This window comes from Mirounga angustirostris, unplaced genomic scaffold (genome assembly GCF_029215605.1).
Source record: "Mirounga angustirostris isolate CCGP_5_RB_7025 unplaced genomic scaffold, mMirAng1.0.hap1 SCAF_13, whole genome shotgun sequence".
NCBI lineage: Eukaryota > Metazoa > Chordata > Mammalia > Carnivora > Phocidae > Mirounga > Mirounga angustirostris.
Genome location: NW_026991721.1, coordinates 90,172,430 through 90,244,518, shown reverse-complemented (window position 1 = coordinate 90,244,518; position 72,089 = coordinate 90,172,430). Strand labels below are relative to the sequence as shown.

At 37.9% G+C, this 72,089-nt stretch overlaps 3 protein-coding genes and 3 pseudogenes across 3 annotated transcripts; 2 read left to right on the top strand and 4 right to left on the bottom strand.

Moving 5' to 3' along the window:
- The first annotated feature begins 9,648 nt into the window (after positions 1-9,648).
- Positions 9,649-10,650, top strand: LOC123856737 (glyceraldehyde-3-phosphate dehydrogenase-like; annotated as a pseudogene).
- Positions 10,651-10,985: 335 nt separating this feature from the next.
- LOC123856736 (olfactory receptor 8B3-like) lies at positions 10,986-11,913 on the bottom strand (annotated as a pseudogene).
- A 14,803-nt stretch (positions 11,914-26,716) lies between these two features.
- Positions 26,717-27,689, bottom strand: LOC123856735 (olfactory receptor 8B3-like). Its single transcript, XM_045892859.1, has one exon. The coding sequence runs from the start codon at positions 27,647-27,649 to the stop codon at positions 26,717-26,719; it is 933 nt and encodes a 310-aa protein (XP_045748815.1). The 5' UTR covers positions 27,650-27,689.
- A 6,060-nt stretch (positions 27,690-33,749) lies between these two features.
- LOC123856734 (olfactory receptor 143-like) lies at positions 33,750-34,685 on the bottom strand (annotated as a pseudogene).
- Positions 34,686-41,166: 6,481 nt separating this feature from the next.
- LOC123856570 (olfactory receptor 8B3) lies at positions 41,167-49,710 on the bottom strand. The gene is made up of 2 exons (XM_045892733.1): positions 49,592-49,710; positions 41,167-42,124 (listed from the first exon to the last, which is right to left on the bottom strand). The coding sequence occupies exons 1-2, from the start codon at positions 49,708-49,710 to the stop codon at positions 41,167-41,169; spliced, it is 1,077 nt and encodes a 358-aa protein (XP_045748689.1).
- Positions 49,711-57,290: 7,580 nt separating this feature from the next.
- LOC123856569 (olfactory receptor 143-like) lies at positions 57,291-58,217 on the top strand. Its single transcript, XM_045892731.2, has one exon. The coding sequence runs from the start codon at positions 57,291-57,293 to the stop codon at positions 58,215-58,217; it is 927 nt and encodes a 308-aa protein (XP_045748687.2).
- Positions 58,218-72,089: the final 13,872 nt, after the last annotated feature.

The following is a 72,089-nucleotide window of genomic DNA, read 5'->3' as shown; positions in this document are numbered from 1 at the left end:
TGAAAGTGAGGGAATAGAGAAATATTTGCCATGTAAGGATGTCAAAAGAAAGCCAGAGTAGCAATACTTATATCAGACAAACTAGATTTTAAACCAAAGACTGTAACATGAGATGAAGATGGGTACGATATAATAATTAGGGGGACTACCCAACAAGAAGATAAAGCAATTGTAAATATTTATACCCCCAACATGGGAGCACCCAAATATATCAAACAATTAATAACAAACATAAAGGAACTCATTGATAATAATACTAAATAGTAGGTGATTTTAACACCCAACTTACATCAATGGACACATCATCTAAGCATAAAATCAATAAGGAAACAATTGCTTTCAATGACACACTAAACCAGATGGATTTTACTGATATATTCAGAACATTTCATCCTAAAGCAGCAGAATATACATTCTTTTCAAGTGCATGTGGGTCATTCTCCAGAAGAGATCACATACGGGTCACAAATCAGACCTCAACAAGTACAAAAAGACTGAGATCATACAGTGCCACACCACAGAACAAACAATTACAAGAGAATAATATTAAAAAGTATATGCCAACAAATTGGGCAATCTGGAAGAAATAGATAAATTCCTAGAAACATAAAAGCTACGAAAACTGAAACAGGATGAAATAGAAAAGTAGAACAGATGAATAACCAGCAGAGAAACTGAATTAGTAATTAAAAATCTCCCAACAAACAAAAGTCCAGGGTCAGGTGGCTACACAGGGAAATTCTACCAAACATTTAAAGAAGAGTTAATACCTATTTTTCACAAACTATTCCAAAAAAATACAAATGCAAGGGAAACTTACAAACTCATCTATGAGGCTAGCATTACCCTGAATCCAAAACCAGACAAAGACTCCACTAAAAAAGAGAACTACAGGCCAATATCCCTGATGAACATGGACACAAAAAATCTCAACAAAATACTAGTAAATATAATCTAGCAGTACATTACAATAATCATTCGTCATGATCAAGTGAGAGGTATTCCTGGGCTGCAGGGGTAGTTCAATATTTGCAAAACAACCAATATAATACACCACATTTATAAAAGGAAGGATAAGAACCATATGATCTTCTCAATAGAGGCAGAAAAAGCATCTGACAGAGTACAACATCCATTCGTGATAAAAACCCTCAACCAATTAGGGTAGAGAGAACATACCTCAACATAGTAAAAGCCACATATAAAACTCCACAGATAATATCATCCTGGGGGGGGGGGGGGACAGAATTTCCTTTATAGTTGGGAACAGGACCAGGATGCCCATTCTCACCATTAATATTTAATACAGTACTGGAAGTCCTAGCCTCAGCAATCAGACAACAAAAAGAAATAAAAGGCATCCAAATCTGGAAGAAAGGAGTCAAACTTTCACTATTTGCAGACAACATAGTACTCTACATAGAAAACCCAAAGAATCCACCAAAAAGTTGCAGGAACTGACACACAAATTCAGTTAAAGATGAAGGATACAAAATCAATATAGAGAAATCTATTGCATTTCTATATGCCAATAATGAAGCAGTAGAAAAAGAAATCAAGGAATCAATCCCACTTACAATTGCACCATAAACCATAAGATACCTAGGAATAAACCACACCAAAGAGGTAAAAGATCTGCACTCTGAAAACTATGAAACACTGATGAAAGAAATACAAGATGACAAAAACAAATGGAAAGACATTCCATGCTCATGGATTGGAAGAACGAATATGTTAAAATGTCTGTACTACCCAAAGCAATCTATACATTTATTTTTTTTAAGATTTTATTTATTTATTTGACAGAGAGAGACACAGCGAGAGAGGGAACACAAGCAGGGGGAGTGGGAGAGGAGGAAGCAGGGAGTCCGATATGGGGCTCGATCCCAGGACCCCGGGATCATGACCTGAGCCAAAGGCAGACGCTTAATGACTGAGCCATCCAGGCACCCCGCAAACTATACATTTAATGCAATCTCTCTCAAAATACCACCAGCGTCTTACACAGAGCTAGAACAAACAATCCTAAAATTTGTATTGAACCACAAAGACCCTGAATAGACAAAGCAATCTTGAAAAAGGAAGTAAAGTGCAAGGCATCACAATTCTGTACTTCAAGATACATTACAAAGCTGTAATGATCAAGACAGTATGGTTGTGGCACAAAAACAGACACATAGATCAATGGTACAGAATAGAAAACCCAGATATGGACCCACAACTATATGGTCAACTAATCTTCGACAAAGCAGGAAAGAATATCAAATGGAAAAAAGACAGTCTCTTCAACAAATGGTGTTCAGAAAACAAGACAGCAACATGCAAAAAAATGAAACTGGATCACTTTCTTGTACCATACAAAAAAAATAAATTCAAAATGGATGAAAGATCTAAATGTAAGACAGGAAACCATCGACATCCTAGAGGAGAACACAGGTAGTAATCTCTTTGACATCAGCCATAACAACTTACTATATATTGTCTCCAGAGGCAAGGGATACAAAAGCAAAAATGAACTTTTGGGACTTCATCAAGATAAAAAGCTTCTGCACAGTGAAGGAAACAATCAACAAACCTAAAAGGCAACCTTCAGAATGGGAGAAGATATTTGCAAATGACATTATCTGATAAAGGGTTAGTATCCAAAATATATAAAGAACTTATCAAACTCAACACCCAAAAACAAATAACCCAGTTAAAAATGGGCAGAAGACATGAATAGACACATTTTTCCAAACAAGACATACAGATGGCCAATGGGCACATGAAAAGATGCTGAATATCACACATCATCAGGGAAATACAAATCAAAACTACAATGAGATATCATCTCACACTTGTCAGAATGGATAAAATCAATAGCACAGGAAACAACAGATGTTGATGAGGATGAGGATAGAGGGGAATGCTCTTACACTGTTGGTGGGAATGCAAACTGGTGCAGCCACTCTTGAAAACAGTATGGAGGGTCCTCAAAAGGATAAAAATAGAACGAATCTATGATCCAGCAATTGCAAAAGTAGGTATTTATCCAAAGGATACAAAAATAATGATTCGAGGTACACATGCACCTCGATTTACAGCAGCATTATCAACAAGAGCCAAATTATTGAAAGAGCCCAGATATCCACTGAATGATGAAATGATAAAGAAGATGTGGCATACACACACACACACACACACGATGGAATGTTAGCCATAAAAAAGAATGAAATATTGCCATTTACAAAGATGTGCATAGAGCTAGAGAGTATTATACTAAGTGACATAAGTCAGTCAGAATAAGACAAATACCATATGATTTCACTCATATGTGAAATTTAAAAAACAAGACAAATAAACATAGGGAGAAAAAAGAGGGCAAGCCATAAAACAGATTCTTGACTAAATACAACAAACAGGGTGCTGGAGGGGAGGTGGGCAGGGAGATAGGTTAAATAGGAGATGGCAATTAAGGAGGGAACTGACTGTGATGAGCACTGAGTGTTGGATGTAAGTGATAAATCATGAAATTTTAGCCCTGAAAATAATATTACACCATATGTTGATTGGAATTTAAATAAACACTTGAAACTAAAAAATAAAATAAAATAAAATAGAGCAAAATAGACTACAAAGAGTAGCAGACATAAAATCAAAAGGCTAAGATTTTAGTCTAAACTCTTACTTTATAAACCTGTGTGACTTAAGGTAAATCTAACTACTCTGAGCTTCACTTTCCCAGCCATACAATAAATATATTTTGATGATCAGTTATGTGTTGGTTTGACTGTAAAAAGGTAAAAGAGAAAAGTCTGCAAAAAGACTCTTCATATGTGGGTTTTTCATAGATGGATTTTATGCACTTGAGGAATGTTCCCTCTATCCCTACACTCTGAAGAGTTTTAATCAGGAAAGAATGCTGTATTTTGTCAAATGCTTTTTCTGCATCAATTGAGAGGACCATATGGTTCTTCTCTCTCCTCTTATTAATGTGTTCTATCACATTGATTGATTTGCGAATGTTGAACCACCCTTGCATCCCGGGGAAAAATCCCACTTGGTCATGGTGGATGATCCTTTTAATGTATTGTTGGATCCTATTAGCTAGGATTTTGTTGAGGATTTTGGAATCCATATTCATCAGGGATATCAGTCTGAAATTTTCCTTTTTGATGGGGTCTTTGCCTGGTTTGGAGATTAAGGTAATGCTGGCCTCACAGAATGAGTCTGGAAGCTTTCCTTCTGTTTCTATTTTTTGAAACAGCTTCAGTAGAATAGGTATTATTTCTTTCTTTCTTTTTTTTTTTAGGAATATGTAAGGAAAATTTATTATTTTTAAGTGTGTTAATTTCAAAGTTGAAAAATAGGTATTATTTCTTCTTTGAATGTTTGGTAGAATTCCCCAGGGAATCCATCAGGCCCTGGACTCTTGGTTTTTGGGAGGTTTTTGATCACTGCTTCAATCTCATTACTGGTTATTGGCCTATTCAGGTTGTCAGTTTCTTCCTGTTTCAGTCTTGTCAGCTTATAGGTTTCCAGGAAGGCATCCATTTCATCCAGATTGCTCAGCTTATTAGCATATAGTTGTTGATAATAATTTCTAATAATTGTTTCCATTTCCTTGGTGTTACTCATGATCTTTCCCCTTTCATTCATAATTTTATTAATTTGGGTCCTTTCTCTTTTCTTTTGGATAAGTCTGGTCAGTGGTTTATCGATCTTATTAATTCTTTCAAAGAACCAACTTCTAGTTTCATTGATCTGATCTACTGTGTTTCTGGTTTCTAATTCATTGATTTCTGCTCTAATTTTAATTATTTCTCTTCTAATGCATGGCTTAGGCGTCGTTTGTTGCTTTTTCTCTAGTTCTTTAAGGTGTGGAGTTAGTTGGTGAATTCGGGATTTTTCTACTTTTTTGAGTGAGGCTTGGATGGCTATGTATTTCCCCCTTAGGACCGCCTTTGCAGTATCCCATAGGTTTTGGACTGATGTGTTTTCGTTCTCACTGATTTCCATGAATTGTTTAAGTTCTTCTTTGATTTCTTGGTTGACCCAAACATTCTTGAGTAGAGTGGTCTTTAGCTTCCAAGTGTTTGAATTTCTGCCAATTTTTGTCTTGTGATTGAGTTCCAGTTTTAGAGCATTGTGGTCTGAGAATATGCAGGGAATAATCTCAATCTTTTGGTATCAGTTGAGACCTGATTTGTGACCCAGTATATGGTCTATTCTGGAGAAAGTTCCATGTGCGCTCGAGAAGAATGAGTATTCTGTTGTTTTAGGGTGGAATGTTCTGTATATATCTATGTGGTCCATCTGGTCCAGTGTGTCATTCAAAGCTCTTGTTTCTTCGTTGATCTTCAGCTTAGATGATCTGTCTGTTGCTGAGAGTGGAGTATTGAGGTCTCCTACAATTAAGGTATTGTTATCAATATGACTCTTTATTTTGGTTAACAGTTGGCTTATGTACATGGCTGCTCCCATGTTGGGGGCATAGATATTTACAATTGTTAGATCTTCTTGTTGGATAGACCCTTTAAGAATGATATAGTGTCCTTCTGTGTCTCTTATTACAGACTTTAGTTTAAAATCTAATTTGCCTGAAATAAGAATTGCTACCCCAGCTTTCTTTTGAGGTCCGCTCACATGGAAGATAGATCTCCATCCCTTCACTTTCAGTCTGGATGTATCTTTAGGTTCAAAATGAGTCTCTTGTAGACAGCATATGGATGGGTCCTGTCTTTTTATCCAATCTGCAACCCTGTGCCATTTTATGGGAGCGTTTAGGCCATTCATGTTGAGAGTGATTATTGAAAGATGAATTAATTGTCATCATGTTGCCTGTGAAGATGTTGTTTTTATAGATTGTCCCTGTAAATTTCTGTTGTAGATCACTCTTGGGGTCTTTCTCCTTTTATAGAACCCCCCTTAATATTTCTTGCAGGGCCAGCTTAGTGGTCACATATTCTTTCAGTTTCTGCCGGTCATGGAAACTCTGCATCTCTCCATCCATTCTAAATGAAAGCCTTGCCGGATAAAGTATTCTTGGCTGCATGTTCTTCTCATTTAGTACCCTGAATATGTCTTGCCAGGCCCTTCTGGCTTGCCAGGTCTCTGTGGATAGGTCTGACATTATTCTGATGTTCCTCCCTCTGTACGTAAGGAATCTCTTCCCCCTAACTGCCCTTAAGATGGTTTCCTTGGTTCTAAGATTTGCAAATTTTACTATTACGTGCCGGGGTGTTGGCCTGTTTTCCTTGATCTTGGGAGGGGTGCTCTCTGCCACTAGGACTTGAATGTTTGTTTCATTCCCCAGATTAGGGAAGTTCTCAGCTACGATTTGCTCAAATACATCTTCTAGCCCTCTCTCTCTCTCCACTCCCTCTGGGATTCCAATTATTCTGACATTGGAACACCTCATGGTGTCACTTATTTCTCTGATTCTATTTTCATGGATTCTGAGTTGTTTTTCCCTGGCCTCCTCTTTTCCCTTTTTATCTTTATTATACTGTCTTCCAGGTCGCTTATTCTCTCTTCTGTCTCAGTTACCCTAGCTGTTAGATTATCTAGATTGGATTGGATCTCATTGATAGCATTTTTAAGTTCTGCCAATTCACCTTTTATTTCAGCCCTTAGAGACTCTATGTTGCCATTAATTGATTTCTCCATTCTAGCCATTGTCTTCACAATTGCTAGCCTGAATTCCATCTCCAATATCTTGGTTATATCTGCATCCATTTGTAAATCTGCAGCATAAGTCATAATCTTTGAGTCTTTTCTGTTTTGGGGGCTCCTCCTCCTAGTCATTCTGTTGATGGGTGTTTGAGGGAATGTATAGAGTCCAAATTATTGACCAGAACCCAAGCAAGATGCACCTGTTTTCTTGGGACCTTAGGGTTGCTGGCCTCTTGTTTTCCCAGCCTGTCTTCTGTGGGAGGGGCCTGCTGCGCTGTTACTCAGGCAACCCTGTTTGGGCGGAGTTGCCCTGCGCCCCTGTGGCAGGGGATGGGCTCAGTGGGAATCAGTCTTTGGGGCTTTTGTTCTCTGGCGCCTTTCCCTGGCAGTTTTCCACGTCTCTTCTGCGAGTCAGAGCAGAAGAGACCATTTCCAACCCTCTGCCTCAGAGCAGAGAGACCGCAGTCTGTTCTTCAGTGAGCTCTCCAGGCCAAACCATCTCTGTTTCTGTCCGTGCTGCTATAAACTGCAGTGTCCTGGGTTGTGCGTCCCTCCGCAGTGCCCCCAGTCCTGCCTCCAGGTCAGGCACATCTCTGCCCTTTGTGCTTCTAAAACCGCCAGCTGCTCCCAGTTCGCGTGCGCGCACGTCTCAGCTGCTTGGGGTCCTGTCCCGGGGACTGCAGTTCGTGTGTGCGTGACTCTGCCGCTTGGGGTTTCCACCCCGGGGGTTGCAGTTCACCGTTGGGACCCCAGCACACCAGTTTCTGTCTCAGAGGCTGCAGTTTGCGTGGGCGGGACGGTCGCTCCGGGTTTCTGTCCGTGGGGCTGCGGTTCGCATGCGCAGGACCCCGCCAGTCTGGTCTTCCACCCCGGGGGCTGCCCTAAAGTCCTTTCCCGAGGCTACCGGTCTGCGAGTCTGTACCCCGTCTGCAGCGTGGAAGGCTGTCACTCACCGGTGGTGGTGGATCCCCATGGCCAGGCACCCTCCCACTGCCGTTTATCCTCCGATATCTGCCCGAAGAATCGCGGCTCTCCGCTTCATACCTCAAAACCAACCGCCTGCGATATTCTGTTTGTAGAGATCCAGATCTTCTTACATCTCAGGCTGGTTTCGTGGGTGCTCAGGGTGGTCTGGTAGATATCCAGCTCAATTCCAGGGACCAGTTGAAATAGGGGCCCCTACTCTTCCGCCATCTTTCCCCCTGGATTAAGGACTTTTAAAGTAGTCATCTTTTTGTGTTTTCTCAAAAGAAAAATAATCCAACATCCTATTTCAGAAAAGAAATTGTCACAATCTGGTTTATTCACCAAATGTTTCAAGTTGTCATTGCTCTCCCAGCTGCTATTTCAGGGTTTTTGTAACTTAAAATCCATATGGAAGCAGCACACGGAAGCCAACAAAAACAGGAGTGATTTAGCTGTTCCCAGGTCCTCCAGCCCTGCTACTTTACCTGTTTTTTTTTTTTTCATTATTATTATGTTCAGCTAGCCATCATATAGTACATCATTAGTTTTTGATGTAGTGTTCAATGTTCCAATAGTTGCTTTAACACCAAGTGCTCACCACAACATGTGCCCTCCTTAATGCCCATCTCCTGGTTTAAATATCAAATGACTTGTGCTTTTATCCTACCCAGAGAAATCCTGTGGTCTCCATAATATTTCTAGAGCTTTCTAGAAAGGAAGAATCACAAAAAGAGCTGTCTTCTTCCCATCATTTGCTTTCTAAATTCCTTCATCTTGTGTTTTGAATACCAAACACTATTTAATCTCCTGTTCTCTATGTTCCTGGTTCCTCATAAATGTGGAGACCAATTTGGCCCTTTGGCCTTCATTCCCCAAAACACTATTATTGTAGGATCATTGTGCATTATAAGTTTTATCAAAGCTGTATAGACACTGAGGGAAATTGCAGTACTCTAAAGAGTAGGATACAAAGTCAGATGAAATGTGGTTTTAAACCTCATAGTCCTTTTTTACAGAGAGATTTCTTGTTTATTGTCCATGCAGTTTTTGGGTCCTGGCCTAATGTTTGTTGCTGGGTTCCTTTCTCTCCTGCGCCCTAGTCTCTGAATTATTAGTACTTGCAAACATTCTAAAATATTTTTTTTAATTAATTTGCAGAAAAGCTCCCTGTTTCAGTCAATTCTCTCTCAACTCCCCCAGCCTAATAGGACTTCTCTTTCAAGAGGAAGAACTATCAAACTATTTTCCTAAAACAACCATTACCCTGAGGGATATTCATGTGTAAGCCAACAAAGCACAGTCAACTTTCAAAATAATAAATGTTCTTATATTTCAGGATTACTGAAATAAAATAAAAATAATAAAATGAAGTAGAAAAAAAGTATATTGGAAAGAGCAGTAGACTTGAAATCAGGAGGCCACACTTTATCTAGGTGTTTCCTTAATAAGCTGTATGACTTAACTCATTAACTTTTCTCAGCTTCTATATCATGTCTATGCAATAAATATATATTGAGGATCATGTATGTGTCCTATGGTAAATATGAAATCTCTGTCAAAAGAAGCTTAACACATAGTGTTTAGCTGGAAAGTGGATTATATTTTATAGATGTTCTGGAACCTGCTGTATCTGTGAAACAGTGACATTTCAAGGAGACACATTACAGGCCAGGGAAGGGTATAGACAGGAGTAAAGATTATCTGATTCCTGATTCTAAAAGCATAGTATAAGAAACCCCCACAGGTATAAGATCACCATAGTGTTACTTTACATGATCATTAACAGACCTATTTATCCTTTTCCAGGAGAAAAAAACAAATTCCATAATGATAATGTAAAAAACAGAGATAAATTTGTTAATGTTATTCATAAATGGTTAAAGTGGTAAAAGGAGAAGACATTGTGAAAATGATAAGGAAGGAAGATCTATTATTAAAAAATTGGAAACAAATTGGGCTCTCTGCTCCTCCCTGTCTGACACACAGCTACATCTTCTGGTGCAGTGACAGCACCATCCCAGAGACAAGATGGTGAAGGTTGGAGTAAGTAGATTTGGCCACATTGGGCACTGGGTCACCAGGGGTGCTTTTAACTCTGACAAAGTGGATGCTGTCACCATCAAGGACACCTTCATTGACCTCAACTACATGACCTGCATATTCCAGTATGATTCCACCCATGTCAAATTCAAAGGCACAGTCAAGGCTGAGAAGAGGAACCCTATCATCAATGCAAAGCCCATCTCCATCTTCCAGGAGCGAGATCCCACCAACATCAAATGGGGCGATGCTGGTGCTGAGTATGCTGTGGAGTCCACTGGAGAAGGCTGCTCCTTACTCGAAGGTGGGGCCAAGAGGATCAGCATCTCTGCCCATTCTACTGATGCCCTCATATTTGCAATGGGTGTGAACCATGAGAAATATGACAACTCTCTCAAGATTGTCAGCAATGCCTCCTGCAGCACCAGCTGCTTGTCCTCTCTGGCCAAGGTCATCCATTACAACAATGGCATTGTGGAGGAACTCATGACCACAGTCCATGCCATCACTGCCACCAAGAAGACCATGCCAGGCCTGGCTGGGAAACTGTGTCATGATGGCTGAGGGGCTTCCCAGAACATCATTCCTGCTTCTACTTATGCCACCAAGGCTGTAGTCACGTCATCCCTGAGTTAAATAAGAAGCTCACTGGCATGGCCTTCCATGTCCCCCTACCCCAAAGTGTCAGTTGTGGATCTGAGCTGCCACCTGGGGAAAGCTGCCAAGTACTATGACATCAAGAAGCTGGTGAAGCAGGCATTGGAGGACCCCCTCAAGAGCATCCTGGGCCCCACTGAGGACCAGGTAGTCTCCTGCAGCTTTAAAAATGACACCCAATCTTCTACCTTCAATGCTGGGGCTGTCACTGTCCTCAATGACCACTTAGTCAAGTTCATATTCTGGTATGGTAATGAATTTGGCTACAGCAACTGGCTGGTGAACTTATGGGCTATATGGCTGCCAAGGAATAAGAGCCCACTGGACCAATAGCACTAGACAGAACAAGAAGAAAGAGGCTCTCAGCTGGTAGGGAGTACATGCCCCAACTCATCCCCCAACACACTGAGAATTTCCACACCTCTATAGTCTCCATCCCAGAACCCCTGAAGTATAGGAGGGAATTGGGGAGCCCTACCTTGTCATGTACCAACAATAAGGTATACTGTGTCCAGCCAAAAAAAATTGGAAACAAACTGACAGAAAAATCAAATTTCCTTCACAACGGTAACAAATATGTAGGATATGAACACTCCCACCTAAACCATTCTGACAAAAGAAACAGAATATACCAGTCTTATAATTATGCCCACAGACAGTGATTCTGATCAAAACACCCTCCTACTCTGGGTTTGTCTCAGAACAAGTTTAATGTCTTTGTTTCTCAAGCTGTAAATGAAGTGGTTCATCAAGGGAACCACATTGGTATAAAAGATAGAGGAGATTTTTCCCTCATCCATAGACCCAACAGAAGATGGTTTAAGATACACAAATGCACCTGACCCAAAGTAAAGAGAAACAGCAACTATGTGGGAACTGCAGGTTCTGAAGTCTTTGGACCCGCCCTCAGTGGAGCTGATGTGCAGGATGCTGGAGGATGAAACCATAGGAGACAAAGATGGTGACACTGGGCACAATGATGTCGATGTCCACCACAGTGAAAACCACCAGCTCATTGACATAAGTGCTCGTGTAGGAGAGCTGGAGCAGAGGGAAGATATCACACAAATAATGCTTGATAATGGCTGCATCACAAAAGGTCAGTCTCAGCATGCATCCAGTGTTAGCCATAGCACCCAAAATGCCATCAAATATAAACTAAGCATAAGGCTGGAACACATTTTAGGGGACACAGCAACATTATACAAAAGTGGGTTACAGATGGCCACATAGCGATCATAGGCCATTGGTATCAGCACATAACATTCAGAAATAGCAAAAAAACAAAAAAAGTAAAGCTGGGTCATGCACCTCCTGTAGGAGATAATATTCTTCTTTGATGTGAAGTTAATCAGCATTTTGGGTGTAAACACAGAAGAGTAACAGAGGTCTATGAAGGACAAATTGAAGAGGAAAAAGTACATGGGGGTGTGGAGGTGTGAATTCAGCCCGATTAGAGTTCAAGCACAAATTTACCAACACGGCAACCACATACATGACTAGAAACAGACAGAAAAGGGGGAGCTGGAGATCTGGTAGGTCTGTTAGCCCCAGCAGGATGGATTCAGTCACAAAAGAGGAGTTTGTAGGAGCCATTCTTCTCCAAGCATGATCTGTGAGCACAGGAAAATGGGATTACATTAGAGAAAAAGCCAGCTCATCCCACAATATCTTGACCTACAAAAGGGAATATACACTGGGAATATCTGAGGTCTGAGACTAACCAAATCTGGACCCAGAAAACCTGCCTTTGTCTCTATAATGATACTGAGAAACACTAACTCCCCCTTTATTAGAGGTTTATAAGTTAAATAGAGCAAGGAGTACCACAATTTAGCCTAGAGAGGGAAGTCCAGTCCTACCATATACAAACACGATTGCTGGAAAAACCAAGGGAAAAGGGAGAAGCAGGATGGACCAAGACACAATTGTCCTTCTCTGGACTCACCATCTCTCTTCCTTCACTTCAACCTCCTATCAAGCAAAAAGGGAGGCAGAGATACTCTAACCTGGTGCTAGTCTCTAATGCACATTAGACTTGGGGCAGGGTAGGGACTAAGAACATTGTTTCTAATCAAAAACTAAGAGTCTAGAACAAGCCCCATGTCACAGAATAAAAGCCATAAATCCTGAAGAGTGAGACTTCCATCCATGGAGAGGGAACTTACTGACAGAGATATTGTACCCTTGCACTCCTTAACTCTGTGAACATCCCCTCTTTTCCCCTTGAAGAGATTCCTCCTCACTTGAATCTCAGAACTGCACAAAATGAAAAAGAAAGCTGCATATCTTTGATCTCTGGATTTCCATCTCACAACAAGAGGGACATTCATATAAAGGGAATTCAAGAACTCACCCTCCTTAGGCCAGAATATTTCAGTGCTTCTTTATCATTGTTTTTTACCCCTGCAGTCCTGGAAGGGCAATTTCAGGTTCTGAGGCTTTTGTCCCTTTATTCTAAAACGATGTTGCATACACTTAATTCCAGGTATGCCCTAGAAACCTTTCCAAACTACAGGTCATAACTTCTGATTATGACCTTGAGTTCTCTCAAGCAGCAGAGGAAAACAGTCTATTTTTATCTCATTTGCCCCTTGTTAAGATACAGATGATTAAATGTGAGTTTAATGATACAATGCACCTGCTTATAAATAGAGTAGAAGCTTGCTCAGTCTCTTCCCCTTGGGATTAGATTCTAGATGTAAAAGAGAAAGAAGAGGATTGTATTTACACCCTAGACCACACATCTGTCTTTAGGTCCTTAGGGACTCCAAATTTACTCTAGGTTTCTCATCACTCTAGGGATTGTCCATCTCCCATGACAGAGCCAAAAATGAACTCCTATCTCCCTGTCATCTTCATCTCTGAAGGGAAATCTACTACACTGTTTATTTCCCTCTTTCTTCCCATATCCTAAATGGAAAATTTTCTCCAAGGGTTCTGCCTCCAGCATTCTTCATTCCTTTATCTGATATTTTTCAAAAGGGAGCATCTCACATCAATTGTCTCTTTCTTGAGGTATCTCTAAAATAATTTGCAATGTCGTATATTCCTTCTAGAGTTTTTACTTCTAAACATCTACTGGAAATGTGTACCTGACCGTTCTGCTGGGTTTTTTGTAATATTTCAGTAAGAGGTCATCTATTTCTTCTCATCACACACACACAAAATAATAGGACCTACAGAGTTTGAGAGTGCATGAATCCTACCTTCACTATTACTAATAAAACCCCAAGTAAATTACTTAATTTCTTTTTTCCTCTGATTTTTCATTGTAAAATAGGAATGGTAAAAATAATGCCATTTTCTTTTGATTGTTATGATGATGGTAAGTAAAATGGCTGGAACAGTGCCTGTCCCATGGTAAATGGTCAATTAATGTCAGCTGTCATTATATAGATTCTCATAAATTCCAAGAGAGCCTCCATCATCACACTCATCAGATATTTTTCCCTTTAATTCCTGTGTGCTCCAATAATCATAAGTTCTATAACCATCATTTTTGTCTAATTTATTTAAGTACATATAGTATACATACTAGGAACTCAATAAATATTTCTGAAAATGATGTGGTTCTCTGGTTACAAACCTTCAGAATATTTCCATATATCCCACATGCTAAGCAATAGAGTCTATAACCGCAATGACCTCCACCCCTTTCCTGAGCCACCACACAAATTCAGGCAGTTTTTAGGTTTTATTTTAACTCTACTACCAAACTATAGTGGCTCCTAATTATTTTCTAGGATTTCCACAAATGCCCTCTTATTTTACCATTTAAACTGCTGCTAGAATGAGCTCTGAAAGCTCAGATCTGTTATTCCCTACGTCAAGAACTTTCAATAGATCTCCATTATCTGGGGCAACTGCAATTTTGTCATGAAAGCAAATCTTGAAACTATGATTCAGCCTCAGTATAACTAAAGAAGAAATTGAGTCCAAGTTATTTTTTTTTTCTTTTCCATCTTTACAGGGTGTAATTTAAAATAATAATTATATATATATTTTTTAAGATTTTATTTATTTATTTGAAGAGAGAGGGTGAGCAAGAGAGCACAAGCAGGGGGAGCAGTAGAGGGAGAGAGAGAAGCAGACTCTCCACTGCACAGGGAACTGGACTCGGGGCTCGATCTCAGGAGCCTGAGATCATGACCTGAGCTGAAGGCAGCTGCTTAACTGACTGAGCCACCCAGGCACCCCATAATTTTATATATTTAAGATGAATGACTTGATTTTATATTTGTAAACAGTGTCAAATAATCATCACAATCAAGTTAAAGTATCTATCACCTAACATAGTTACCTTTATTTTATAGTGAGAACATCTCAGATCTACCCTCTTAGCAAATTTAAAGTATGCACTAAAGTATTGTTAACTATAGTGACATTAGTGTACATTAGATCTCCAGGATTTACTCTTCTTACATAAAGGAAACTTTGTACAGTTTGACCAACACTGTACAAGGTTTCCTTTTTTGCCCTACAAACTCACCAATGCCTGTTATCTATTGTCCTTTTGATAATAGCCATTCTAACAGACATGAGGTGATATCTCATTGGGGTTTGCATTTGCATTTCCCCGGTGATTAGTGTGATATTGAGCATCTTTTCATATACTTGTTGGCCATGTACATGCTTTCTTTGGAGAAATGTGTATTCGGGTCCTTTGCCCACTTTTTCATAGAGTTATTTCTTTTGTGTTATTATTACTATTGAGTTTTAGGTGTTCCTTGCATATTTTGGATATAACTTTTTAACAGATATATGGTTTACAAGTATTTCCTCCCATTCTGTAGGTTGGCCTTTCATTTTGCTGATTGTTTCCTTTGCTCTGAAGAAGCTTTTTATTTGATATAATCCCACTTATCTATCTTTGCTTCTGTTGCCTTTGTTATGGTGTCATATACAAAAAAATCTTCCATGTTATGCAAGAATTAATCAGGGTTTTCTCATGTATTCCATTGGTCTTTCTGTTCAACTTTATGCCAGTACCACGCTCTTTTGATTACTATAGCTTTGTAGTAAGTTTTGTAACCAGGAAGTATGAGTCTTCCTGCTTTACTCCTTTTCAAGATTGTTTTGGCTGTTCAGGGTCCCTGAGTTTCCGTATGAATTTTAGGATGGGTTTTTCTATTTCTGCAAAAAAAAAAAAAAGTCATTGGAATTTTGATTTGAATTGTGTTGAATCTGTAGATCACTTTGGGCAGCATTAACATCTTAACAATAGTAAGTCTTCCAACCTCTGAACATAGAGTATGTTTCTATTTATTTATGTCTTCTGTATTTACTTTCAGCAATGTTTTTTCATTTTCATTTTACAAGTCTTTTATCTCCTTGGTTAAGTATTTGATCCTATTTGATGCTGCTATAAATGAAACTGTTTTTTTCTTAATTTCCCTTAAGGATTGTTCATTATTAGTGTATATAAAGGCATCTGAACTTTGTGTGTTGACTTTGTATCCTGCTACTTTCCTAAATTCCTTTGTGGTTTTAATTTTTTGTCGACTAGAATATTCTACATATAAGATTTTAACATTTGAGAAGAGAGATATTTTTCCTTCTTCTTTTCCAATTTGGATAATATTTATTTCTATTTCTTGCCTAATGTCCTGGCTAGAAATTCTAATGCTGTGTTGAATAGAGGCTGTGAGAGTGAGCGTCCTTCCCTTGACCCTGACCTTTGAGGAAAAAGCTCCCAGATTTCAAACACAGCTTTTATTCTGTTGAGGTATTTTCCTTCTAGTCTTAGTCAGTTGAAAATTTTTATCATGAAAGGATGTTGAGTTTAGTCCAATGCTTTTTCTGAATCAATTCACACCACATCTTCTTTATCCATTCATCTTTTTAAAAAAATTTTATTTATTTATTTGACAGAGAGAGACACAGCGAGAGCGGGAACACAACCAGAGGGAGTGGGAGAGGGAGAAGCAGGCTTCCAGCAGAGTGGGGAGCCTGATGTGGGGCTTGATCCCAGGACCCTGGGATCATGACCTGAGCCAAAGGCAGACACTTAATGACTGAGCCACCAAGTCGCCCCTATGCATTCATCTTTTGATAGACGCTTGGGCTGCTTCCATAATTTGGCTATTGTAGATAATGCTGCAATAAATACAGAGGTGCATATATTCTTTCAAATTAGTGTTTTTGTATTTTTTTGATAAATATCCAGTAATGCAATTACTGGATCATGGGGTAATTCTATTTTTAACTTTTTGAGGGAACTCCATACTATCATTCACAGTGGCTGTACCAGTTTGCATTCCTAACCAATAATGCATGAGGGTTCCTTATTCTCCACATCCTTGCCAACTTGCTGTTTCTTGTGTTGTTGATTTTAGCCATTCTGACAGGTGTGAAGTGATATCTCATTGTGGTTTTGATTTGCACTTCCCTGATTATCAGTGATGTTAAGCATCTTTTCATGTGTTTGCTGGCTATCTGTATGTCTTCCTTGGGAAAATGTCTATTCATGTATTCTGCCTATTTTTTAATCAGATTGTTTTTTTAGGTGTTGAGTTGTATAAGTTCTTTATATATTTTGGATATTAACCCTTTATCAGATATGTCATTTGCAAATATCTTCTCCCATTCCATAGATTGTCTTTTAGTTTTTTTTAATTATGTTAATCACCATACATTACATCATTAGTTTTTGATGTAGTGTTCCATGATTCATTGTTTGCATATAACACCCAGGGCTCCATGCAGTAGTGCCTTTTAGTTTTGTTGACTGTTTCCTTCACTGTGCAGATTTTTATTTTAATGTAGTCCCAACAACTTATTTTTTGTTTTGCTTCTCTTGACTCAGGAGACATATTTAGAATAATGTTCCTATGGTGGAAGTCAAAAATTACTACCTGTGTTCCCTTCCAGGATTTTTATGGTTTCAGGTCTCATATTTAAGTCTTTAACCCATTTTGAGTTTATTTTTGTGTATGTTATAAGAAAGTGGTCCAGTTTCATTCTTTTGCATGTAGCTGTCCAGTTTTCCCAACACCATTTGTTGAAGTCTATCTTTTTCCCATCTCATGTTCTTGACTCCTTTGCCAAAGATTGACGATATAATCATTGGTTTGTTTCTGGGCTTTCTATTCTGTTCCATTGATCTTTGTGTCTATCTTTGTGCCAGTATCATACTGTTTTGATTAGTACAGTGTTGTAACATAATTGAAATCTAGAATTGTGATACCTCCAGCTTTGTTTTTCTTTTTCAAGATTGTTTTGGCTATTCAGGGTCTTTTGTGTTTCCATACAAATTTTAGGATTATTTATTCTAGGTCTGTGAAAAATGCTGTTGGTATTTTTATAGGGATTGCATTAAATCTATAGATTGCTTTGAGTAGTATGGACATTTTAACAATATTTTTCTTCCAATCTAGGAGCATAGAATATCTTTCCATTAGTTTGTGTCATCTTCAATTTCTTACATCAATGTTTTATAGTTCTCAGAGTACAAGTGTTTCACTTTCTTGGTTAAGTTTATTCCTAGGTATTTTATTATTTTTGATGCAATTGTAAATAAGATTGCTTCTTAATTTCCTATTCTGATTTTTAATCATTAGTGTATAGAAATGCAACAGGTTTCTGTACATTGATATTGTATCTTGCAAATTGACTGAATTCATTTATCAGTTCTAGTAGATTTTTGGTGGAGTCTTTAGGATTTTCTATATATAGTATCATGTCATTTACAAATAGTGCAAGTTTTACTTCTTCCTTATCAATGTGGATGCCTTTTAGTCCTTTTTCTTGTCCAATTGTTGCCCTAGGACTTCCAGTACTATGTGAAATAAAAGTGGTGAGATATCCTTATCTTTTTCCCAATCTTAGGGGTAAAGTTCTCAGTTTTTCGCCATTGAATCTGATGTCAGCTGCAGTTCCTCATAGGACATTTATTATATTGAAGAATATTCCTTCCAAACCTACTGTTTTGGGAGTTTTTATCATGAATGGTTGTACTTTGTCAAATGCTTTTTCTGCATGTATGGAAATGATACGGTTTTTATCCTTTCTCTTACTGATGTGATGTATCACACTGATTGATTTACAAATATTGAACCACCCTTGCTTCTTGGGAATAAATCCCACTTTATCATGGTGAATGATTTTTTTAATGTATTATTGGGTTCAGTTTGCTAATACTTTGTTGAGGACTTTTGCATCTATGTTTTGTTTTGTTTTGTTTTTCTTGTAGTGTCTTTATCTCGTTTTGGTACCAGGATAATGCAGGCCTTGTAGACTGAATTTGGAAGTTTTTCTTTCTCTTCTATTTTTTGGGATAGTTTGAGAATAGGTATTAACTCTTCTTTAAATGTTTGGTAGAACCTGTGAAGCTGTCTGGTCCTAGACTTTTGTTTGATGGGATTTACTTGATTACTGATTCAATTTCATTACTGGTAATTGGTCTGTCCAAATTTTCTATTTCTTCCTGATTCAATTCTGGGAGATTATGTTTCTAGTAATTTATCTATTTCTTCTAGGTTGTTCAATTTGTTGGCATATAAGTTTTCATGGTATTCTCTTATAATCCTTTGTATTTCTGTAGTGTTGTTTGTTATCTTGCAAAGTTCTTTTATTAAAAGTCTATTTGTTTTATATCAGTATAGCCACTCCTGCTCTACTTTGGTTAGTATTTTCACACAAAATCTTTGGCTTCCTTTCACTTTCAACCTATTAGGGTCTTTGGGACTAAGGGGAGTCTCTTGTATACAGCATATAGTTGAATTCCTTTTTTTTTAATCCATTCCTCCTATCTCTATTTTTTGTTTGGAGGTCTTAATCTATTTATATTTGAAATAATTACTGATAAGGAGGGATTTACTTCTATCATTTTACTATTTGTTTTCCATTTGTCTTATAGCTTTTTGTTCCATATTTCCTACAGTACTCTTTTGTTGTTGTTTAGTTGCCTTTTGTACTAAAAGGTTTAAATATTTTTCATTTCTTTTGGGAATACTCTATAAATATTTCTTTGTGGTTACCATGGAGATTAATTATATTGAATATCCTACCATTATAATACTCTTATTTGAATTTATACCAATTTAACTTCAATAACACGTAAGAATTATGTGCTTTTATATCTGTACAACCTCCTTTCAGTGATTGAGATCACAAAACTACATCTTTGTTATATGACACCCAAAACATAAATTAATAATTAATTTACATGCATTACTATCTTAAATTATGTAGGAAATAATATGTGGAGTTACAAACCAAAGTTACAATAATACTAGCTTTTAGACTTTTACTTATTTTTTAATGTACTTGTCTCTTAAATCATGTAGAAAAAAAAGTGGAGTTACATACTATTTTTATAATGACACTACCTTTTTTAAAATTGCCTATGTACTTACATTAATTGAAAACTTCATTTCTTTATGTGGCTTAAAGTTACTATGTAGTATTCATTTCACACTACAGGACTCCCTTAAGCATTTATTACAAGACAATGAACTCTTTAAGCTTTTGTGTATCTGGAAATGTCTTAATTTCTTCCTCACTTTTGAAGAAAATTTTTGTTGGGTACAGGATTCTGGGTTGACAGTTTTTTGAGAGATTTACCTAGTACTTTGAACATATTAATCCACTGCCTTCTTGCCTCCAAAGTTTCTGATGAGAAATCTGCTAAGTTTGCTAATGGTCTCTTTTATGTGATGTGTCATTTCTCTCTTGCTACTATCAAGATTCTCCCTTTGTTTTGTCTTGCAAAAGTTTAATTACCATGTGTCTAGGTGTGAGTTCCTTTGAGGTCATCTTTCTTAAAATTCAATGGGTTTCTTAGATGTTTACATTCATGATGTTCATCATACTTGGGAAGTTTTAAGTCATTTTCTCTTCAGATATTCTGACACTTTCTCTTCTCCTGGACTCTCACAATGAGTATGTTGATGAGCTTGATGTTATCACACAGATTGTTTAGATTCTATACACTTTTCTTCATTCTTTTTCCTTTTTGTCCCTCAGATTTGATAATCTCCATTGTTCTACTTTTGAGTTCACTGATCCTTTCCTTTGCCTGTTCAAATATGCCTTTGAATTGCTCTAGTGAATTTTTCATTACAGTTATTGCAATTTTCAGGTCCAGAATTTCTTTTTTGGCTTCTTTTTAGGTTTTCTGTGTCTTTATTGGTATTTCCATTTTGTTTTTTATTGTTTTATTGACTCTTTCCCCATCTTCCTTTACATATTTCAGCCTCCTGAAACAGTTATTTTAAAGTCTTTGTTTAATAGATCTGCCATGAAGCCTTTTTCAGGGACAGTTTCTGTTGATTTGCTATTTCTTTGAAGGGCCCAAACCTGTTTCTTTGTATATTTTGTGATTTCTTGTTGAAAATTGAACATATGAATCTAATAATATGGTAACTCTAGAAATCAGATTCTTTCCCTTCACCAGGGTTTACTGTTTTGTTGTTGTTTATTTTTTGTTGTTGTTGTTGTTTTTTAACTATTGTAGAGTGTATCTGTGCCAAGGGTCAGTCTGAGGTGTTAACTTAAGGTCTTTTCAGGTTTTTCAGACCCTGCCCCTCTCCCTGTACATGTGCAGTGAGTTTCTAATTTCGCTGTGTATACAACTGCTTTTGAAAGTCCTAGATTTTTGATAACTGGCTCTCAAAGGGTGAAAACAAACAAACAAACAAAAGGTGAAAAAGGGCACTGCTCTTTAAATCTACTCAAAGTCAATTCAGCAAGAAGAGAAGGAGCTTGCCACAGTTGAGGAGTGCAACAACACTGCCCACATTTTTATCTGCACCTGAGAAATCGGGAAGTAGCAATCATCAATTAGAGCATGGTTCCCCAGTATTTGGAGTACAGGGTCTTATTTATCCACTCTAGCTCCTGTGAGTTGAATGCAAGCTGATTCTGGAGACATGAATGGCTGCCTGCCACAAAGCTGAAGAGTGAAGAATGGCAGCTTCTACTATACTAAGAGCTGAAATTGACCAAAATTAACTGCAATTTAGCACCCAAGACTTTCCTGGAAATTGCAAGCCTTCAGTAGACTCCAGAGTTCCAAAATAGTTATATCAGGCAGATTCTGCACTGCAACTTTTGTTCAGGAGGAGAGACAGATTCCTGGTGCATTGTACTTTGCCATTCTCCCAGATTCCTCTTTTCTTTTTCTCAGCACTCCCTTTCCGTGTACAGCTCTCCTCATCAATGACATTTGTTCATGTTTAAACCTAGCACACACCCTCCCACAGTTCCCTACTTGCTCATACATTCCAATGCATTCATAGGAGTCATGTCCTATATTTACAAAGAAACATTTTTGTTAACCTATTGCTTTGTCATTTAAAAACATTTCACTGAAATTATTTCAATGTTATATGCTGTGGATATATCAAAACTTATCCACCTGCTGCCTAGTGATGGAAATTCACTATCTTCCAATTTTTCATCATAAAATCAATGCCATCACTATTATACATATATCTTTATATGACAGTAACTTTATTTCAGTGAGATAAGTTCCCAGACTATTGTCTTTCATTTTAATATATAAGTTTATATATTGGGTTTCCCAAAGACTATTATAATTCATATTCCCACAGATAATATATGAAACTATATTTCTTCTCCTAGCATTTCTAAATTGTATTCCACTAAATATTAATGAGCTTGAGCATTCATTCATAAATTTGTAAAGCTTTGCAATTTGCTTTTCTATGACTTGCCTGTTAATGTCTTTCCTTCATTTTCTCTATGCCTAAATATTTCATATTTCTATATTCCCAAATTCTTTTCATCACAGAGCTATTAAAAATAATGACTGAAGAAGGCCTTTAAAAATAAAAAGACTGTATGAAAAAAGTAGAAATGGTGAAGAAAATGAAATCATATTATATGGAATAAGAACTATATCCTCATTACCATTACCCTAAACATAGTGACATATCACTTTCTACAAATCTATACAATGGGATCGTACATTGACCTTCCTCTTCCCTCAGATACCAGTGGAAATTCTTCAAGTGTGGTAAAGGGATTGTCTCTGCCCTGGACTGTTATGGATTACTTTGGAAGTGTTATTTGACCTCCTCTGATTTCTTCTGTGTGAACCAATCCATACTGTCAATGAAATGTGAAAGACACTTTCTGGACATTTTCTTCTTTGAATACTTTGCTGTTATTTGTGTTCTGAGACATTTTATTTTTTATTTTTTAAAGATTTTATTTATTTATTTGAGACAGAGAGAATGAGAGAGACAGAGAGCACATGAGAGGGGGGAGGGTCAGAGGGAGGAGCAGACTCCCTGCAGAGCAGGGAGCCCAATGCGGGACTCGATCCAGGGACTCCAGGATCATGACCTGAGCCGAAGGCAGTCGCTTAACCAACTGAGCCACCCAAGTGCCCCCTGAGACATTTTAATTCACTAAAACCACTGTTCATGTTTTACTGGTTTTAAAAGAATGGTAAATTTTGTATAATTTTTAAAATTCTGATACGTTTAGAATCAAAACACCCAGATCCTCAACTCAACTTCTACCATTTATAAATTGTGATTGGGAATAAGCCACAAAATCTGTGAGAATCAGTTTCATCATCTATGAGCTGGAAACTGGATCCCCTTCCCTACTGACCTCCCAGTTCTTCCGTGAGGAGGACATAGACTGACAGATGTAACAGCACAGAGAAAACAGTAACACTGCACACAGAGTGATTTTGATGTTCAAATATACATATTTTTTACCACAGAGCCCTGCATATAAACCACTACTTCATCTGGAACTCAGCTGAATGTACAGTGAAATGTCCCAATGCTAGGGATAAAAACCAACTGCACCAGACTAATGGAAAAATACCATGAGAGTCCCCAACATGGACACTGATTCACCATAATTAATTTTTAATAATAATTTTGACTATATAAGACTGATTTTAGATTCTATCTGTGTGCAGCATGTAACTCTCTGTGTTCTATCCTTCTACTTTATTTATGTTTGTGACATACCATACATTGCACACATCACTAAACACTTAGCAGGTATAAACATGTTTGCTGTTGTGGTTGTTGTTTTTACATAATTAAATGAATGATTGAAGCAATAACCATTTCCTCTTGCAGGATTCAGCAGCATTTCCTACTCAGCCCTGCCTCACTGGAGCTGAAAACAGGAACCATGTACCTGAATGTTCTTGCATAGATTAAAAGTGGGTTGCATGCCATGCAATAGATGTTAGGCAGAAATCTCATAAACTGTAAGACTTGAATACACTGTGTGTGTGTGTGTGTGTGTGTGTGTGTGTGTGTGTGTGTGTGTAGGGAGACAGTATAAAGAAGAGTGGAGTTCTACAAAGCTTGGGTTCAGGAATTAAAGAGATAATAGACTAAAACCCCTTTTATTTCTGGCTTTCATCAATCCTTAACCACAGCACACACTGGTCATGCCCATTCCAAACCTAACGCTACAATAGTAGGTCATTTACAGAAAGTTCCCATTAAACAAATTTAGCATGTAATCAGGAAATTTTCTCTATGGTTTATCTAAGAGGACCATTTTTTGTTACAACTCAGAAAGTCCAAGCTTTCACACTAAATTAGAAAAATCCCTTTCCTAATACACAGGCACAGGTGAACCCTATAACTTACCTATTTGACTCTCAGCTGTGACAATTTCAATAGAATTATAGTTTTTCTCAAAACCCCTTTTATCACATTTCATATAACAAATAGAATATAAAACTACAAAGGATAACCCTATGCTGTGTATGTAAAACACCTGACTTGTTTTCTCTGATATATTCTTCCCCCTGGAAGAAGTACAAACCACTTTATAGTACTTAAATGCATTAACTTAAAAAAAATTAGAAAAACTAAATTGCCTCTATTAAAACTTTACCACCCTTAAATTTTACAATCTGTCTTTATATCTGTTTTTCTGATGGTTTCCAAAATAATCTGAAAGAATGGAACTTAATTTTGAAGAATATTTTTTTCTGAAATTGAAACAGATTTCATTTGTATTTGAGTGTCATCAAATGAAAGATTAATGACTTTTAAATCCACTCTTTGGGCCACCTCAAAATAGTGATAAAATACATAAAGACTGAATGCACCTTTGCAATGTCTACAAACTATTCTAAATTCCACAGCTATAAATATTTTTTTCCAATAGGGAAAACAATTTTATTAAAACAGTTAGTAAAAGAAAAGCAAAATGAAAATTCCACCCAAGATCAGCTACTTCATATAAATAGTTAAGTGAAAATCAAGCTTATTAATATTGAAGTCAGAAGATGGGGGAAGGAGTGGCCATTTAAAAACCACAAGTCAGTGCCATTTAGCAATGCCAAACACCTCAAAAACAAACAAGTCAACAATCTAACTATGCTAACTTTCAAAATACCTAAATATTGAGTGGAGATTAGAAAACAGTAACATAGTAAATGTTATTAAAGTTATCTTAGAACACGTTTAAATTGTCACTTCACATGTCATATTAAGGATTTTTGAGTGATCATTGTTTTGCCCATTCTCTCAAAAGAAAAACAAGCCAAAATCCCATTACAGAAAGGACACCATCACAATTTAATTTACTCATTACATAGTTCTTTCAAATTGTCATTGTTCTCCCAGCTGTAATTTGAGGTTTTTGTACTTCAAAATCCATATGGGAGTAGCATATGGAAGCCACCAAAAACAGGAGTGATGTTACTGTCCCTAGGACCCAGCAGTCCTGTGAGTTTAACTTTTTAAATATCAAATAACTTAAGCTTTTATTCTATCCATAGAAATCCTGTCATCCACATAATATTCTGGAGCCTTCCTGAAAGAAAAGTTATCCAAAGATTTCTTTTCTCATTTTACTTTCTATTCCTCATCCCAAATTGAGGGGGTTTTATTTATTTATTTATTTATTTAAGATTTTATTTATTTATTTGACAGAGAGAGAGAGAGAGCACAAGCAGGGGGAGCAGCAGGCAGAGGGAGAAGCAGGCTCCCCATTGAGCAGGGACCCCGATGTGGAGCTTGATCCCAGGACCTGGGATCATGACCTGAGCCAAAGGCAGACACTTAACCGACTGAGCCTGCCAACTTGAGTTTTGACTAGCATTCATTATTTTATCTCCTTAAGATGCTGTCCTCACTCTACCTGGTTCCCCACAAATGAGGCCATAGCCATTGGTCTTCATTCCCAAAACCACTATTAATATATGGTCATTGTGTATAATAAGTTTTCATGAAAACTTTATGGATAGTGAAGGATAATGACAGCTCTATGGAATAGGTTACAAATTCAGAATGAAATACAGTTTTAAAATCTCATTGTCTATTCCCTACTGAAGGAGCTCTCATTTATTGGCCATGTATCACTTTGGGTCATACACTAATGGCATGTTCCTGGAAAATTTTTCTCCTGTGTCTTGTTTTTTAAATTACAAGACCCTGAAAATATTTCACATTTTTTTCTTATAAAAAAAGTCAGCATTCAAAATGGAAATGTTTTCTCATATTTCATGTTTACTAAAATAAAAATAAAATGAATTAGAAAGTATACTAGAAATGGGGCACCAGGGTGGCTCAGTCAGTTAAGCAATCAGACTCTTGGTTTCAGCTCAGGTCATAATCTAATGTGAGATCAAGCCCCATGTTGGGCTCCGCACTCTGCCCCTCCTCCCACTCATGCACACATGTGCTCTCTCTCTAAAATAAATCTTTTTTTTTTTTTAAAGAAAGTACACTAAAAAAGAGTAGTTGAGTTGAAATTAGGCAGCTAATAGCTTATTCTAGAATTCTTCATGAAAAGCTGTGTGACTTTAAGTATTCAGTAACCTCAATATATATTGACAATCTATTATGTGTGACTTTGAATGTAGAGAAGTAAATATGAAATGTCTGTTAAAATAAACTTAATGTATAGGGTTTACATCTGCAAAGTGGAGTAAAATTGATAGTTGTTATGGAATCTGCTGTAATTGTGAAACACTGGCATTTGAAGGAGTCATATTCCTGCCCACAGTAGAACTGAAAGAAAAGAGTAAACAGACATTATGTGAATCATGCTTCCAATAGAACCTTAGAGATGGCAGTTAAGAAACCCCACAATGCACAAGGTCACACTGGTGTTATTTTATTGATCATTTGCAGAATCATTCACCTTTATCCAGGAGAAAAAAAGTCCATTAATTACAATTAAAAAAGATGAATTTATTCCTTAATGTTATTCTTAAATAGGAAAAATGAGAGAAAGGAATTAAAGTTGCAAAAATGATGTTGAAAGGAAGCAGACCAACCCTAAAAAAAATTAGAACCAAATAGAGAGAAGACTCAGATTTCCTTTACCACAGTGAGAAAGTAATAGGATAAGGAGACTACCACTAAAAATATTGTAAATAAACACATGGAATTGCCCTGCCCCATGACTATCTGCACAGAAACACTGACTGTGATCAAAACTGTCTCCTAATGAGCGTTTTACTCAGAGCAATTTTAACATCTTTGTTCCTCAAGCTATAAATGAAAGGGTTCATCACGGGAACCACATTGGTGTAAAAGACAGAAGAGATTTTTTCCTCATCCATACCCCCAACAGAAGATGGTTTAAGATACACAAATGCACCTGATCCAAAGAAGAAAGAAACAGCAACTATGTGGGAACTGCAGGTGCTGAAGGCTTTGGACCTGCCCTCAGTGGAGCTGATGCTCAGGATGCTGGAGAGGATGAAACCGTAAGAGACAAAGATGGTGACACTGGATACAATCACACTGATGCCCACCACAATGAAAACCACCAGCTCATTGACATAAGTGCTGGTGCAGGAGAGCTGGAGCAGAGGGAGAATATCACAAAAATAATGGTTGATGGTGTTTGCATCACAGAAGGTCAGTCTCAGCATGCATCCTGTGTGGGCCATAGCACCTGAAAATGCCATCAAATATGAACCAAGCATAAGGCTGGAACACACTTTAGGGGACATGGCAACATTATACAAAAGTGGGTTACAGATGGCCATATAGCCATCATAGGCCACTGACGTCAGCACATAAGCTTCAGAAATGCAAAAAAAACAAAAAAAGTAAAGCTGGGTCATGCACCCCCTGTAGGAGATAATATTCTTCTTTGATGTGAAGTTAATCAGCATTTTGGGTGTAAACACAGAAGAGTAACAGAGGTCTATGAAGGACAAATTGAAGAGGAAAAAGTACATGGGGATTTGGAGGTGTGAATTCAGCCCAATTAGAGTTATCAGGCCCAAATTTCCCAACACAGTGAACACATACATGACTAGAAACAGGCAGAACAGGGGGAGCTGGAGGTCTGATAGGTCTGTTAGCCCCATCAGAATGAATTCAGTCACAAAAGAAGCATTTCCAGGAGTCATTCTTCTCTAATGGGATCTGTGGACACAGGAGAAACGGGTTGCATTACAGAAAAACTCAGCTCTTCCTGTAATATCCCATCTTATAAGGGAGTGTGTACACTAGGAATGTCTGAGACTAGCCAACCTGGACACATAGAATCTGCCTTTTTCATTGGCATGAGACTACGTGACAGGACTTTCCCTTACTAGAGTCTTAATGAGGTAAATATAGCAAAAGGCATCACGAACTTAGCCTGCAGAGGAAAGGCCAGTGCTGCCACATGCAAATGTGACTGCTGGAAAACCAAGGGTAAGTAAGAAGAAGCATGGCCCAGGACAGAATCATCCTTCTCTGATTGCACAATTTCTTCATTCACTTGAACCTTCTCACCAGCAAAATTGGAGGCAGAGATCCTAATAACCTAAAGCTAGCCTCTAATGAACCAGATTAGACTTGGTGGGTTGGGAACCATGAATGTTATTCCTAATCCAACACTAAGGAACCAGAGTCTAGGGGAGGTTGAGTTACTGCCACATGTCATAGAGAAAAAGCCATAAATCTAGAAGATTGAGAGTTCCACCCATGGAGAGGGAACTTACTGAGATACTGCATCCACTGTACCCCCTGATCTCCAAACATTCTCTTATCCCCCTGAAGCATATTCTCCTGCCAGTTTCATTTGAGTCTCAGGACTACATAAATGGGAAAGAAAGGGGCTTATCTTAGATTTTTGGACCTCCATCTCAAAACAAGGACACTGATATAAACAGAATTCAGACACTCACCCTCCTTAGGCCAAAAAACGTCAGTGCTTCCTTATCCTTGGTATTTACCCCTCTGGTCTTGGAAAGGCAATTTCAGGCTCTAAACTTTGGTTCCTTTAATTCTAAAAGGATTTAGCCCAGACTTAATTTCAAATATGCTCTTCAAATATTTCTGGACTATAAATCATAACTTCTGATTATAACTGAGTTCTCTCAAGTGGCAGAGAAAAATAGTCTTTATTATTATCACATTTGCTACTTGCTAAAAGACACAGAAGATTGAATGTGAGTTGAATGATAAAGTGCACTTGATTATAAAAACAGGGTAGAAGTTTGCTCAGGCTCTTCCCCAAGGAATAGATTCTATGCGTAAAAGAGAAATAGGGGATTGATTGTGTTTACACTCAGAACCACAATCTCTATTTAGTTCCTTAGGGACTCAAAATCTAATCAAGTTTACACTTCACTCTAAGGGTTGTACATTCTCCAAGGTAGAAGCAAAAATAAACTCCTATCTTCCTATCATCTTCATCTCTTACGGAAAATCTATTGCATAGGTTCTTTCTCTCTTTCTTCCCATATCTTAAATGAAAATTTTCCACAGATTCTGCCTACAGGCTTCTTTATTTCTTTACCTGAAATATTTCAAATATTGCAGTAATTCAATTCAATTGTTGTTTCTCCTGGCTTAACTCCAAAAGGATAATGCCTTTCTCGCTTTTAAAGTTATTTTTTATTTTTTATTTTTTTAATTCCAGTATAATTAAGGTACAGTTTTATTAGTTTCCGGTATAGTGATTCAACAAGTCTATACATTACTCAGTGTTCATCACAATAAGTGTACTCTTAATCACCTTCATTTATTTCACCAATCCTCCTATCCACCTCCCCTCTGGTAACCATCAGTTTGTTCTCTAGCTAAGAGTCTGATTTTTTAATTTCATCTCTTTTTTTCTAAATTTGTTTTATTTTGTTTCTTAAATTCCACATATGAGTGAATCATATGGTATTTGTCTGTCTAACTGATTTATTCCACTTAGCATTATACCCTGTAGATACAACCGTGTTGTTGTATATGGCAAGATTTCATCCTTTTTTATGGCTAATACTCCATTGTATATACATACCATTTCTTTCATCTATCAATGGACACTTGGGTTGCTTTCATATTTTAGCTATTATAAATAACAGGGGTTCATATAACTTTTCAAATTAGTGTTTTTGTATTCTTTGGGTAAATATCCAGTAGTGGAATTACTGGATTATAAGGTAATTCTATTTTTAACTTTTTGAGGGACCTCCATACTGTTTTCAACAGTGACTGCACTAGTTTGCATTCCCACCAACAGTGCATGAGAGTTCCCCTTTCTCCACAAACTCACCAACACCTGGTGTTTCCTGTGTTGTTGATTTTAGCCATTCTGACAGGCGTGAGGTGATATTCCTCACTTCACATGAGTGAATGATAAGTGATGTTGAGGAACTTTTTATGTGTCTGTTGGCCATCTATATTGTCTTCATTTGGAGAAATGTCTGCTCATGTCTTCTGCCCATTTTTAAATTGGATTTTTTTGTGTGTGTTGAATTATATAAGTTCTTTATATGTTTTGGATACTTACTCTTTTTTTTGGATACTTACCCCTTTTTGGATATATCATTTATAAATATCTTCTTCCATTCAGTGGGTTGTCTTTTTGTTTGTTGACTGTTTCTTTGCTGTGCAGAAGCTTTTTATTTTGATGTAGTCCCAATAGTTTATTTTTCCTTTTGTTTCCCTTGCCTCAAGAAACATACCTAGAAAGATGTTTTTATGGCCAATGTCAGAGAAATTATTCCTTGTGCTCTCTTTTAGGATTTTTATGGTTTCAGGCCTCATATTTAGGTCTCTAATCCATTTTGAGTGCATTTTTGTGTACGGTATAAGAAGGTTTCTTTCTCTTTTTTTCTTTTCTTTTCTTTTTTTTCTGTAGCTGTCCAGTTTTCTCAACCCCATTTGTTAAAGAGACTGTGTTTTTCCATTGCATATTCTTGCATCCTTTGTCATAGATTAATTGATCATATAATTGTAAATCTATTTCTGGGGTCTCTATTCTGTTCTATTGATCTATGTTTCTATTTTTATGCTAGTACCATATTGTTTTGATTACTATAGATTTATAGTATAACCTGAAATCTAGAATTGTGATACCTCCAGTTTTGTTTTTCTTTTTCAAGACTGTTTTGGATACTTGAGGTCAAATTTTAGGATTATTTGTTCTAGTTCTGTGAAAAATGCTGTTGATATTTTGATAGGGATTACATTAAATCTGCAGATTGCTTTCGGTAGTATGGACATTTTAACAATATTTGTTCTCCCAATTCATGAGCGTGGAATGTCTTGTAACTGTTTTTGTCATCTTCAATTTCTTCCATTAATGTTTTATAGTGAAAGAACAGGTCTTTCACCTCCTTTGTTGTTTATTCTTAAGTATTTTATTATTTTTGGTGTAATCATAAATGGGATTGTTTTGTTTAACTTCTCTTTCTGCTACTTTATTATTAGTGTATAGAAATTAAATGGATTTTGCATGTTGATTTTGTATCCTGCAACCATACTGAATTCATTTATCAGTTCTAATAGTTTTTTGGTGGAATCTTTAGGGTTTTCTATATGTAATATCATGTCATCTACAAATAGTGGAAGTTTTACTTCTTCCTTACCAATCTGGATGCTCTGTATTCCTTTTTCTTGTTGGATTGCCATTGCTAGGACTTCCAGTACTATGTAGAATAAAAGTGGTGAGAGTAGACATCTTTGTCTTGTTCTTGATTTTAGAGGAAAAGCTCTCAGTTTTTCACCATCATGTATAATGTTAGCTGATGTTAGCTGGTACTTTATTCAGAGTGTTTATCATGAATGGATGCTGTACTTTGTCAAATGCTTTTTCTGCATATTGAAATGAGGATACAGTTTTTATCCTATCTCTTGTTGATGTGATGCATCATGTTGGTTGTTTTGTGAATATTTAACCACCTTGCATCCTAGGAATAAATCCCACTTGATTGTGGTGAATGATTTTTTTTAACGTACTGTTGGATTCATTTTGCTAATATTTTGTTGAGGATTTCTGCATCTATGTTCATCAGATACTGACCTGTAGTTCTCTCTCTCTTTTTTTTTTTTTTGTAGTGTCTTTACCTGGCTTAGATATCAATGTAATGCTGGCCTTGTAGAATGGATTTGGAAGTGTTTCTTCTTCTATCTTTTGGAAGAGTTTGAGGAAGAATAGGTATTAACTCTTCTTTAAATGTCTGGTAGAATCTGCCTGTGAAGCCATCTGGTCCTGGACTTTTGTTTGTTGGGAGTTTTTTGATCATTGATTCTATTTCATTGCTGGTAATCAGTCTGTTCAAATTTTCGATTTCTTCCTGCTTCAGTTTTAGGAGGTTATATGCTTCTAGGAATTTTTTCCATTTCTTCTAGTTTGCCCAATTTTTTAGCATATAATTTTTCATAATATTCTCTTATATTCCTTTGTATTTCTGTGGTGTTGGTTGTTCTTTCTCCTCTTTTATTTCTGATTTTGTCTGACTCCTCTCTTTCTCTCTCTCCCTCTCTCTCTCTCTCTCTTAAATGAGTCTGGCTAAAAGTTTATCAATTTTGCTGACCTTTCCAAAAATCAGCTCATGGTTTCATTTATCTGTTCTATTGTTTTTTAGTTTCTATTTCATTTATTTCTGCTGTAATCTTTATTACTTCTTTACTGGTTTGGGGTTTTGTTTGTTCTTCTTTTTCTAGCTCCTTTAGGTATGACATTTGGTTGTTTATTTGAGATTTTTCTTGCTTCTTGAGGTAGGCCTGTATTGCTATAAACTTCACTCTTAGAACAGCTTTTGCTGCATCCCAAAGGTTTTGGACCATCGTGTTTTTGTTTTCATTTGTTTCCATTTATTTTATTTCCTCTTTGAGGTCTTGGTTGACTCATTCATTTTTTAGCAGCATGTTATTTAATCTCCATATATTTGTGGTCTTTCCAGATTTTTTTCTTCTGGTTGATGATCAGTTTCATAGTGTTTTGGTCAGAAAAGATGCATGGCATGACTTCAGTCTTTTTTAATTTGTTGAGACTTGTTCTGTGGCCTAATGTATGATCTATTCTGGAGAATGTTCCATGTGCACTTGAAAAGAATATGTATTCCACTCTTTTCAGACAGAATGTTCTGAATATATCTGTTAGATCCATATGGTCCAATATGTCATTCAAAGCCACTGTTTCCTTATTGATTTTCTGTTTGGATGATCTATCCATTGATATAAGTGGGGGTGTTAAAGTCCCTTACTATTATCATATCACTATTAATTATTTCCTTTATTTCTTTTTTTTTTAAGATTTTATTTATTTGACAGAGAGAGAGCAAGAGAGGGTACACAAGCAGAGGGAGTGGGAGAGGGAGAAGCAGGCTTCCCGCGGAGCAGGGAGCCCGATGTGGGACTCGATCCCAGGACCCCGGGATCATGACCTGAGCCAAAGGCAGACGCTTAACAACTGAGCCGCCCAGGTGCCCCCCTTTATTTCTTAATAGCTGCTTTACGTATTTGGGTGCTCCCATGTTGGTTGCACAAATATTTACAATTGTTATACCTTCTTGTTGAATTGTTCCATTTATTATTATGTAGTGTCCCTCTTTGTCTCTTTTTTTTTTTTTAAAGATTTTATTTATTTATTTTGAGAGAGAGAGAATGAGAGAGAACACATGAGAGGGGATAGGGTCAGAGGGCAAAGCAGACTCCCTGCCGAGCAGGGAGCCCAATGCGGGACTCGATCCCGGGACTCCAGGATCATGACCTGAGCCGAAGGCAGTCGCTTAACCAACTGAGCCACCCAGGCGCCTCAACAAGAACCATTATTAAAAGAACCCTAAAATTTTCTGCATTTTTTTACAACTATACTGTGCCCACAATTTTTATCATACCTTCTCTGTTTTAATGCAATTATAAGTAATAAAACCCTTGAAACAGGAAAGTGCTCTGTGTAATTGTTTCAGAGAAAGTAAAACAAGAAATGAACTGGTAAGACAGCATGCTACCTGATTGCTTATCTTGGATAGGAAAGACAAGAGAAAAAATAATAGGTAGTGCTATCCTTAGATAGGGAAGGTTATCCTAGTGTCTTCAACTGATATGGGGAATAAAGATCAGTTTGGGTTCACCTTGGAACTGAGGATGACCTTCAAGAACAGAAAAAAGAAATTAAAGTAGAAAGCCTGCCAAAAAGACTTTACAAAGGTAAGGAAAAGAAAAGAATAGGAAGAAGAGGATAAGGAAGAGCAGAAAGTGGAGAAAAAGACAGAGCAAATGAGGGATAGATGGTTCTGCTCAGTTTGTAATTCTCTTCAGGGTTTTCTTCAGAGCAAGTTTGATATCTTTGTTCCTGAGACTATAAATTAAAGGGTTGAGCATGGGCACCACATTGGTGTAAAACACTGAGAAAATTTTCCCTTGGCCCACAGACCCAGCAGATGATGGTTTGACGTGAGTGAGCAACCCAAATCCATAGAACAGACCAACAGTTACTAGGTGGGAGTCACAGGTGCTGAAGGCTTTGAACCAACCCTGAGATGAGGAGATGTGAAGGATATTGGAAAGAATCTAAATATAAGAAATACAGATAATGAGGCTAGATACAATGACAACTGTCATTGTATGCCCACAATAACAGAAGTCACCAGCTCACTGGCATAGGTGCTGCTGCAGGAGAGCTGGAGGAGGGGGAAGATGTCACACATGTAATGGCTGATGATGTTGGAATCACAATCTGACCATGTCCCCTGTGTGGACCATAGCACCAGCAAACCCCATCACGTATGAACCAGACATCAGAAGAGAACAGAACTGAGGGGACATGGTGACTGTGTACAGCAGGGGTTTACAGATGGCCACATAGCGATCATAGGCCATGGCTGTCAACACATAGCACTCAGAGTTGACAAAAAAGCAGAAGAAAAATAGGTGGGTCATGCATTCTGTAAAGGAGATGATGTTCTTCTCTGAAATAAAGCTTATCAGCATTTTGGGGGTGAAGACAAATGAATAACAGAGATCAATAAAGGACAGATTGAAGAGGAAAAAGTACATTGGGGTGTGAAGGTGAGAATTCAGGTAAATTAAATTAATTAAGCTCAAATTGCCCACCACAGTGACCCCATAGTTCACCAAAAACAGAAAAAACAGAGGTAGTTGGAGTTCAGGTTGGTCTGTTAACCCCATAAGGATAAACTCAGTCACAGAAGAGTCATTTTCCACAGCCATTCATTTCACGGGTGTGATCTGCAGGAACAGAGGTAGAAGGTGACATTAACAATGGACCCTCACTCTTTGTCTCCAAAGGAAGAGATGAATCTGCTCATTTACAAGCTCAGGGTTGTCATGCAAGGAATCCAAGGAGGAAGACTTCTTCTGATTATTCCTAATGATTCCTCATTCTCCTTTACTTCCACTCATGTGGTTTGTCTCTGTGCAGAAAGAATACTGATAGACCCACAACGTCTCTGCACATCATTTCCTCCCTTCTCCCCAGTATCCATTCAGGTTTAGGGCTGACAAGAGCAATAAATTAATAAATTGGTGGTGTTCCCCACAACCCTTGATTTGTGCAGGTTGGAGTCTGAAAGGAAATTATGAAGACAAATGTCATTCAACCCTCATTTTCCTTTTCCTGGAAGCCTCACTGCTGCTGGACCTTAAGGCCACTTCTACTCTACAGTCCTGGGGGGGTCAAAGTTTCTGACAAGAAAGGAGGCAATATACATAAGCACAGCCCTCAGTCTTTGACATGCTAAAAGAGGTATTCTGGAGAACAGGCCGTGATCTCTGAAAATTTGCCCAGAAGTCCTCTTCACTTGAAAGAAGGAAAACAACCTCATAATGAGCTCCAAAACAATCAGTTGACTCAAACAGGAATCTATTCCATGACCTGTAGTTCTGGGAAAATTGATTAGAAGCACAGAAAATTATTCTCTCCCTCATTATTTCCTTCCAAGTTAAATGAGTCCATTGAGGGTAGAAATTATTGAGCCCATATTCATATCCTGTGTCGCAAGCCTAACACTGGATCCTTTGAGACTCAATGTTTTGCTCAGTTTATAATTTGACAATAAGAATTCCTAATCCCCAAAGCAGAGGAATGAGTGCCTCCCTTTGTCACTTCTTTCATCATCCCCTGGATTCTATGCACAGTCCTAAGAGTAAAGTCTGGGGCATAGTCACTTGCCATTTCTAGCACTTTCCTGAAGTCTCTGGGATTGCATTAGTAAAACATTAAATCATAGCTTTAGCACTGTCCATGCTTGTGGATTTCACTTCTATAAAGGGATGTTCTAGCAAAGTGGTTAAGAGAGTGGGAGTGTTGGGGCTGGGCTTGATGGGTGATAGGTATTAAGGAGGGCACTTGATATGATGGACTTAGGGTGTTGTACGCAAGTGATGAATCACTGAATTCTACTCCTGAAACCAATATTGCATTGTATGCTAATTAGCTAAAATTTAAATAAAAATTTGAAAATATAATAAAAATAAATAAAAATTTTAAAAGAGAGAGAGAAAGAGTGGGAGTGGGCCCTCAAGTCAAATCTGGACTTTAAAATCCTTAATTGTGAGACTGAAGACAGTGATATAACTTTTCTGGCCCTTGTATGTACATTTTCATATCTACTTAATACCTATGTATAGATATAAAATGAGTTTAGTAAAGGAGCAATCTCATAGGATTGTTGTGGGGATTAAAGGAGTTAAATCACATAAAGTATCAGAAACATGCCTGACACATAAAAAGAGCCTGATAAGTGTTGGTATCCCTCCCCTATTCCCAATCCATATTCATTATATCAAGGTTTTTCAACCTTGGCACTATTTATATTTTGGACTCGATAATTCTTTATTGTGAAGCTGTCCTGTGTATCATAAGATAAAAGCATCCCTGGCCCTCTACCCATTAGATTCCAGTAGTATCCCCCACCACCAGGTATGACAATCAAAATGTTCTCCAGACACTGGCATGTGTCCCTTGGGTGGCAAAATCACTCATTTTAAGAAATGCAGATCTATATGTAGATCTATATCTACATTTATATGGACTTCCATAAATGCCTCTCAGAAAGTTCTATCTTATGTGCCTCAAACTCAAAGTGCCCAAAACTGAAATCAGCACTTTCTGATGATTCCCACTGCCCCTCCTCCAGGTCATCATTTTCCACATTATTTTTGCCATCATCCAGGCAACTAATCTACAAACTAAATTTAAGCAACTTCTTCTCATTGGCCATCTTCATCCAGTCTTCAATTCCCAGAGAATTCAACTCCTTGAAAGATTTGGCCTTCCCTCTTACACAGCTTCTATATTCTCTCTTCATCTCCAATTCAGATTACTCTAATAGTTTTCTACCCAGGGCTCCTACTAAGATGAGAATTTGTAACTTTTCCACCCCGTACCATTATTGTGCAGATGTGCACACTCTCTTCTTGCTCTCTATTCCTAATCCCTACCGTTATATGGTTATAATAATAAATTAGGTGAGTTAACGTCATTTTTAATCCCTTTTTGTCATGTTAGTGAGTTTCAAGAAGAAATAGAGACATGTTGCCTACATTAGTCTTCCATCTTTAACCAGAGTCCTCCACTGTACTTCTAGGATGAAACCTAGGAGCACACCAAGTCCACAGGAACCTAGAGCCTGGAATTTTATGTTCCAGGTCTTGAGAGTTCTATTCTACCCAAAGTAGGTGGTGCATGAGGACTAAAACTCCATAAACAGACTCTATTTTAGAGATTTTCCTGACTCATTACATTTAATGAACAATTTTTTGAGCATTTAGACTGCAAAACAGAGTGAACACACACAAAATGAGGTACAGGGCTTGACCCTATGATTTCTCAGTATAACTAGAGTGATAACCAAAGAAACTGAAATTTGTACCACTATTAGTAATTGTTAGCCAGTCACAGTGCTAGATTCTCTATTCACCTTCCCTCCTGTCCCCCCACCCTCAATCAGGCAGGAGGGATTAATTCATTGTTCCACAGTCAAAATAGCAACAGCCAGACCAAGATTCATATTTAAGCATCTATGAATCCAGAATTGATTTCTTTTACCACTACACTATGCAGAATTGTGTGGTATATGTGGGATATTTTATAGAGGGTACATTAAGAATCCTTCAAATTAAGTGACAGAAATTCAAGCTGAATCTGTCTAGATAAGCCAGCCCATACCACAAATGTGTGTGAAACTGCTAAGCTGAGGATGTACATGACTTCTTGCATGGCTGTACCCCGGACCAAGTCATTCATGTGTGTGTCACTCTTCCCACTTTTTGTTCTGCTTAGTTCTACTCAGTTTTAATCTCAGATGGGTTCTCCCCATGTAGCAAAAGGAGAACCACCAAAATCCCTACATTTAATCTTACCAACTCAGTAACTCTAAGGAGAAAAGAAAAGTTAAGAAACTGTTATGGTAGAAAAGACAAGTCAAATGTCTACTTCTGACTAATCACTGCCATTGAGGTTTGGAATGTGCTGATAGATAAGATGCCTCTTAAAGTGAGCAAATCAATCCATCAAAATCACATAAAATGTGCTACCTGTATCAGACAAGGTGCAGTCAGAAAAGCAAATGGTAAAATATGTGCTTCTTATAGAGTGTATTTAAAACAAAGAATTGGTTTATTCAGATATTGCAAGGGGGAAAGAGAAAAAAGTTGAAAAATATAAAGACTATTAAACTACAGAAAATAGCTACCACTCACAACTGGTAGAAAACATGGAAAGAGGAAGCATACCCAGATACTAGACTCTTAGAGGAGAAGCTCTATAGGATTGGTGCTTGGAGGACTGGAGGGTTTGAAAGTGCTTGGACGTCTGAAATAGAGGCTCCACCCAGTTCTGGGTCCAACATGGAGGGAGACCAATGAGGAGGCCCAACAAGTGCTTAAGCCTCTCAAGGGGCAGAGCCCATGCAATGAAGCGAGGGAGGACAGTACAGCTGCCAAGGGAGTGTTGTCCAGCTAATGACTACACATCTAAGGAGGTGCAGAAAGTTAAACACATTTCCATGTGCTTATTGGCCGTTTGCATGCCTTTCTTTGGGACATGTCTTTCAAATCATCTGCCCATTTATGAAATGGTCTTTTATTATTTAGGTATCTTTTAATTTTTAACTTGTTATATATTATGGTTACAATATCTTTATCAGATACAGGTATTGCAAATATTCTTCAAGTCTGTGGCTTGCCTATGAATTTTTTTTGGTAAACAGGTACTCTAATGTTAATGAAGTTTATTTTTGTCTTTGGTTTTTTTTTTTTTCTTTTGAGTTTAGTGCTTTCTAGAATATGTGTAAGAAATCTATGTCTACACCAACATACTTTTTTATGTTTTCTTCTAGAATTATGTTTAAATTTTATGTGTGCAGTCTGATCCATTTAAAATTAATTGTTGTATATGGTGTGAGGGAGAGATCACTTAATTGTCTTCTCAAGAACAGTATTTCCAGCATCAATTGCTTAAAATATTTTCCTATCCCTATGGATTTACTTTCTTGCCTGGTCAAAAATCAAATGACTGTATAAGTAAGGATCTCTTTCTGGACCTTCGATGTTGTACCATGACTTATTTATCTATCTTTATAACAAAACCAATCTGTCTTCATTATCAGAGCCTAATACTAAGTGTTAAAATCAGTTAGTGTAAATCTTCTGTGTCATCTAGAGATCCCCAAGGAGCAGATGCCAAGAAATAATTAGACCTGCAAGACATTTATTATGGTAAATAGTTGTGAAGGGTAAAATGGGAAGAAGGAGTCATTGATAAAGGCCTTCAAATGGGTTGAAACTCTGACACCTAAGAAAGAAGAGAGAGAAGGAAGGACACAGTAGGAAAATCTCAGACTATAGGGCAGTTCTAAAAAGTCTCTGTTAGGATGACAAGAATTACCTAAGCAAAAATTGCCTATCAGAAGACACCTTTGTTACGATGATATTGGCCAGCTCCCGTATGACCCATCATGGTAAGCCATTGGCTGGAGACATCTCAGAGTGAGCATGGACTCTGCCTGAACACAATGGTGAATCCAAAGGAGTATCACCTATAGACTATCATTCAACAATGCTCCCCCCAGCTGGTTCTCTTGAAGAGATGAGCAGCACCTCCCTATGACTGCCACAGTCCACTCCCAAGAACAAATTACACCCCAAAGTTCTTTCTGTTTTATTTATTATTATTTTATTTTATTAACTATTGTTTTAGCAATAAACATTACTGTTGTTGTACAAGCAAGATAATCCAATTCAACAAGTACTTCTTGTCCTCCCAATATATCTGACATTCTAAATATACAAATGAGAAAAACATTGACAAATAGGAAAATTATAGGAAACAGTATTTACTTCAAATGCTTATTATCTTCTTGGTGAGACACAGTGCTATGGTCAAATGTTGAACTCCTAACCCCCAAACATATTAGGATGAGGGGTCTTTGGAAGGTGCTTAGGTCATGACAATGGAATTCTCATGAGTGTGATTTGTGCCTTATAAAAGAAGCTCCATATAGATCACTAGTGTTTTCCACCATGTGAGGATATAATGAGAGGTGTGTGACCTAAAAGAGTGCCCTCAGCCATTCGTACTGGCATCCTGATCTTGGGCTTATAGCATCCAGAACTGTGAGAAATAAATTTCTGTTGTTTATAAGCCACCAATTCTGTGGTATTTTGTTATAACAGCCCAAATGGACTAAGACACAGATTTAAGTAAGCTCACAAAATGTTGCTAGAAATAAAGTTTATTATCATTAATATATACCTTTTTTCATTATAAACTTCATTAAATAAATAAATGTCTAACATGTTTCTCCCAATATGCATTATTTTCTTTTATGTCTAACATGTTTCTCCCAATATGCATTATTTTCTTTTAAGTGATAAGTAACAGACTACCGTGAGAACTTCATGCTCTTTTTCAAAATATCTGATGCCATATTAGATAGTAATGAAGACAAATCTTTTAATACATCAGTCATCCCCCATATTTGGATCCTGAGATACATATGTATTATTTCTTTAGTCATACTATGTTAATAACTTTGGCAATAAAAGGTGGAGTCATATGTATTCACTTCAATATTAAATGAACTGGACTGATTGAGGTTCTCAAAATCCCCAGGTGGTGTGTAATACAGATTTGGCCATTTTCAAAGGGAACAAGAAAGAACAGAATAGTAAAAAGAAAAGTTGGTAAGAAAATAGAACAAAATGAAAAGATCAGAGGGATTTGATTATACTTTAAGCTATATACACAGTTTGTAATGAACACATCTCATTGAAGCCTGTTGCCTATACCAGCAACAATATGGAGAAGAATAAGAATGTTTCTATAGTATTTGCCACTTCTGTGTTTAGGTAAGCAAGCTGTAATTTCAACTTTCTGGCACTTAAGAAGCTTACCATATTTGTCCAGATTAGGAATATCCCAGAAACAGAAACAGTATGAAAAAAAGAGTGTGTATATTTGTTCTTTTTGCAAACATGTTATTAGTTATTTAGTAAACTGGTATCAGGTACAGAAATATGGAACCAAAAAATGAGACAAGGTAGGGAAATGATATAAGGGATAAATGATAAGTCTATTAAAACACAGATAACACAATCTGCAGAAACAACACTGGTAATCATCACAACCTCTTCTTGAAAAACACTAATAAAAATTTTTTAAAATTGAGTTTCCTTACATTATAACTTGTAATTACAGCATGTTTCTCCTCCAGATTTTGAACATGGTTTCCTGCAGTGTAACTTTGATATCCTTGTTCCTCAAACTGTAGATCAGGGGATTAAGCATGGGTACCACATTGGTATAGAAAACTGAAGAAACTTTTCCCTGCTCCATAGATCCAGGAGAATATTTAAGATACATGAATGCTGCTGACCCAAAAAAAAGAGAAAGAGCAATGATGTGAGAGCTACAGGTACTGAAGGCTTTTGATCTTCCTTGAGCAGGTTTGATATGAAGAATGTTAGTGAGAATGAAGACATAAGAAATCAGGATGGTAAAACTGGGCATGGTGATATTAATTCCCACAACTATCAGAACTACTACCTCATTGACATGGGTGCTGGTGCAAGAAAGTTGGAGAAGAGGAAGAATGTCACACAAGTAATGGTTGATGATATTGACATTGCAGAAGGTTAGTCTAAGCATGCACCCTGTGTGGGCAGAGGCTCCAGCAAATCCCATCATATATGCAGCAACACTTAGCAAGGAACAGACCTGATGGGACATGGTGACCCTATACAGCAATGGATTACAGATGGCCACATAGCGGTCATAGGCCATTGAGGTCAACATGTAGCATTCCGAGATGACAAAAAAGAGAAAGAAAAACAGCTGAGTCATGCACCCGACATAGGAGATGATATTCTCCCTTGATACAAAGTTCATCAGCATCTTGGGGGTGAAAACAGAAGAGTAACAGAGATCAATGAAGGATAGGTTGAAGAGGAAGTAGTACATGGGGGTGTGGAGGTGAGAGTTGAGACCAATGAGAATGATCAAACCAAGGTTGCCCACCATGGTGACAATGTAGATCATCAGAAACAGGAAAAAGAGGGGTTGCTGGAGCTCTGGGCGGTCTGTTAATCCAGCAAGAAGAAATTCAGTCACTAAGGAGTCATTTCTAACCAATATTCTCCTCTTTGGAAATCTGTGAGAACAGAAGAAAATGCCATTAATAGAAACCCCAGCTGTCTCCTTACATACTCTTATTTATGAGAAGACTCAGACCAGCAAATAAGTCCTCCTTTGCTTCACAGGGTCAGAATGCACTGGCACACATGCCCCTCAACATTAAAATCACTGTTTCTTTTGTTGCATGAGCTGCATGTGACAAACAACTGCTCCTATCATTACTAGAAGATACAGGGATGGAGTAGCTGAGGATTAAGGCTACCTGTTGGTGACCTTCATTGGTGAGAGGGTGTCCCCTTCTCTCCCTCCCACTCATCTGATCCTTCACTTCCTAGTTCCTACTCATGTTTCCATTACCCTACCAGACACCTCAGTTCCCCTGTGATGGCCATCATGAAAGAGAGGATTCTTCTTGGCAGAGACCATATCACAACTGTGCTTCCTAGAAGATAGTCTCTATGAGTCTATAATGTTTTCAGGTAACTTACTGCAAGAATCCATGAAGTCAATAATTTATAACAAGTATTGAGGAGAACCTTGGTAGCCTAAGATTTATAATTCATCATATACTCAGTTGTTTCTACACATTCTCCTTCTCTGTTCCATCCTAGCCAGACAGAGGATGAATAAAGGAAGGTGGATTTCTTTTCCTTGGTTTTGTAGGAGGGCATGAAAGAGAAAGATAATTAATGTGGACATTGATTAAATTAGTTGTTAAGTTTGTGAAAATGTATCAAGCTGCATGCTTGTAACACAAATTTTTTTATATTCATACTTCAGTTAAAAATTTTATCTTAGGAAAGAGATAAATCTCTTCCTTTGATGTTATTATATTCTAGCTGTGTCACTTGGTACTGCTATAGCTATCTTGCTGCCAGACCAAAGATGAAGTCAACACAGAGAAGGTATGCTCAAAATAATGTAGGTGGTATAGTCAGAGCTCCATACTTTTGAATTTCTTGTTATTCAATATAAATGTTTTTCCTCATTTTTCAAGAACAGAGTGAATAAGAGATAAATAGAAATTTGATTAACTCACTCTCCTTCCATTGAAAGAACTGTGCTGACCCTTTATGTGTGTTTCACCTCCACTGGAAGAAGAACTGGCTTTTGGGATATCAAAGCTGAGCAAATGTAGTCACAGAATCTTCTTCCTTTATTGGCCAAAGAGTCACATCACAGATCTCACAGTCTGAGCATTCCAGGAGTCATTCTTGGTTGTAGATCAAACTTGTTGTTATAAATTTACTAAGAAAGTATGACGGGCAACTACACACTTGACACCTGAGCCACTGTGTCATAGAGTTCAAGACATTTGCTTAAGGCTTATATTTTTTTGAATCTGATTAGAAATCCAGGTACACGTAGATCTCCCTTAGGACCTTCCCATTATGATAAGTTCTGTAGGGAAGAAACTAGTGTCTCTGTTTATACCCTAATTGTGACAGTAAATGTTAATTTCCATCAGGGATTATACATTCCCTAGGGCATATGAGAAAGGATCCTATGCTGTCTCCTGTAAAGGTTCAAATAATTAATGTCATTGAAAATTAAGGAGGGCATGTGATGTGATGAGCACAGGGTGTTACACGCAACTGATGGACTGTTGAACACTACATCTGAAACTAATGATGTACTATATGTTGTCTAATTGAATTTAAATTAAGAAAAAAAAATTTTCTAATTATAATTCTAGGCAACATATTAGTTTTAAAGATTTTTCATAAAGATTTATGAACATTTCAGTGAAGTTTATTTATTTTGCCTTTTTAAAATATTTGAATCCTTTTAAATATTCAGTGTGTGAGCAAATTATATAGACATAAACAAAAGGAACTTTTTAACTGATTTCAGATCTTATTATTTAATAAAAATCATTTAATATAAAAATGAGCCATTATTTCATGGAAATTTAATTACCTTGGGTTGTTCTGACTCAGTATGTCTTTGCTTTCAACATATTATATCAAATCTATAAGAAAAATCACTGTTAAGGAGCTTCCATTTCAAGAAAATATGACTTTAGAATTCCCAGTTATGTATTAATTTATGATCATGCTTGTGAGAAGGCATCTAATTTTTCTTTATTTTTAAATTATTATAGATTCACAGAAAACAGCAAAAATAATGTACACAGTTCCTTGAAATCAACCCAGCTTCCTACCGTAGTAACATCTTTAACAACTGTAGCATAACAGCAAAACCCGGAAATTGACATTGGTATAATAATGTTAACAGGATACAGAACTACAAACATTTTCAGATTTCAGCAGTTTTACATATACTGTGTGTTTGTGTTATGTGTGTAGATCTATGTGATCTGACCACAAAGTGTGTGGTATGTGATCAAGATCATGATCATATGATCATGACCACAATCATGAAAGAGAACTGTCCCACTACCATACAGGAACTCCCTTCTTCTACCCCTTTTTAGTCACACCCAATTCCTCCCACCTTCCTCTGTATCTTCTGGCAACCACTAACCTCTTCTCCATCTCTAAAGTGGAGTCATTTGAAAGACAACAAATGAGACTGCACCATGTATAACACTGAAATTGGTTTTGTTCACTAAGCATGATGCCCTTAAAAGCCCATTCCAGTTGTTGCATGCATCATTGCTCCATTTCTTTTACTATTGAGTTGTGCTGCATTTTTTTACAACCCACATTTATTCAACTTTCTGTAGTAATTTAAAAATAATGAGGTTGTTGTTTAATACAAAACTACATCTGTTTTATTTATGGAAAATGTTTCAGGGGCAGGGGCAGAAAGATCACAGTTGAGACTTGTTCTTGCAATTTTCTCTTTTTTTATCAATTTTATTGTGTTATAATTCGAATACAATAAAATGCCTCCACTTTAAAAGTACAGTTTTTCAATGACTTTCAAAAAATAATACATTCATGTAACTGCCACCATAATCAAGATCTAGAGCATTTCCATCACCCTCAAAAGTTCTTTCATACTCTTTTGAAATCCATCTCCTGTCCTTTTTTAATCATGACGGAATGTTGAAATTTGTCAAATGCTTTTTCTGCATCTATTGAGATGATCATATGATTTTTATCTTTCATTCTATTAATCTGGGGTATCACATTTATTGATTGGTATATGTTGAACCATCCTTGCATTCCGTGGATAAATCCCACTTGATAATAGTGTATGATCCTCTTAATGTGCTACTGAATATAGTTTACTAGAATTTTGTTTGGAGATTTTACATCAATATTCATCAGAGATAGCGGCCTATAGTTTTCTTTTCTTATAATGTCCTTGCCTGGCATTGATGTAAGGGTAATTCTGGCCTTGTACAATGAGTTTGAGAGTGGTCCCTCCCTACAATTTTTAGAAGAGTTTAACGTTTGGCATCAATTCTTCTTTAAATGTTTGGTAAAACTCCCCAGTGAAACCACCAGGTCCTGAGCTCTTCCTTCTTAGGGAGTTTTTGATCATTGATTCAATGTCCTTAGTTATTGGTGTGTTCAGATTTTCTATTTCTTTTTTTTTTTTTTTTTTTTAGATTTTATTTATTTATTTGACAGAGAGAGACACAGCGAGAGAGGGAACACAAGCAGGGGGAGTGGGAGAGGGAGGAGCAGGCTTCCCGCTGAGCAGAGAGCCCAATGCGGGGCTCGATCCCAGGACCCTGGGATCATGACCTGAGCCAAAGGCAGACACTTAATGACTGAGCCACCCAGGCGCCCCTAGATTTTCTATTTCTTCATGAATCAGTCTTGTAGGCTGTCTGTTTCTAAAAACAAATCCATTTCTTCTAGGTTAGCCAATTTGCATATAATTGTTCATAGTCTCTTATGATCCTTTGTATTACTGCAGAATCAGTTGTAATGTCTCCTATGCATCATATCATCATCATGATGTCATGATCTTCTTTATCTCTTGTTACAGCTATTGAGTTAAAGTCTAGTTCATCTGATGAAGAATAGATAACCCTACTGTTTTTTTGGTTTCAACTTGCATGGAATATCTTTTTCCATCCCCTCATTATTGTCTATGTGTCCTTAAAGCTGAAGTAAGACTCTTGTAGGCAAAATATAGTTAAGTCTTGTTTTTCATTTGTTTGTTTACCTATTCAGCTACTCTATGCCTTTTGACTGGAAAATTTAAACCATTTACATTTTAAGTAATTATTGATAGGTAGGGACTTATTTGTGCCGTCTTAATTATTTTCTGGCTGTTTTGTAGTTCCCTTGTTCCTCTCTTCCTCTCTTGCTGTCTTCCTTTGTGACTTGACAACTTTCTGTAATGGTATGCTTCAATTCCCTTCTCTTTATCCTTTTGTATCCACTGTCAGCTTCTATTTTGTGGTTACTATCCGACTTACATAAAATATCTTATAGACATTACAGTCTATTTTAAGGTGACAACAACTTCAATCACATACAAAAATTCCTCTTCTTTTACTCCCTTCTCATATTTTGTTTTTGATGTCACAATTTATCTTTTTATATTGTATATCCTTTAACAAATTATTGTAGCTATAGTTATTTTTAATACTTGCGTCCTTTAACCTTTACTAGAGTTAAGTAGTTAACCACCATGTTGTAGTACTAGAGTATTCTGAATTTGACTAAATATATTTATATTTGCCAGTGTGTTGTATATTTTCTAATGTTTTCATGTTATTAGTGTCTTTTTGTTTCAGCTCAGTGCACTTCTTTCAGCATCTCTTATAAAGCAGGCTAGTGGTAATGAATTACCTCGGTTTTTGTTTGTTGGAAAAGTCTTTATCTCACCTTTATTTCTGAAAGATAACATTACTAGGTAAAGCATTCTTGGTGGACAGTTTTTTCTTTCAGTATTTTGAGTGTATCATCCTGTATTTCAAGGTTTCTCCAAAGAAATCTGCTGATAACCTTATGGGGGTTTCCTGGTATATGAGGGTTATTTTTCCTCTGGCTGCTTTGAAAATTCTTTCCATTATCTTTTATTTTAAACAGCTTAATTATAGTATGTCTTGAAGAAGATCACTTTGGGTGGAAATATTGGGGTGAACTATTAATTTTATGAAGTTAGGAGTCCAAATCTCTCCCCAGATTTAGGAACTTCTCAGCCATTATTCCTTTAACCAAGCTTTCTGCTCTTTCTGGAACTCCAATAATGTCTAGTAGTTTCTCTTAATGGTATCCCATAGGCCACGTGGGCTTTCTTTATCCCTTTTTATTATTTTCCTGTGTTCTCACTGCATAATTTTAAATGTCCTGTCAAAGATCATTCTTCTGCTTGATCCAGTCTGATACTGATATTCTTTCCTGCATTTGTCATTTCATTCATTGTATTCTTCAGCTCCAGAATTTCTGTTTGCTTCTTTTTGATGGTTTCTATCTCTACATTAAACTTCTCATTTTGTTTGTGTATTGTCTCCATGGTTCACTGAATTGTCTTTATGTGTTTTCTCATAGCTTACTGTGCTTCCTTAAAATAGCTATTCTGAATTCTTTAAGACAAATCACAGATCTCCATTTCTTTGGGATCTATTTCTAGAAAATTACTGTGTTTCTTTGGTGGTGTCAGGTTACATTGATTTTTCATATTCCTTGAAGACTGCTGTTATCTTCATATATGAAGAAGCAGTTACCTCCAGTATTTCTGACTTGCTTTAGCAGAGAATTACCTTCTGTCACCCCTGCTCGTGATTCTCAGGCTTTCTCAGACCTTTTCTATGGTTATTCCTGCTCCAAACTTCTTATTTCATCTTATGACAGAATTCTTAAACTTGTATGCCTTTCCTCCATCCTGCAAAGTCAGGTGATCTGCTGAGAGCCTCCTTTTTCCTTTCCCTAGGGTGGGACTGAACGCTCAAGTGTGTGATTTTTCCCCAGCCTGCAGAGTCGGGCCACCTTTCTGCATGTGCTTACTAGCCATCTGCAAAGGCTTTCTGTCACTGGAAGCACATAATGGAAAACCATCTACAGGATGGGGTTATGTGTAGGTAAGGTGCACAGAGGCAGGGAGTGCTCATGACTACTTGAGGACAACCCCAGTGGTGCAATAACAAGCTTCCCAATGGAGTCCATGGTATAATTAGTAGGATCCACATCCCTTTGATGCCCTCCAACAATCCTACCTGCTACCTTCCCAGACACACCCACCCTCAGTCACACAATATACCTCAGCAATCTGAATGGGATGAGAAGTGGATCTCTTTGGCAGTGTCTCCCATAGATGAGGAAACCAGACCTTCATTCACATGCTCTTACTTTTCCCAGTGGAAGGAATCACAAGTCACAAGTTATAAGAACACCTCCTTTGGCAATGAGCTATGCTGCCTTGGGAGAGGCAGGACATAGGTAAAGTGAAACTGTTCCTCTTACCCTCTTCAATGCATCCAATCTTGGATTTTTTTGCTCCAACAGTGTTCTGGTACTTCTGGGCTAAGCTTCTGGACTTCCACAAAGGCTCTCTCATCTGTGGGTGATTGTCGAAATTGGTACTCTTTGTGGGGAAAACAGTAAAAAATTGTTATTACATCATGATGTAATACATTGTTCCTCTTATGATCTTATTACATTATTCATCTTGGAATTTTCTTTAAGCCAACCTAAGTCAAGACTCTCATTCTTCCTCCTCCAAGAATAAAGACTGGGACACCCAGAATTTGGTTGGTCTTATAATCAATAACAAGGGGAACACAAGGTATGTCCTACCATTACTCTTTCTGAAAGTGTACATCATTATTTGTGTGTGTGTGTGTGTGTGTTGTGTTTTGTTGTTAACACCAAAATGTAAAGAATCACATTTTAAGAGATGTCTTATTTAACAAGATGTGAGAGGATGCAGACAGAAGCTCCAAGGGCTCTGGCTGGACTCCCAAACCCTGGCCTCTGCATGGACAGAATGCTCCACTTCCTGCTAAGGTTCTCCCTTAATAACGGGCCTAGAACAGCCTGCTCAGAACAGCAACACACCAGGCTGCACAAAAACAAACATGACTTTTTCCACCCCCAAAAAAGTCCCTGCTGTCACCCCTACCTAACAGGTGGCTTTGGTAACAGACAATAAGCTGTCAGGGAGTGAAAGTGTCCCCCAAACACCACCATCCTCCCTTCTCCAGCTTCTCAGAACTGCTGCCTTTGCTGAATGGCCTTGGTTCTTAAATCCTTTTGCTCTTGTAATTTCTTACACTTTAAAAAACCAAAAACACAACTGTCGGAAAAGAAATAGCAGAAACACTAATTTCACAGTGCTAGAAACTACAGTGGGGGACTTTCTAAGCATTTAATGCCAAAATGTCTCATTCGAAATCAAAGTTACTCTCTGGAGGTGAAGAAGATACAAGAAAAGTGAGAAAAGAAACTTGGACAGATTTTGCAGGTTTGTGACAAAGACCAACAACATGGTGAAGTTGGGGTCTGCTGGGTACCTGCAGGGCAAAGACTACTCCCATCTCATAGTGTGCCAGGACCCGGTGGAGCAGTGGGCTGGGGCTCAGGCACCACCATCCTATGTCCCTTGCCCTCACCTGTTCAAGAAGAAGCAGTCCTCATCCAACCCCTTTCCCGGCATAGCTGGCGATAGGCCTGTGAATGTGTGTCTGTCAGAGGATGCCGGGGATCCTTCATGAAGCTGGGGTATCATCATCTACCCGGATTGAGTTTTATTGTGCTGCAAAGCCTAATGCTCTCACTCCTCACCAGGTGCTAGCTGGAGCCTTGCTGGTGGAGTGAGCCAGATCTGCTTCAGTTGGCATTGACAGGGCAGCCTCTCAGGGATCCTCTGTATCCTGCCCCTTGCCTGCACTGGCCCTACTGCACTTGCTGAGAGAGGCACCCTTTGGGTCTGGCTCCACCCCTCCCTCAGAAACTGCCTGCAACCAGCTCTTGCTTCCCCACAGCAAAAGGATAGGCCACCAAGGAAGGTGCTAGGAGAGCAAACCAAAAAAATGAGAATCCAAGCAGGGCAAGTGAGACCTCACCAATGTGAGATGGAGATGGGAGAGAAAAGGCCCTGAGAAGGACCTGTGCAAGGTGGGAGGTCCTGAGAGAGAGGATGAGGTGCCAGAATAGTACAGAGGCGGCAGAGTAAAGATGCAAAGCAGAAGGCTGTGAACAGAGGGGAACCCTGAGAACACAGAAGCCCCAAAACACAAAGCCCTGAGAGAATGGGGGCCTGAAGCACAAAAAGATGCCCCCCCCCCCCCGGAAAGATGGAGGACTGAGCCACGAAGGGATGGCTCCCTGATTTGAATGAAGGCCTAAAAGGGTGGAGGCAGATGCATAAAGAGGTGACTGAGGGCCCAGAGACAGGTGCTAAAAAAGGATGGAAGTGGGGGAAGGGGGTGTAAAGCATGGGGCATTGAGGAGCTGGGGCCTCAAGGATAGAAAGGCAGAGGGGCAAGAGACAGAGCATCCACAGTGAGTCCCAAGGGCAGCCGAGCTTTGCCTGTGCTCAGATGGGTTCCAAATTACTGTGGCAGGAGGGCCCGGTGCTCTGGCTCATCGGTAGCAGGGATGCGGGCACCCCCGCCTGAACTGGTGGGCCAGAAGACTTACTTCTTGCCTTTGAACGTGCCCAGGATCTTGGGCGTGAACTTTCCTGCGTTGCTTTCCCTGGTGTCTTCTGCCGGGGCCTCTCCCCTGCTCGGGGCCACCGAACTGCTCCTCTACCCAGAAGACCTCCAAGGGGCGGCGGACGCCTCTCCTTGCGCGTGCTCTCCACGCAGTGCTTCAGCCTGCCTCCCTCCTCCGCGCCGCAGGTGGGCAGTGTGTGCAGCTCAGCGGGCCCTGTGTCCCCAGGCTGACTGAGCGGAAGATGGCCGAACATTTGTCCTGTCGGACGTGTCAGGGGCCAGGCTGCACGCAGCTGGTGGGCGGCCTAGCTCAGGGCTGCCGTGGGCCGGGGCAGGGACTCCATGGTGCTTCTGGCCGTGGGCACTAGTACTTTCCAGAGTGGCTTTCGAGTCATCTCCCAGGTTGCTGTGGTACAAGGCACTGGCCTTGACCGAGGCCGCACGTGCCCAACCGGACCCGCTTCTCTCGCAGCCTCCACGCTGTCACCTGGGCCCGTGAAGGCCGCTGGGGCTCTCGGGCTGCCGGTTCGCCAGCGCCGTCAGGTCACAGCCCTCGTCCTCTGCATGCCCCTCCCCCTTGGGGCTCAGCGTCTGCAGAAGCTCAGGAGCCCTCGCACAGGACCTGCCTGGGGTCGCCAGCCGCCTCCTCCGACAGCCGGGTCTTCGGAGACTCCCCGGGGGGAAGGTAAGGGTGAGGCTGCCCGTGCGCTGCGGCACAGGGGGCACCCAGAGCTCCGGCTCCCGCGCCCCGGGTAGGCTTTGGTGAGGCTCCCTTTGGCTCCAAGCGCAGGTGGAGCCGCCCAGTGCGCAGAGAGGAAGCGGGCCCGGCGAGCAGTTTGCCCCGGGGGCAACATCATCTTTATTAATCGTAAGCAGGTCAGCCAGGAAAAGGCTTTGAGTATGACAAAATTTCTGTTAAAACTTATTATTAATCAATCCCGGTATCCGGAATGCATGGAACAGAGTGTCAGAGTCGCAAATACACTCTTGTGAAAAACAAATTTAGCAATTAAAGTACAATGTTTTACACATTTCTTTTTACCTTAAACTTACGATATCTAGTCAAATAAGTAAATAAATGGTAGCTAATGGAGCCATGTTTCCCATTGTCACAGAAATAAGATACAAATAGGCAAAAGAGGAAGGCTATAATGAACCTTGTGTTGCTAGCTTGGACTTGGAGATAACAGTATTAATTCATGTTTCTATTATATATTAAGATAGATGAATATAGAAATAATTAGATATGGAGATACACACAAGAGTTTGAATACACAACATATTTCCCACCCCTTTCCACTGAGAGTGTTACCAAAATCCAAGTTCAGCTGCCTGTCACTCAAAAAGCCAATACACAAGAGTTTTGATTGGAAAGGAATATGAGCTTTATTCAGGAGGCCAGCCACTTGGGTAGAAGGGGGGCTCTTGTCCCAAGGCCAACTCCGAGGTTCCTGCCTGGCCGGGTGGTTTTTAAAGGAGTTTAGGGCAGTTAATAAAGTGAGTACAGTGGTCCCTAACGTTTCTTGGTTACATGCTCTTGATTATGGCAGTTGTGCAAGGGGGTCTGTTTTCTGTTTCCTGACATGCAGAGGTGCTCTGTTCTTTCTAGGAAAGAATGCATGATCTATAGACAAAGAAAGGTTAATCAATCATGCCTGGTAAGGGTGCTTCCTAAAGCTTAAAGACTACTAGGTTGGCGGGAGGGGCTGAGGCAGTTTCAAGAGGACCTAGAAACAGTGATATCCTAGTATCAGTGAACACATCCAGCACCCAGATCTTATTTCTGAATAGTGTTCTCTGGTAATAAGAACTAGGGTTCCTTGGAGAAATGATTCATTTTAGAGTTGGACCAAGGAACTTTCAGAATGATTCTGAAACATCTTATAGTGTCAGAGAGTAAAAAATTGATTTTTTAAAAGAAGATGGAGTCGGGCGCCTGGGTGGCTTAGTTGGTTAAGCGACTGCCTTCGGCTCAGGTCATGATCCTGGAGTTCCGGGATCGAGTCCCACATCGGGCTCCCTGCTCGGCGGGGGATCTGCTTCTCCCTCTGACCCTCTTCCCTCTCGTGCTCTCTGTCTCTCATTCTCTCTCTCAAATAAATAAATAAAATCTTTAAAAAAAAAAAAAGAAGATGGAGTCATGGTCAAAAATTCATAGGATTTAACCTGGGAGCTCTTAAGAACCAAAGCTGGAATTATTTGGAAAACAAAATAAATAATGATGCTATTGGATTATAACCCAAAGAATAAAGTAAATATACAAGAATCCATATGAATTTCAAATATATATATCTAGATAACTCCTCTCCAGGAAGTAGAACTTAATTCCTCTCTCCTGGACATAGTGACTTACTTCTAAAGAATTGAGTAGGAAAAGGGAAAATTAGTAAATTTACAATGGAGAAAACTGTTCCCTGTCTTGCTGTGTCTCTCTCTGTGAAATAAATAAATAAAATCTTTAAAAAAAAAAAAAGATATGTGTTGAAGGTGACAGCTACAAGAAGGATCTTAGGTCCAAGTTTTTATGTTTAGGAAGCTATGATTTAGAAACCATGTCTTGGACTGCCAATGAGTGAGATAGAAACTTACTGTGTTTTAATTATGTATATTTGATTGTGAACACTTAAAGTTTTTATAAGTATTGAAAGATGATTTAAACAACTGGGGGAGAATGTTGAGATTAATTGTAAGAACATAGAAAGTTGAACCAACAAAAAATCCAGACCATTGTTTACTGTAGAGAGAACAAGGATTAAAAAAAAAAAGAACAAGGATTGTAAAGGAAAAGTAATCAGTGTATTTTACTACTTAGATATGCAGAGCATAGGGGCACCTGGGTGGCTCATTTGTTAAGCATCTGCCTTCAGCTCAGGTCAAGAACTCAGGTCCTGGGATAGGGATGGAGCCTGGCATGGGCTCCCTGCTCAGCGGGGAGTCTGCTTCTCCCTCTCCCTCAGCAGCCCCCCCACCCCCCACCCCCACTCTTGTGGGCGCTCAAGCACTCTCTCAAGTAAATAAATAAAATATTTTTTTTTAAAAAGGTATGCAGAACATGTACATCTTTATAAATCATGTAAACACTGAATATTGATCTAACTTAAAAAACTCTATTGGGAGGATGAAAACACTGGGAAGTATATTTGTGATGGTGGAAGGTGAAAACTGGCTAAATTTCATTTCCCAAACTTAAAGTCAATTGACAAGGCCTAATACTGACAAATTGAGAAGCAAATGCATGTTATTTAGAAATATGAAATTAAAGATGGGAGGGAGGGGCAGAAAGGGCAAGGGAGAAAGAAGGAAGAAATCTGTTCATAGCAGCATGGATAAAAATGAGTAAGATTGAATCCTTGCCCTCTGGGAGTGTACGGTCTAAGTGTAATGAAGATACACAGGTAAGTTTGTTGTGTTTAAGTGGGAACGTGCACAAGATGCCTCAGCAGCATACAGAGAAGGCACTTCAGGTGCTGAGAGTGGGGACAAGGGAAGAGATCAGAAGAGATGTTCCATCAGAAATGAGGGCAGGACTGAGTCTTGGAGAATGAATATGTGGTATCCAAGTGAGAAGAAGGGAGAAGGCATTCAAGGCAGATGAAACAACATGGAGCAAAGAAATCATCAGAATGTATGAGAGGAATTCAGACTCTTCAGTATTACTGGAGAGTACAATTCAAGGAGTGGAGATATGGGGGATAAAGCTGTGGATGCAGTTAGGAAGCAAACTCTAGAGAGCTTTCTTTGACAGTGTGGGGGGTTTGCACTTGTGTTGGGAAAGAAAAGAAAGGGATTTAAGCAAGGAAATGTTGCAATCTCTATAGGTAATTCTATACAAAATGTGTGAATAGATTTCCAGAGAAGATAGTGGTGAACAGCAGAACTCTAAAACATGACTCCACAATGACTTTCTCCCTTGTATAATCCTCTCTCCTTTGAGTATGAGGGGAACCTATAAATTTAATGAGATATCACTCTAGTAACTGTGCTATGTTATATGGCATAGCTGACCTTAAATTAGGGAGATTATCAGGGCAGGCCTAACCCAATCACACAAACATTTTAAAGGCAGAGAGTTTTTCTCAAGCTAGTGGCAGAAAGGGAAGTCAGAGAGTCAAAGCACAAGAAGGATTCATGTGTTATTGCTGGATTGAAGACAAGGGGGCTATACAAAGAATACAGGCAGTGTCTAGAAGCTGAGAGTGACCCCTAGTGGTTAGCCAGCAAGGGAATGGAGACTTCAAGGAACCAAATTCTGCCAACAACCTGAATGAGCTTGAGTCTCCAGAAAGGAATGCAGTCCTGCCCATACCCAGATTTCAGCCTGGACAGAGAATCCAGCATGACATTCTGTACTAGACTTCTAACCTATAGAACTATGACTAATAAATGGGTGTTATTTCAAGCTACTAAGTTTACAGTAATTTATTACACAACAATAAAAAGCTAATATAATGGGTGATGGTAGGATCCCAAGTTAAGAAACCTTTAAAATATTCCAAACTTGAGGCAAGAGAGCTTTATCAAAGGCAGTATAGTGAAGAGGAAGGGTAAAAAACTAGGGACTTTAAGGAGATAGAATTATGTAAACTTCGAAGATCAGATGCTAATGGTTAATGGGAAGGAGGAGCCCAGAATGACAACCCATTTCTAGATTAGCTCACTAGATTAATGATGGTGCCATTAACTTAGAAAAGGATAGCAAGAAGAGAAATAGTTCTGGGACCACAAGGAGATGCTGAATTTAATTTAGTGGGGATGTCTAGTAAACAGTTGGGTACAGAATTAGAAACTTGGGGAAGAGATCCATGTATAGATATAGATAAGGATAAAGAGGAAGGAAACCTAATACTTACGTAACACTTACCATATACCAAGCACTGTGCTAAATGTGCTAGAGATTATGAGGCATTTGATCCTCAAAGCAATCTAAAAAAGTAGGAACTATTATTAAACTTACAATGTAGATGAGGTAAATAAGCTCAGAGTGATTAAGTAATTTGTCCAAGATAACACACATTGTAAGTGGAGGAATTTGAATTCAAGTTTGATTAATTTGATTCCAGAACTCGTTCTTTTTTTTTTTTAAGATTTTATTTATTAATTTGAGAGAGAGAGAGAACGAGCTGGGGGAAGAGCAGAGAGAGTGGGAGAGGGAGAGAGAGAATCTCTCAAGCAGACTCTGCACTGAGCACAGAGCCCGATGTGGGGCTCAATCTCACAACCCTGAGATCAAGATGAGCCGAAACCAAGAGTCAGGTGCTCAACCAACTTAGTCACCCAGGTAACCCCCAGAGTTCATTCTTTTAATATTTCTCCATTATATTTTTCTATAGATATGAAATACACCAAAAGATGGATAGTATAAAGTTATGACATAATTCTATACCAATCACAGACCAATGAAAAAAAAGTATTGGGAATGGTAATGGCTCTGCCCCTGAATACTCCTCTTTTATAATTGAGCATGAGCTCTAGGATAACTAGGAACACAAATGAAGCTACTCCCTCTCTGCACAGAGGACCCAAAATTTTTAAAGTGAACTGATGCTTGGAGAACATTGAGTACCAAGGGAACCAATGTTAACTTACTGGCAAAGGATGTAAACATAAGCTCAGTAATTTCTTCCCTTGGGAGCCTGATCAAACTGTGATGCTAAATGAGCCTTGTTTCAAGATTCTGAACAAGTTGCTGAGATCCACAGAGAATAAGATAAATTCACAATATTAGCTGGCTGATGATTTGGAGACATAAAGTTGATGCATTTGCCTTGCCCTGAAGACATTTTATGCAAATCCACAAACAGAAGGGATATTGGCTTCTCCATATTCAGAGTGGTTGTCTCCTTCAGGACAGTGAAAGGAAAAGAACACTTAGGAATCTGGCTCTAGTGAGGTCTCCAGGCAAAAGAAAGTTGGGCAACTGAGTCCTCCTGTTCTGAGGTTTCCGTTCCCACGGCTACAGCAGCGGAGAGTTGTAGGGAGGCCATTTGTCCTTCCTAAACAATTCATTGTGATTTTGAGGTAAGATTGGATAAAGGGAATGGGCAGGAGAAGTTCATGACAACAGGGGAATTCAAATTTCTCCAGTTACTACATGTGTGATCTTGGAAAAGTTACTTAATCTCTCCGAGCCTTTTTACCTCTTAGCACTTTCATTAAGCTGGGTACTGAGTTTCTGAAAGGTAAAAGGGAGAGAGAGTGGGTTGAGCAGTGGGTATCACAGTGACTCTACTGTCTTGGAGCTTTTCGGGGATTTTCATAGGAAGTGGTCCCAAGTACAACTATTGGCTCCTCTGTTCTCTATCTGTATGACCTTGACCAGCCTATTCATCTCTTCAAGATATTGCTTCATCTCTCACATGTGATCGTCACTTTTGGTGTCCATGCTAAAAGATTTCATCCTGGATTGTGTCAGCCCAGGGAAGGTGAGGAGTTACAGTTGAGATCTGAAAACATGGAAGAAGAGGACAAGCAAGAGTAGGAAGTTAAAGATGAAGAGTCCTTGCCCTGGCTCTTCTTTCAGGGCTCTGTCCCAACAGCCACACTCGAGCCCCCACAGAATAAGGCCTTACTCTAGAAGCAAAGGGTCTGAGTCCCTTCCTGATGTGACACTTCTCTCATTTCCTCACAGATCACAGCCCTGCAGATAGTGACTATGGAAAATGACTCTTCAGTGATGGAGTTCATCCTGGTAGGACTTACAGATCAATCTCAGCTCCAGTTACCCCTTTTCTTTCTCTTCTTACTGAACTGTGTAGTCACTGTGGTAGGGAATTTGAGCTTAATTAATCTAATTTGTCTGAATTCTCATTTGCACACTCCCATGTACTTTTTCATCTTCAACTTATCCTTCATAGATCTCTGCCACTCTTTGGTAATCACACCTAAAATGCTGATGAACTTTGTGTCAGAAAAAAATATCATCTCCTTTACAGAATGCATGACTCAGCTGTTTTTTTTCTGTTTCTTTGTCCATTCTGAGAGCTATGTGTTGACAGCCATGGCCTATGATCGCTATGTGGCCATCTGTAAACCCCTGCTGTACACAGTCACCATGTCCCCTCAGTTCTGTTCTCTTCTGATGTCTGGTTCATACGTGATGGGGTTTGCTGGTGCTATGGTCCACACAGGGGACATGGTCAGATTGTCCTTTTGTGATTCCAACATCATCAGCCATTACCTGTGTGACATCTTCCCCCTCCTCCAGCTCTCCTGCAGCAGCACCTACGCCAGTGAGCTGGTGACTTCTGTTATTGTGGGCACAGTTGTCATTGTATCCAGCCTCATTATTTGCATTTCTTATGCTTTGATCCTGTCCAGTGTCCTCCACATCTCATCAGCTCAGGGTTGGTCCAAAGCCTTCAGCACCTGTGGCTCGCACATAGTAACTGTTGGCCTATTCTATGGATCTGGGTTGTTCACACATCTCAAGACCTCTCCTGCTGGTTCTATGGGCCAGAGGAAGTTCTTCTCAGTATTTTACACCAATGTAGTACCCATGTTGAATCCTCTCATCTATAGTCTAAGGAACAAGGATGTCAAGTGTGCTCTGGAAAAAACCCTGAAGAGAATTGCACATTAAGCAGAACCAATGTTGCTGGGTTGTTGGGGTGTGTATATGGTGTGTGTGTGTGTGTGTGTGTGTGCATGTCCCCATAATTTTCTTCAGAGCAAGGTTTTTGCTTTAAATACTTATTTCTCTGTAAGCCTGTCAGTTAGGCATGCAGACCTTATTAAATCTCATGATTATTCTCAGCCCCATAATGAACTGAGCTTTATTCCTAACAGCATGCTCCAGAGACTCAGCCCAATTCCTACTTCTTTTTTTTTTATTTAAATTCAAATAGCCAACATATAGTACATCATTAGTTTTTGATATAGTGTTCAACAATTCATTAGTTGCGTATAACACCCAGTGCTCATCACATCACGTGCCCTCCTTAATGTCCATCACCCAGTTACCCCATCCCCCACCCACCTCCCTTTCCACAACCCTCAGTTTGTTTCCTAGAGTCAAGAGTGTCTCATGGTTTGTCTCCCTCTCTGATTTCTGGGCTCTTTTCATAATTTGGTTATTGTTGATAATGCTGCTATAAACATCAGGGTGCATGAGCCCCTTGGAATCAGTATTTTTGTATCTTTTGGGTAAATACCTAGTAGTGCAATTGCTGGGTAATAGGAAAGTTCTATTTTCAACTTTCTGAGGAACCTCCACACTGTTTTCTAGAGTGGCTGCAACAGTTTGCATTCCCACCAACAGTGTAAGAGGGTTCCCCTTCCTCTGCATCCTCGCCAACATCTCATGTTTCCTGTGTTGCTAATTTTAGCCATTCTGACTAGTGTAAGGTGATATCTCATTGTAGTTTTGATTTAATACTGTTCCTTTTCAATGGAGGGAAATTTTTTGTATTACCCAGTCTTTCTCAGATATCATCAGCATTACAGTTATAATCAGCAAAAGAAAACCACCAGATGATTGATTTCATTTTGAAAGAAATGATAATGGATGTTTGCCCTATGGAGTTTGTGGTGGGATTTACCCTGACTCCCAGAGTATCTTCATAATCATCGAAGAGGAAGAATAAAACTCTTAGCTAAGATCATCAAGAATACCTTCCTGGAAGAAAATTTTGATCTTCTAGCCTCTGTTTCTGAAACTTTCTTTCCTAAGTAGGATAGACAAAGTTGGAGGTCAAAACAAAATCTCAGTAATGTGAAGCTTGCATAGTTGGTTGAAAGAACACAGATTTTGAGAAAACTTTCAGGATCTATGGCTAAACACAGATATTTGAGACTTGACACCAAAGGCACAATCCATAAAGGAAAAACTTATAAATTTATTTAACCTTCACCAAAATTAAATGTTTTAGTTCTGTCAAAGACCCTATTAAGAGGATAAAAACAGAAGCTACAGAAGGGGAAAATATTTGTAAGCATATATGTGACAGAGAACTAGTATCAAGAATATATAAAGAACTCTCAAAACTCAACAGTTAAAGAAAATAAAAAAAGAAAGTTAAAAAAAAAGGCGTGAGCAAACATTTTACTAAAGAGGGCATGCGGGTGGCAAATAAACACATGAAAAAGTATTCAGTGTCATTAAAGGGAAACAATTAAAACCACAATGAAATAACACTACAAATCTCTCAGAATGGCTAAAATGAAAAAATAGTGACAACACCAAATGCTGGCAATGATATAGGAAAACTGAATCACTCATAAATTGCTGGTGGGAATATAAAATGTTATAATCACTCTAGGAAAGTTTGTTATTGTTTTCAGTTATCCAGCAGTTGCACTCTTGAGCATGTATCTCAGAGCAAGGAAAATTTATTTTCACACAAAAACTATACACAAATGTTCTTAACAGCTGTATTTGTAATAGCCCCAAATTGGACACAACCCAGGTATCCTCCAATAGGGAAACAAACTGTGTCTGTCTGTCCACATCATGGAATACTATTCATCAGTAAAGAAGGAATGAACTGGGGCACCTGGGTGGCTCAGTCAGTTAAGCATCTGCCTTAGGCTCAAGTCGTGATCTCAGAGACCTGGGATCTGGACACTGTGTCCAGTTCCCTGCTCAGTGGAGAGCCTGCTTCTTCCTCTCCCTCTGCCCCTCCACCCCCCGCTCATGCTCATTCTCGCTCGCTCTCAAATAAATAAATAAAATCTTAAAAAAAAAAAAAAAAAGAAGGAATGAACTATAGATACATGCAACAACCTAGATGAATTTCAAGGAAATTATACTGAGTGAAAAGCCAGTCTCAAAATGTTATGGACTGTATTATTCCATTTATATAATATTAATTAAATGAAAGACTTTTAATGATAGCAGATTAGTGGTTGTCAGGGTTTAAAGATGGGAATGAAGTTTAAGGAGGGAGATGGATGTCATTATAAAAGAACAACACGAGAGGTCTTTGTGGTGAAACTGTTCTGTATCTTGACTGTGGTGGGTGAATGCACAAGCCTATACATGTGATGAAATTGTATAGAACTAAACACACACACACATACACACACGAATGAGTAAAGTTTGAACTGGGAAAATCTGAATAAAACCAATGGATTATGTCACTGTCAATATCCTGGTTGTGATATTATACTATGGTCTTGAAATGTTATCATTGGGTGAAGCTGAATAAAAGATACATGGGATCTCTCTGCATTGTTTTTATAACTTCATGTGAATCTACAATTAAAATTAGAAGTTTCATTTTTTAAAAGATAAAGAATATAGGCTTTTATCTCTGAAACAGAGAAGTTAAAACATTTAAAGTAATTTTTAAAATTATATTCTCCTTAAAACTGAAATCTTAAGATATCATTCGTTTAGGTTGATTTTATTATATATCTTTAATTTGAGATGAACATTTTCAGTGCTATCAATGTTTTACATATTAGAACAGCTTTCTTAAACTTTGATGTATCCTTAATATATATGGTTATGGGGCATCCTATGTTCATTCTGTTCCTATCTGAATGAATTTCCCCCACCAATAGAGCCACCCAATATAACAATTAATGGTGAGATAACCTTGTTTTGTGTCCATATTTATTTGTTGGGATGGATACTCCATGAGAACTGGGACCAGATCTGCCGAGTTCAGTGCTGTATCCCCAATGCCAAATGCAGGGCCCAGTACATCATAGATGCTCATTTAAATGTTGCTTACAGTGATATGTGAAAAAGAACAAAAGCAATGGAAGTGGCCACCATCCAGAGCAGCAGATGTGTGTGGGAAGTGGGAAATGGGGGATGAAGGAAGTAGAATTCTGTGTCAGGAGCTGGTAATGGAGCCTCAGAGAATGTGTCTGTACTCCAATGGACTGTTCCCTGAGCTCTGGTGAGAGGGGCAACAGACAAATGTGACAGAAACTCAGGGGCCCAAGTGTCTGTTTTCCTCAGAGAAGAACAAAAAGAGCAATATATCCTCTAGGGAAGAGGGAGGTGGCAGGAGAGAATAGTGTGCTGCCAGTGGGATGTCTGGTTCCTGAGCACAGCAAGATCCTTCTGGAGACTCCCAGAAATTCTTGAGGAAATTTCACAAGAGCTGAATTCCTACATTAGTTAGTGGAAGTACAAGCAGTTGAAAATTATGTATTTTAATGTATCATTAATAGTTTTTTAAGTCTTAGAATTAGAGGTCTTCTAGTGCAACCATCCCTATCCATGGTGAAATAGATTTGAAGACATTTCTGGTAATCATTCAGCTTCTTCTCAGATATTTCTAGCTGTGGTCACTTGAAGGAAGAACCATCTCCAGCACTTCGGATTATAGGTATCAGGGATCTGACAAAAATATTTTTCCCGGACTCTGTTAAATGGGCATCAATCACCTGGAAAGCCCATAAATTTTTTTAAATGTTACAAATGAGTGAAACAAAAATTGCTTTTAATTCACAAAATACTAAGTTCATGTGGGGAACAGGATTATAATGAAAAAGTGCACAACCCTCTTCTTACCCTTTAGAAATTACTTTGAGGAGGGACAAATCTTCCAGTCACGTTGTTATTAGAGGACCAGTACATGCAGTATTTTGAAATACCTACATTTGTTTAACAAAAAGTTGTATAAATTTTAATCATGATAGTTATAAAATTCTTATGTGATTTTTAAATGCAAAAATAAGTAAATAAAAAAGAAAGAAAAGCCCAGATCAATACAAGAGCGGAGACATAATTCACAAGAGAAATTTTAAACACTAAACCAGGCAGTTCAGCCAAACAGCCACCAGGTTGTGCTGGTGACTCAGTGATGTTGTTTAAACAAGAAAAAAGAGAATTTTGCTTAAAATTTATATTTTACATTTTTTTTAGGCCCCTAAATGTATAGTCATGAATTTTACATAACTCCATGTATAAAATGTTTTATTATGTTCAATTAGCCAGCATATAATACATCATTAGTTTTTGATGTACTGTTCAATGATTCATTTGTTGCGTGTAACACCCAGTGCTCATCACAACACGTGCCCTCCTTAATACCCATCACCCAGTTGCCCCATCCCCCAGCCCCCTCCCTTCTGTAACCTTCGGTTTGTTTCCCAGAGTCCAGAGTCTCTCATGGCTTGTCTCCCTCTCTGATTTCTTACCTGTATAAAATTTTTAACTCATTATTAAAACACATAAATGTTTTTAAATTTTATTTTATTATGTTATGTTAATCACCATACATCATTAGTTTTTGATGTAGTGTTCCATGATTCATTGCGTATAACACCCAGTGCTCCATTCAATACGTGCCCTCTTTAATACCCATCACCAGGCTAACCCATCCCCCCACCTCCCTCCCCTCTAGAACCCTCCGTTTGTTTCTCAGAGTCCATAGTCTCTCATGGTTCATCTCCCCCTCTGATTTCCCCACCTTCATTTTTCCCTTCCTACTGTCTTCTTTTTTTTTTTTTTTAACACACAATGTATTATTTGTTTCAGAGGTACAGGTCTGTATACATAAACTTTTTAAAAAGATGTTCTTTAGGGAAAAATTTAAACAAGTTGAGTATATTCAATTTGCAAAACTTACTGGGCACTTACTGTGTTGTGTGATGAGGAAAGAATGGATAAGACATGGCAATCACACTATAAATAATACACACAAATATAAACAAAATATTCCAATAGAATGTTAGCTTCAATTATTTTGTTTATTGCTCTATCCCCAATACCTAGAATATAATGGGAGTACAAAAACTAGTTGTTGAATAAATGAAAGAGTTGATAAATTAACAGTTATATAATAGATGTTTGTAGAAAATGCTATGGATAAAAATTAGTGTTATTCTCTAGTTTTAAATGCTTACCAATATAACATACGATCCAAATTTATTCCTAAAAATCAGTGTTTTAACCATCTTAAAACCACTTGATGAAAATTTAAATTTTACAAATCCTGAGGACACACCTTGACAAAATAGCCTTGTTTGCTATTCTCTGGAATAAATGGTGTCAAGAAGATAAATTCTATCTTGTGTGTAATCACACCAGAATATTTTATATCATTAGATTGTATTACAAAATTATTTGTACTCATTTTACTTCCAATATACAAAATTATATGACAATAAATTTTTTTAACCAAATACAATGTCCCTGAAGATTCTGACATATTCCCAGAATGAGGTTGATCTGTCCCCCTATCTTGTGAGAGTTGTTAAAAACAAGCCAAGGTTAAATGTTCCATTGTAGTGCTTTCTTCATCTGGTTCTGGACACAAATTTTTTAAGGGTATATGCAAGTGACCATTTTGGAATCTAAACCAATGCAGACTATATCTCACTTATAGGATACCACTGCTGTGTCTACCCTCTCTTCCATGTTAATTTGCAGTCATTTCTCCAGATTGTCACTTTCTCTTCTCTCTTATTTCTGTATTTCATATTCCAGTTTTTTCCATTCCTTCCTAGAAAGCAATGTGTAGTAGTGCAAAAAAAAAAAAAAAAACAGTGGAGTTAGAGCCAGATAAAGTGGGGTTTAAAAATAGGATCTGCCAAAAATCATGATTATCTTCTTGGATGCAGAAAAAGCATTTGACAAAATACAACATCCATTTAAGATTAAAAGTTTCAGTAGGTATAGAGGGAATGTATCTCAACATAATAAAGGGCATAAATGACAAGCCCACAGCTAACACCATACTCAATGGTAAAAAGCTGAAAGCTTTTCCTCTAAGATCAGGGAGAAGACAAGGATACCCACACTTCCACTTTTATTCAACATAGAATTGGAAGTCCTAGCCAGATCAATCAGGCAAGAAAAAGAAATAAAAGGCATTCAAATTGGAAAGGAAGAAGTAAAACTGTCACTATTTGCAGATGACATAATACTATATATGGGGGTGCCTGGGTGGCTCAGTCAGTTAAGTGTTCAACTCTTGATTTCAGCTCAAGTCATGATATCAGGGTCATGAGATCGAGCCCTGCCTTGGGCTCCACACTGAGCATGGAGCCTGCTTAAGATTCTCTCCCTCTCTCTCTGCCCTTCACTCCCTGCTCGCACATGCTCTCTCTCTAAAAAGAATAAAAAAAAATTTTTTTTAAATACTATATATGGAAAACCCTAAACACTCCACCAAAAAACCATAAGAATTAGTAAATGAATTCGGTAAATGTGTAGGATACATAATCAATATACAGAAATTGGTTGTGTTTCCATATACTAATAACAAACTATCAGAAAGAGAAATTAAGAAAACAATGCCATTTACAATGGCATCAAAAAGAATAAAAGACCTAGAAGTAAATTCAACCAGGAGGTAAAAGACCTGTACACTGAAAACTAGAAGACATTGATGAAAGAAATTGAAGAAGGCACAAATAAATAGAAAGATATTCCATGCTTATGGATCGGAATTAATATAGTTAAAATGTTCATTTTACTACCAAAACTATCTAAAGAGTTAATGCATTCCCTGTTGAAATTCAAATGGCATTTTTCACAGAACCAGAACAAAGAATTCTAAAATTTGTATGTAACCACAAAAGATCCCAAATAGCCAAAGCAATCTTGAGAAAGATGAATATGCCAGAGGCATCATGCTCTGTGAATTTAAATGATGTTATAAAGTTATAGTAATTGAAACAGTATGGTATTAGATTAAAAGGAGACACAGATCAGTGGAACAGAATAGAGAGCCCAGAAATAAGCCCACACATATATGCTCAACTACTTTACAAAAAACAAGCCAATAAAGTACAATGGGGAAAAGACAGTCTCTTCAACAAATGGTGTTAGGGAAACTGGACAGCAACAAGCAAAAGAATTTAGCTGGACCACTGTCTTATATCACACACAAAAATTAATTCAAAATGTGTGAAAGGCTTGAAACCATAAACTCCTAGAAGAAAACATAGGCAATAAATTCCTTGACATCAGTCTTGGTGATGATTTTTTGGGGTTGACTTTAAAAGCAAAGGCAACAAAAGCAAAAATGAATAAGTGGGACTACATCAACTTAAAAGCTTCTGCACGTCAAAGGAAATGGTCAACAAAATGAAAGTGCAGCCTACTGAATAGGAGAAAATATTTACAAATTATATATCTGATAAAGGGTCAATATCCAAAATATATAGAGAACTCGTACAATTCAGTAACAACAACAACAACAAAATCAGACTGAAAAGGGGGCAGAGGATCTGATGAACATTTTCCAAAGAAGATATACAGAAGGCCAACAGGTAAATGTAAAGATGTTCAACATCACTAATATTGAGGGAAATACACATTGGAACCATGGTGAGATTATCACCTCACACCTGTTAGAATGGCTATTATCAAAAAACAACAGCTAACAATTGCTGGCAAGGATGTGGAGAAAAGGGAACCCTCGTGCACTGCTGGTGCAACAATAAATTGGTGCAACTGTTATGGAAAACAGTATGGAGGTTCCTCAAAAAATTAAAAACAGGGGCGCCTGGGTGGCTCAGTTGGTTAAGCGACTGCCTTCGGCTCAGGTCATGATCCTGGAGTCCTGGAATCGAGTCCCGCATCGGGCTCCCTGCTCGGCAGGGAGTCTGCTTCTCCCTCTGACCCTCCTCCCTCTCATGCTCTCTGTCTCTCATTCTCTCTGTCTCAAATAAATAAATAAAATCTTAAAAAAAAAAAATTAAAAATAGAACTACCATATGATCCAGCAATTTCACTTCCATGTATTTATCCAAAGAAAACAAAAACACTTACTTGAAAATATATATGCACCCCAATGTTCTTTGCAGCATTATTTACAATAGCCAAGACATGGAAACAATCTGTGTCCATCAACAGATGAATGAAGAAAAGGTAGTGTATATATATGTACACAACAACAAATTTTATATATATATATGTATATACACATATATATAATTTGTAAAGTGGAATATTTATGAAATGGAATATTATTCAGCTGTAAAGAATGAAATCTTGCCATTTATGACAACATGGATCCTGAGGGCATTATGTTAAATGAAATAAGTCAGACAGAGAAATACATATACCATATGATCACACTTATATGTGATATCTAAAAAAAAAAAGCTCAGATACAGAGAACATATTGGTGGTTGCCAGAGGCAAGAGTGGGTGGTAGGTAAAATGGGTAAAGGGAGTCAGAAGGTACAAACTTCCATTTACAAAATAAATAAGCCATTAGGATATAATGTACAATATGATGACTATAATTAATAATACCATATTGCATATTTGAAAGTTCCTGAGAGAGTTCATCTTAAAAGTTCTCATTATAAGAAAAAAATTCTGTAACTGTATATGGTGACAGATGTTAACGAGACTTATTGTGGTCATTTCACAATATATGCAAATATTGAATCATTTTGTATACCTAAAAAAATATATAATGTTGTATGTCAATTAAACCTCAAAAAAAAAAAAGGATCTGCCACATTCTGGTGACCTTCAACAGATTCTTTAACTCTGAAATAGTTTATTCCTCTGTAAAAGATGTTAGTCAAGAGAATACACATTATTTCTACCTTCTAAGAGGCTGAAGACAAATGGGAGTTGCATGGAAAGGTATTCAATTCACTCCCAGGAAGTTCCTCTGCCACATCTTTCTTTTTTCAAAGAGGAATAAAAGATCTTTATATTTGCTAGGGAGCTATATTTGCATAGTCAAGAAAACAAAGAAATTTCATGCTGCAGACAGCCCTTTGGTCCTTAGCTAGGGACAATATGCTGTGTTTTTTGGTCTTATAATTATGGGGCCCAGAATTTTTGCCCAAAACTTGGATAGCTAGAAAATAAAAGGAGTGTAAATAAAAATGAACAAGACAGCAAAAATGTTACATTTTACCTAATATGGCATGAGTTACTAAGGGCCAGGAAAGAAATTTGAGAAATATAATGTCTCTGTGAATTTTATCCAGAGGGCAGGCAGTTTGATGAGCATCATAAATTGCTAGAAATAAAAATAATGAAATAGAGCCAATAGGGTTTTAGTTCTAGCTTGAGAGAGAGAAAGAGATCCAAACTTCAAATTGACTCCATCAAGTCCTATTTTATAAGATGAATTTAATCAAGATTGTATGATAAATTTTAACAAATATCCATTGTGGAGATGATCATATGATTTTCTTCTCACTCTATTAATAAATAAATTATATTAGATTCCCTGATGTTGAACCATCCATGCAGCCATGGACTAAATCCTACTTAGATGAGTTAATGATGAGTCACTGTTTTTTTCTGCTGCTGAAATATCTAAAATTTTATTTAGGATTTTTTTTTTATGTTCCTTAAATCACTTTAGTATATGTGCTGCCGAAGCGAGCACTGTTCCTTAAATCACTTTAATCACTTTTTTTTTATTTTGTTCAGTTAGCCAACATATAGTTCATCATTAGTTTTTTATGTAGTGTTCAACGATTCATTAGCTGTGTATAACACACAGTGCTCATCACAACACGTGCCCTCCTTAATACCCATCAGCTGGTTACCCCATCCCCCCACTCCCCTCCCTTCTGTAACCATCAGTTTGTTTCCCGGAGTCCAGAGTCTCTCATGGTTTGTCTCCCTCTCTGATTATGTCCCATTAAGTTTTCCCTCTCTTCCCCTATAGTACTCCGCGCTATTCCTTATGTTCCACGTATGAGTAAAACCATATGATAATTGTCTCTTTCTGATTGACTTATTTCACTTAGCATAATCCCCTCCGGTTCCATCCATGTCGATGCAAATGGTAGGTATTCATCCTTTCTGATGGCTGAGTAATATTCCATTGTATATATAGACCACATCTTTATCCATTCATCTGTTGAAGGGCATCTCGGCTCCTTCCATAATTTGGCTATTGTGGACATTGCTGCTATGAACATTGGGGTGCAATTGCCCGTTCTTTTCACTACATCTGTATCTTTGGGGTAAATACCTAGTAGTACAATTGCTGGGTCATAGGGTAGTTATATTTTTAACTTCTTGAGGAACCTCCATACTGTTTTCCAGAGTGGCTGTACCAGCTTGCATGCCCACCAACAGTGTAAGAGCGTTCCCCTTTCTCCACATCATCACCATTTGTTATTTCCTGTCTTGTTAATTTTAGCCATTCTGACTGGTGTAAGGTGGTATCTCATTGTGCTTTTGATTTGTATTTCCCTGATGGCTAGTGATGTTGAACATTTTTTCATGTGTCTGTTGGCCATTTGTATGTCTTCTTTGGAAAAATGTCTGTTCATGTCTTCTGCCCATTTTTTGACTGGATTATTTGTTTTTTGGTTGTTGAGTTTGATAAGTTCTTTATAGATCTTTTTTTTTTTTAAGATTTTATTTATTTGACAGAGAGAGACACAGCGAGAGAGGGAACACAAGTGGGGGGAGTGGGAGAGAGAGAAGCAGGCTTCCCACCGAGCAGGGAGCCCAATGCGGGGCTCGATCCCAGGACCCTGGGATCATGACCTGAGCCAAAGGCAGACGCTTAACGACTGAGCCACCCAGGCACCCCAGTTCTTTATAGATCTTGAATACCAGCACTTTATCTGTAATGTCATTTGCAAATACCTTCTCCCATTCCGTGGGTTGCCTCTTAGTTTTGTTGACTGTTTCCTTTGCTGTGCAGGAGCTTTTTATCTTGATGAAGTTCCAAAAGTTCATTTTTGCTTTTGTTTCCCTTGCCTTTAGAGACGTGTCTTGAAAGAGGTTGCTGTGGCCGATGTCAAAGAGGTTATTGCCTGTGTTCTCCTCTAGGATTTTGATGGATTCCTGTCTCACATTGAGGTGTTTCATTCATTTTGAGTTTATCTTTGTGTATGGTGTAAGAGAATGGTCCAGTTTCATTCTTCTGCCTGTGGCTGTCCAGTTTTGCCAGCACCATTTATTGAAGAGACTGTCTTTTTTTCCATTAGATATTCTTTCCTGATTTGTTGAAGATTAGTTGACCATAGAGTTGAAGACCATCTCTGGGCTCTCTATTCTGTTCCATTGATCTATGTGTCTGTTTTTGTGCCAATACCATGCTGTCTTGATGATCACAGCTTTGTAACAGCTTGAAGTCAGTCATGGTGATGCCCCCAGCTTTGGTTTTCTTTTTCAACATTCCCCTGGTGATTCAGGATCTTTTCTAATTCCATACAAATTTTAAGATTATTTATTCCAGCTCTGTGAAAAATGTCAACAGTATTTTGATAGGGATTGCATTGAAAGTGTATATTGCTCTGGACAACATAGACATTTTAACAATGTTTATTCTTGCAATCCATGAGCATGGAATGTTTCTCCATCTCTTCGTGTCTTCAATTTCTTTCATAAGTGTTCTGTAGTTTCTAGAGTTATTTAGGATTTTTTTTATTGATTTTCATAAGTAAAATTGGTCTGTAGTTTCCTATTTTGTATGCAGTCTTGCCAGATTTTGGCATCAATGTTATGCTTATCTCATAAAAATAATTTTGGAAACTTTCTTCTTTTTCTAGGCTTTGGATCAGTTTAAATAGTATAGGAACTATTTGTTCTTAGGCTAAATTCTTCAGTGAAACCATTTGGGTCTGGGAATTTTTGTAACTCTGACAACTTTCTATATTTGTCCTATGGAATTGGACTGTATGTTTTCTATACGTTTCAGCATGTTTTATTAAATTATGTTTTCCTCAGAAATGGTCTATTTCATCCAGGCTTCTGAATTCATTTGAATAGAGCTGAAACAAAGTAGTTTATTTGGAAGTTTTTTATTTCCTCTCTTTCTACTTCTCCCTTCTTTCTTAATTTTTGTATTTGTTCTCCCTCCCTTTTTTTCTGAATCAGGATAGATAGAAGTTGATCTATTGTATCAGTTTTGCAAAGAACCCACTATTGAATTTATGTATTCCTTCTGCTATTGTGTTTTCCAATTCAATCATTTCTGATTTTAACTTTACTAATTCCTACCCTCTATTTTTATTTAATTTATTATGCTTATATTCCTGACATATTAAATGCTTAATTCATTTATTTTCATTGTTCTGTTTATTGATACAATATTTAAGGTTATGAGCTATTTTTCTGCTTTCGCTGTACACATCCCATAAGTTGTAAAATGTTCCTTTTCATATTCCTCTTCTAAAGAGTTTGCAATTTTTTAAAGATTTTATTTATTTATTTATTTATTTATTTATTTATTTATTTGAGCGAGAGATAATGAGAGGGAGAGGGAGAGAGAATCTGAAGCAGACTCCACACTGAGCACAGAGCCCAACGTGGGGCTTGATCCTACAACCACAAGATCATGACCTGAGCCAAAACCAAGAGTCGGGCACTTAACCAAATGAACCACCAGGCACCCCTGGATCGTTTGCAATTTTGTGTGTTTTCTTTCACCTACAGGTAGCTTTAAATAGAGTTTGTAATAGCCAGGTAAAGAGGACTTTGTGTTCCAGTTATATATTTAAGTTTTAGTTTTATTGCACAGTGATCAGAAAATATTATCTGTACTATTTCCAATATATGAAATTTATTGATTTGCTTTTATGACCTAATATCTATTCAGTTTATGTGACTGTCTTGTCCTTTTCACAATAAGTTGTATTTCTAATTTCTAGGACACAGAACTGCACACACACACACACACGTACATATACACATATATATTAAATTTACTTATATCATGGAAATGACATATATCAATTAGATTTATCTAACTGATTATCTTATTTAGACATAGGATTTTCTATCTTTTCTCTTCCTCTTTTTCTATAAACTTGTTTTGTCGTAAACTGAGAAAGGCAATTTAAAGTTTCCTTCCACCAATATATTTTTTTCTTACAGTTCCTGATGTTTTACTATTTGGTTCATGCAAAGTCACAACTCTTACACAAACATTGTTAATTGTACTTTATAACATTATAAAGTATTCCTACTTAGCATTCCTGGCCTGATTTCCATTCTAATTGATATCTATATTATTTATTTATTTATTCATTTGCATTCACTTGGCCACCATTTTATTTTTAACTTTTTTGAATCACTTGGTTTATATGCAACGTGGAGTAGTATTTTGCTTATTGATTCAGCCTGAGTCTTTTTCTATTAATAGAGAGGTTAGGGCATTTACATTTATTTATATAATATATATTTGCCTTAAATCTGTCATAATATGTTATGGCTTCATATTTTATATTTATATTATTTTAGTCATTCACTAGATGGTTTGCTTTCCTTCCTCTTTATGTGTGTGAAATTCTGATGCATGCTTTTATAATTACAACTTTATATAAAACTCTTTACTGTATCCCTACAATGATTAATGATACAATGAATACATTTCCACTTCCTGTCCCCTCTCCTTCTTTTCTGCCATCCAGTTTTAGTCAATAATAAATTATTTTGTAGTGTTTACTTAACACTCAGATATACTTTTTCATTTTGTTTGTCAGCTTGTAGATACTCTTGTCTTACCTCCAAGGAGATATCAAATTGTTCTAATTAGGCAAATGTTCTAATTTAAGATTCTCAATTTCAGAAAGCTGTATCAATTAATACCACTTCAGTTTA

Coding starts and splice junctions, on each gene's coding strand:
- LOC123856570 (XM_045892733.1), bottom strand. CDS start 49,710: ATGATGATACCCCAGCTTCATGAAGGATCCCCGGCATCCTCTGACAGA. Junction 42,125..49,591: donor GACTGCTTCTTCTTGAACAG/GTGAGGGCAAGG, acceptor CTGTTCTCACAG/ATTTCCAAAGAGGAGAATAT.
- LOC123856569 (XM_045892731.2), top strand. CDS start 57,291: ATGGAAAATGACTCTTCAGTGATGGAGTTCATCCTGGTAGGACTTACA.
- LOC123856735 (XM_045892859.1), bottom strand. CDS start 27,649: ATGACTCCTGGAAATGCTTCTTTTGTGACTGAATTCATTCTGATGGGG.